Source organism: Cornus florida, unplaced genomic scaffold (assembly GCF_030987335.1).
Source record: "Cornus florida cultivar Cherokee Brave unplaced genomic scaffold, ASM3098733v1 CherokeeBrave_3.0.0_Hap2_Chr10, whole genome shotgun sequence".
NCBI classification, from domain to species: domain Eukaryota; kingdom Viridiplantae; phylum Streptophyta; class Magnoliopsida; order Cornales; family Cornaceae; genus Cornus; species Cornus florida.
The window spans coordinates 93,367,444-93,437,402 of NW_026775580.1; the positions used below are offsets into that span (position 1 = coordinate 93,367,444).

The 69,959-nt window shown below is 32.8% G+C and overlaps 8 protein-coding genes, 1 non-coding gene and 1 pseudogene across 10 annotated transcripts; 4 read left to right on the plus strand and 6 right to left on the minus strand.

The window, feature by feature from the left end:
• Window positions 1-10,117: 10,117 nt before the first annotated feature.
• LOC132279123 (cytidine deaminase 1-like) lies at window positions 10,118-11,329 on the plus strand. The gene has a single exon (XM_059781051.1). It carries the CDS (start codon window positions 10,238-10,240, stop codon window positions 11,192-11,194), a length of 957 nt encoding a protein of 318 aa, XP_059637034.1. The 5' UTR covers window positions 10,118-10,237; the 3' UTR covers window positions 11,195-11,329.
• Window positions 11,330-11,538: 209 nt separating this feature from the next.
• TRNAG-UCC (transfer RNA glycine (anticodon UCC)) lies at window positions 11,539-11,610 on the plus strand. The gene has a single exon. It is a non-coding gene; the product is annotated as a tRNA-Gly (tRNA).
• A 1,292-nt stretch (window positions 11,611-12,902) lies between these two features.
• LOC132275913 (PRA1 family protein F2-like) lies at window positions 12,903-14,173 on the minus strand. The gene is made up of 2 exons (XM_059777113.1): window positions 14,067-14,173; window positions 12,903-13,696 (listed from the first exon to the last, which is right to left on the minus strand). Exon 2 carries the CDS (start codon window positions 13,690-13,692, stop codon window positions 13,078-13,080), a length of 615 nt encoding a protein of 204 aa, XP_059633096.1. The 5' UTR covers window positions 13,693-13,696; window positions 14,067-14,173; the 3' UTR covers window positions 12,903-13,077.
• On the minus strand, window positions 14,172-19,065 carry LOC132275912 (thioredoxin-like 2-1, chloroplastic). 2 transcript variants are annotated; one of them, XM_059777111.1, is made up of 5 exons: window positions 18,852-19,065; window positions 16,770-16,817; window positions 16,445-16,627; window positions 15,156-15,320; window positions 14,172-14,452 (listed from the first exon to the last, which is right to left on the minus strand). In XM_059777111.1, the coding sequence occupies exons 1-5, from the start codon at window positions 19,041-19,043 to the stop codon at window positions 14,375-14,377; spliced, it is 666 nt and encodes a 221-aa protein (XP_059633094.1). In that variant the 5' UTR covers window positions 19,044-19,065; the 3' UTR covers window positions 14,172-14,374. The 2 variants fall into 2 exon arrangements, with proteins under 2 accessions (XP_059633094.1, XP_059633095.1); XM_059777112.1 differs by lacking the exon at window positions 16,770-16,817 and having other exon boundaries at window positions 18,852-19,064.
• Window positions 19,066-24,696: 5,631 nt separating this feature from the next.
• On the minus strand, window positions 24,697-26,809 carry LOC132275914 (uncharacterized). Its single transcript, XM_059777114.1, has one exon. It carries the CDS (start codon window positions 26,542-26,544, stop codon window positions 25,018-25,020), a length of 1,527 nt encoding a protein of 508 aa, XP_059633097.1. The 5' UTR covers window positions 26,545-26,809; the 3' UTR covers window positions 24,697-25,017.
• A 1,366-nt stretch (window positions 26,810-28,175) lies between these two features.
• LOC132275915 (GATA transcription factor 21-like) lies at window positions 28,176-30,057 on the minus strand. The gene is made up of 3 exons (XM_059777115.1): window positions 29,654-30,057; window positions 29,101-29,442; window positions 28,176-28,851 (listed from the first exon to the last, which is right to left on the minus strand). Exons 1-3 carry the CDS (start codon window positions 29,870-29,872, stop codon window positions 28,507-28,509), a joined length of 906 nt encoding a protein of 301 aa, XP_059633098.1. The 5' UTR covers window positions 29,873-30,057; the 3' UTR covers window positions 28,176-28,506.
• Window positions 30,058-47,947: 17,890 nt separating this feature from the next.
• On the plus strand, window positions 47,948-53,764 carry LOC132275916 (beta-galactosidase). The gene is made up of 18 exons (XM_059777116.1): window positions 47,948-48,414; window positions 48,615-48,710; window positions 48,855-48,967; window positions 49,274-49,340; window positions 49,444-49,536; window positions 49,639-49,782; window positions 50,159-50,247; window positions 50,382-50,487; window positions 50,646-50,733; window positions 50,906-51,024; window positions 51,122-51,283; window positions 51,520-51,692; window positions 51,824-51,933; window positions 52,096-52,205; window positions 52,310-52,420; window positions 52,681-52,791; window positions 52,950-53,155; window positions 53,239-53,764. Exons 1-18 carry the CDS (start codon window positions 48,256-48,258, stop codon window positions 53,345-53,347), a joined length of 2,166 nt encoding a protein of 721 aa, XP_059633099.1. The 5' UTR covers window positions 47,948-48,255; the 3' UTR covers window positions 53,348-53,764.
• An 88-nt stretch (window positions 53,765-53,852) lies between these two features.
• Window positions 53,853-58,550, minus strand: LOC132275917 (uncharacterized). The gene is made up of 6 exons (XM_059777117.1): window positions 58,323-58,550; window positions 58,045-58,231; window positions 57,473-57,662; window positions 56,403-56,606; window positions 55,199-55,498; window positions 53,853-55,112 (listed from the first exon to the last, which is right to left on the minus strand). The coding sequence occupies exons 1-6, from the start codon at window positions 58,521-58,523 to the stop codon at window positions 54,107-54,109; spliced, it is 2,088 nt and encodes a 695-aa protein (XP_059633100.1). The 5' UTR covers window positions 58,524-58,550; the 3' UTR covers window positions 53,853-54,106.
• A 2,133-nt stretch (window positions 58,551-60,683) lies between these two features.
• Window positions 60,684-66,158, plus strand: LOC132275918 (putative disease resistance RPP13-like protein 1). The gene is made up of 2 exons (XM_059777118.1): window positions 60,684-64,655; window positions 64,929-66,158. The coding sequence occupies exon 1, from the start codon at window positions 60,722-60,724 to the stop codon at window positions 64,577-64,579; it is 3,858 nt and encodes a 1,285-aa protein (XP_059633101.1). The 5' UTR covers window positions 60,684-60,721; the 3' UTR covers window positions 64,580-64,655; window positions 64,929-66,158.
• A 130-nt stretch (window positions 66,159-66,288) lies between these two features.
• On the minus strand, window positions 66,289-67,451 carry LOC132278140 (probable polyamine oxidase 5; annotated as a pseudogene).
• Between the last annotated feature and the right edge of the window lie 2,508 nt (window positions 67,452-69,959).

Below are 69,959 nucleotides of genomic sequence, written 5' to 3' on the forward strand. Positions count from 1 at the left end.
CATGAATGATGTGGTTTATGCTAGAAATGTTTTAAGGTAGCTTAGGATGCTCCTTGAGTCTCACCTTGGACATAGACTCTAGGTGACATGGACCGTATGTATTGATTTATATCAATTTAATAAACAGTAAAACATTAGGTCTATACATGCTCATATCTTACGAGTAGTTTTATGTTACCCACGTAGTAAGGACATTTTTCAGGTGCAGGAATCAATATTCGGGATTCACATTATGCCTTGGATGTTTTGTAGACTTGAAGTATTTATTTCATGCAAATGTTAGCATGAAAGGTTATTTTTGATTTAAAATGTCAAAACTTGTATATTTGCTTCTAATTATATAATGTGTACATAAGTACACCTTTTGAGTTGTATTTGACATGTATGAGATGAGGTCATGGGCCAAGAATATTTGATTTGTATTCTAAGCATTTTTACTTTCAAGGCTATTTTGTTGAAAAATAGAAAAATGTAATGCTTTAACTCCATTACATTTGCATGGGTGGTGGGAAGTGGGTTTTGACACTTCCATAGGGTCTCTTCAATCATGCATGAAGTTTGGCCAAGGGCCAAACGGTCATTTGAAACATTTTTATGATTTTAAGTTTCAAATTTTCATTTTAAAGTTCATTTTAGGCATTTTTGAGCTTTGATAGGTCGTATTTTGTTTTGGCCATTTTTGGGAGCCACGGACCATTCCCGCGTACTTAAAATCACTAAATATGTTTACGTGCATAATCCTTTTAGCTTAGAAATGCATTTAGTGTCAAATGAGCACTTGGTGCAAAGTAACATTTTCTTCGTTTTTGGCCTAAACTGATCCAGGGGTATTCTGGGCATTTTATAGCGTGTTTTAAAATTTTCTTTTGACATGGTCGGGTAGCAAACTCGATTTTAGGGGGGGTTTCTTCTTCGTATTTTAGGGGGGGTTTATTCAGGTGTGGGCAATTTTTTTAATGCCCCACCCAAAAATCTTCTTTGTGTGGGCCTCCTTCTCGAACTGCCATGTGACTGTCTGACAAAGTAAACTTGGCGTGTCAGTTTGTCTTCAAATCCATGGCCAGGCTTTCAATAATCCCACGAATTTTATTGTCACTCATAAGTCATACCTTTCGTCACCCACTGAGATGATGTGGGACCAATGATTATCATTTTTAATCAAACATCAAATATAGTCAAATTTAACAATTGGGTCGTGCGTTTGTCTAATCCAAGACTAAGGCTGATGAATAATACTAGTACAACACTCTTACTTCCAAAAATTTCTGTTAAGATCCAACTTGGGATAAAAGACCTCTCTGATAGCGAACTTATCTATTATAGTAGTCCTACTCCCACAGAAGGAAAAAAAAATACAGTATGCCACATGAAGTAACAATTAAGAGCAAGCACGTAAACAAATATATTTTTTACAATATTTTTATTGTTAAATTCATTTAAACCTCCGAATCAACTCTCAATTCTGGAATTTCAGACATATTGTGCACAACAACTTTTTCAAGCTATTGTTAGCCTTGCGTGCGTTTAGCCGCGCACACGGAGCTGTCCCTGCGCGCGCGCGCTTTCTCCTTGCGCGCACGCGCATAGTCTATGTGAGCGTGGCGCTGTCCATGGGCACGCGCAGCACACTTGCGCGCATGAAGGGTTGCCTTGTTGCTCTTTGCTTTGTCGATGTCTAATGTTCAAATGATTGTTCCTCTTTCATCCAGACTCCATTTTTAGCGATTCTTGAGCCTAACTTGACTGATTTTTCGTCGTCTATCCAACGATATACTCGGTTACACTTGGATCTTTCTAAAAATTACCAATTTTCCCCTAGGGCTTTAATTGTCCGTTTTTTGTCGTTAAGCCATATTTTTTTCGTCCGGATTACGAATCAAGCGATTTTTGAGTCCAAAATGATTAATTTTTCGTTGTCTATCCAACGGTGTACTTAGTAGCACTCAAATCTTGCTGGAAATCCTATTTTTGGCCCTGGGGCTAAACTTTTTGGTTTTCTTTTTTATTTTTGCTTTCGTTTTGCTTTCTTTTGAGTTCCGTGACTTCATGGGAAGTCACGGATGTGTCTTAGGAATGATGTACGTTTCCAAAGACGTTACTTTCATATCAAAAGACTATTTTGCCCTTGGGGCTTGTTTGGTCTTTTTCTTCCATGTTGTTCTCCTTGAGTTCCGTGGCCTCATGGAAGGCCATTTTGGTATCTTAGAGACGCATTGTATCTCTAGAGACTTGTTTTCTGTTTTCGCTTCCACATTCGGATTCGTTGTGGGTCAAACTTCTGTTCACCATAGGACGCACTGACTTGAAAAATTAGAGCCACCAGAGCCGTCACAGGACCCCATAATTATTGAGATAAACATTTTAACAAAAATTTATAGAATGTGTTACATATTCAGAGAATTCAAGAAGCTTAAGTCAGAAACACTAATCTTTCCAGTAATCTGCTAATATATTAGTATTTTGTTGGTTGCAGCTTTTAATTCAGCATAAAAAATGCAAAGGAAGAAGAGGTATCTTGTTTTCAAGTTCTTACATCCTCGTACAAGTGCAAATCAGGGTAGAGTTGGAAAATTATTGCATTTGACACACATCTTTGATATCGCCAAAGCACAGGGCTGGCCTTTACCCAAGGCGACCAAGGCAGTCGTTTATGGCCTCAAATTGTAAGGGGCCTCAGATTTTATAGGCTATGCATAATGGGCCAAAAAAAAAAACCCCAAATACACAGCAAATCATTAAATGGCCTCAATATTTGTAAGCCCATGAATAATGTGCCATCAAAAAAAAGTGTAACCCAGCAAATCATTTAAGAGGCTTAAATAAAATTAAAAAAAAAAACAAAAAAACAAATGGCAAATCATTTGAACGGCCTTGGACCTCTGAATCCTATTCCATTCTCTATTCTCGGAACTTTCTTTCTCAAGTATCTCAAAAGACTCGTGCCTCTCCAAGACAAGACTGCAACTACAACAATCAAAATTTTTTTTTTTCCTCTAAAATCAATAGTTCCAAACCCAGAAAATTGAAAACAATCACAATATCAAATCATCATAGTCTTCATAGTTCATTGTTCATGGCTTCACGCTTCTGTTTTTTTTTTTTTTTTTTTTTATTGAAAGTTCGCACTTCTGTTCCTCTCTCTCTGTTGATCAAATCATCATCGTCTTCACAGTTCATTGTTCACGGCTTCACGCTTTTGTTTTTTTTTTTTTTTTTTGGTTGAAAGTTCACGCTTTTGGCTTCTGTTCCTCTCTCTGTGTTGATCAGATTGTTCCAAACTTCCAGTTCGGGTTTGACGGTTCGTAACTTGCAAGGGTTGTTGTTATTGTTCAAGTAATCAAGTTCAACACTTCGACTCTAATTCAAGTAATTACCAAAAAATTATTTTAATTTAATTTGTTTTATTCTTCTGTGTGAACTGTGAATTAACTCAATGAATTTGTTGTATTACAGGAGTTCCAATCCAACAATCTTTCACACTTCACTTAAGACCATTTAGACATCTCATGAGGTATTTTTGTTTTTCTGTAAATCACATTATTTAGACATCTCATAAGCAATCATTCGCTTGAAGACATTACGGTAATCCATATTTTCTCAGTAAAACAATTTTTTTTTAAAAGTTTAGTTTTTTGTTGATTGTGTTTCCTATTATTTAGATTTCAAGATTTTAGACAATTATGTCTACAATAAAATTTGAATCTGGGTATGGAAAAAGGCAAAAAAAAAAAAAAAGGAGAGAAGAAGAATTAATTCAATCTCAAAAAGATGCTATTCATAAGTTTTTTAGGAACAATGCACAAACTGAGAATTTAGTTGAAGATTTGGTTAATGAAGAACATAGGAATGAAGAAAATCTTAATGAACATGGAGATTTAATGAATGAAGATATGAATGAGAATCAAAATGAAGAAAATGTGAATAAACTTGAAGATTTGGTAAATAAAGAACATATGAATGATAATGATAATCTTCCTTTGAACATTAATGATCCAGGAAATTAGAAAGATATTGATAAAAAAATGAGAGATTTATTAGTTGAAAGAGGTCCTCTAAGAGATGCTAAACTTGAAAATTTTCCTAAAAATTCAAAAAATAGACATTTCTCTTCTACATATTACATTCGACACTTGTCAAATGGTGAAAAACATGATAGGAGATGGCTAATCTATTCGAGTTCTCTGGACAGAGTCTATTGCTTTTGTTGTAAGTTGTTTAAATGTGACGAACAAAAAACTCATTTGGCGAATGAAGGAGTCAATTACTGGAAAAATATTTGTGACAAACTTAAAAGTCACGAGACTAATCGTGAACACATTATTAACATGGGGAATTGGATTGAATTAGAAACCAGATTACAAAAAAATGCAACAATCGATAAAAGTGTGGAATAAAAAATCAACAAAGATAGAGAACATTGGAGGCAAGTATTATTCAGAATAATTTCTATTGTGAAAACTCTTGCTAAAAATAGTTTGGCATTCCGTGGGGACAATGAGAAGCTTTATGAAGAAAATAATGGAAACTTTTTAAGCATAATTGAAATGATTGCTGAATTTGATCCAATAATGAAATAGCACATTCGTTGAATTCAAAATAGAAAAATTCATTACCATTATCTTAGTCACAAAATTCAAAATGAATTTATTCTTCGGATATCGAATGAAATCAAATGTGTAATCATTAAAAGGGTTAAAGAAGCAAAATACTTTTTAGTTATTCTTGATTGTACTCCAGATGCAAGTTATGAAGAGCAAATGTCACTTATATTAAGATGTGTTAATGTTTCAGCAAGTCCGATAAATGTAGAAGAGTTCTTTTTAGGATTTCTAAAGGTGGATGATACATTAGGGCAAGGGTTTTTTGATGAACTTGTAGATGCTTTGAAAGGTCTTGAACTTGATATTAGTGATGTAAGAGGACAAGGGTATGATAACGGTTCTAATATGAAAGGGAAACACAAAGGTGTACAAAAAAGATTACTAGATATAAATCCTAAAGCATTCTACACTCCGTGTGGTTGTCATAGTCTTAATCTTGCACTTTGTGATATGGCAAACTCTTGTTCTAAAGCATTATCTTTTTTTGGAGTTGTGCAACGTATGTATTCATTGTTTTCATCTTCTACAAAATGATGGAAAGTTCTCACAGACAATGTTAAAGGTTTTACACTTAAGCCACCATCACAAACACGTTGGGAAGATCAACTAGAAAATGTTAAAGCAATAAGATTTCAAGCTCCAGATATAAGAAATGTTTTAATTCACTTAGCAAATACTAGTGAAGATTCCAAAACAAAGAGTGATGCTGAGTGCTTAGCTACATATGAAATTGAGAATTTTGAGTTCTTACATAGTTATTTGGTTTGATATATTGAATGCTATTAACAAAGTAAGCAAAATCATGCAAACAGAAGACATGCAAATTGATGTTGCTATAGATCTCTTAAAAGGACTCATTTCATTGTTTGAAACTTATAGAGAAAATGGATTTAAATTTGCTATGATTGAGGCTAAAGAGATTGCAACTGAAATGGAAGTTGAACCATTATTCCGTGAAAGATGTGTCATTCGTAGAAAGAAACAATTTAATGAGAGTCCTAATGAAGAGATGACACAATCGGCCGAAAAATCGTTTAGAGTTAATTACTTTATATATATAGTCGATCAAGTTCTTTTTTCACTAAAGAGTAGATTTGAACAATTTCAACAATATGATGACTCTTTTGGATTTTTGTTTAATTTGGAGAGGTTAAACTCTGTAGATAATGATAGTTTAAAGTGTTCATGTCATAACCTTGAAAATATTCTAAAACATAAAATGGTTTCTGATATTGATGGTACTGAATTATTTTTAGAGTTACAAGTCTTAAAAGAAGATTTACCAAAAGAAACAAAAAAGGCAATTGAAGTATTGAATTTTATAAAAAGGCTTGGTTATTGTTTTCCAAATGCTTGGATTGCATATAGAGTATTATTGACTATTCCAGTTACAGTTACATCTGCTGAGAGAAGCTTTTCAAAGTTGAAGTTAATTAAATCTTACCTGCGGTCGACGATGACACAAGAGAGATTGAATGGATTAGCTATGTTGTCTATTGAAAAAGATCTGTTGGAAAAAGTTGACTTGAGCAATTTAATTGATAATTTTGCAGCTTAAAATGTAAGACGATCACATTTACTTTAATGAAAATTTTGCACTTCTATATATATATATATATATATATATATATATATATTTTTGTGCACGTGAAACTTATGTATAGAGGGCTTCACATTTAAAATTCACCTAGGACCTCTTAAGATTTTTTCAATGTCAAGGCCGGCGATGCCAAAGCATGTGATAGCTTAAAAAATAACTGTCCCATATCTAAAAGAAGGGCACAGAGAATACCTTGTCAGCACAATTTGATCATATTATTGCATACATACATAAATGGGTTCATTAAAATTCGGAGATCATAGATTTAAAATCAGAAACAATTTCTTCGAACACAGATAAAATTGCGTACACTTGACTCTTTACAAATTTCGCAAAAATGGAAACCTAACCAATTGAACTAGCCCTTTTTAGTATAATTTTTTTTGGTTTGACCCAATTTGGTTCCTTGAAGGAGTGAGGAAAATAAAAAGAAAGGAAAGAATGTAATATGAAAATTTTGATATTTTCCTAATGTCTCCACTTTCTATAAGAAAATTTTATCCACGTGTCTGAATCTTTGTAAATGAGTTTGATTAGTTGAAGCATAAGAATCGTTAGTCACATTGCCCACTAATTTTTCAATTTACATGCATTTGTCATGTAAAAGACAACCCATCTAAGCTTTTAAAAGCAATGAACGATTAGAAACAATTTATACTCATTTGTGCAGTTGTTTTAGTGTTTTTAAATTGAGAGTGTGTTTTTTAGTGTTCTGTACAGTTGTTTTGAATTGTGCATTGGAAACATTCATTCAAGGTTTAAAGAATTCATAAACATAGGCCAAAACACACACACACAACTGTGCATTGGGTATATTAAAGGTATAGAGAGTCATAGACAGAGGCACCGACCAGGAGTGGGAATGACACACTTAAATGTGTACCTGATGGGTGTTTCGTTTTAGGTGATTATACTAGCACTTAAAAGTGCTTACCTACTTGGAAACTTGGGCCAGTTCTGTGTGTTCAACATAGGTTTTTTTTTAAACTAATTGAGGGGTGCTACGGGCAGTGGTTTGGGTCTTCCACTAGTTTTTTTGATTGTTTGTAAAAAAACAATCATTAAACTTATAATTAATAAATTTTTCTATTTTTATGAAACTTTACCATTGATTTTTTATGACCAAATTACCCCTCTTATTATCACTTAACTTTTTATGCCCAAGCAATTAACCGTCTGACCCTAACACTCCTTTTAATTTTATGTAATTTGAGGGTGATGTTATCATGACTTTTTAAGATATTAATGTTATCATGATAATGATTGTTTTTAATTAGTTATTCATGCAACAAATAAGGGAGTGAGATCTTCTATTTACTTGTATTCAGTCTTAAATAACCAATCAAAATCATTTCGGTTGTCACTACTCTTGCATAAATCAATAGAAATTTTATTATTATTATTATTATTTTAACGCACTCTAATAACCAGATGCTCTTGTGATGACGTGATAATCTTGTGATGTTGTGATGATTTGAACATTGGACTTTCTACTTAGAGAAACTATCACAGTTTTGATGTTCAACATAAAGCATCTATGCTCTTGACATAAATACACACACAGATATGTGAACATGTTTCGGCATTAACTCATTATTTCACAAATACGGATTAAATTTCAAAAGGGTAAATGATAGAAACCCAATCGGTGGTTGTTACCAGACCCATAATTATTGGGATAAACATTCTAAGAAGAAGTTTATAGAATGTGTTTACGTATTAAGAGAATTCACGGAAGCTCAGAAACACTAATCTTCCCAGCAATCTGCCAATATATTAGTATGTAGTTGGTTACAGTGTTACGGCAATTTCAGCATAAAAAATGCAGAGGAAGAAGCGGTATCTTGTTTTCAAGTTCCCACATCCTTGTACAAGTACAAATCAGGGCAGAGTTGGAAAATTATTGCATTTGACACACATCATCTTTGATACCGGCCAAACATGTGATAGCTTAAAAAATAACTGTCCCATATCTAAAAGAAGGGCATAGAGAATACCTTATCAGCACAATTTGATCACATTATTGCAGATATACATAAATGGGTCACATTGTCGTAGCATGTTGATAATATAAAATTTTATTGCTTCATTATGATTCAGTGATCACAGATTTAAAATCAGAAAGTTTTTTTTATCGTACATGAGATAAGATTGCGTATATTCGACCCTCTATAAATTTTACAAAAACGAGAACCTAACCAATTGAACTGGGTTTTTTTTTTTTTTTTTTTTTTTTGACCCAATTTGGTTCCTCGAAGGAGCGAGGAAAATGAATGAAAAGGAAAGAATGTAATATGAAAATTTTGATCTCTTCCTAATGTCTCTCCACTGTTTCTGTAAGAAAATTTTATCCACGTGTCTGAATCTTTGTAAATGAGTTTGATTAGTTGAAGCACAAGAATTGTTAGTCACATTGTCATCTAGTTTTTCAATTTACATGGATTTGTCATGTAAAAGACAACCCATCTAAGCTTTTAAAAGCAATGAATGATAAGAAGTAATTTATACTCACTTGTGCACTTAAAGACAAACCAAATTCAATTTCAATAAACACATGCAACCAAACTACATAAGATTGTTGCCTCCATAAAAATCCAAAAGAGTCTGCTGTCACCATAGATTGGGTAGGTAAGCTAGGGGCCAAAGGAGTTGAGGATAGATAAGCAAGTTCCAAAACTATTGACAACGAAATGGCATCTGTAATTGGATTCTGATAAGCAAATGGTACTAACAGAATAACATATTAGTGCCTGCAAGCTTGCACCAACTATATATATATATATACACATATATATTCTTAAATACTCACACATTCATATTTCTTTAAACTCTCAACTTTTATTTGAAAAGTAAAAGAGATCAATGCCGCTAAACCATGACCCATTAATTATATATATATATAAAGTTTTTATGTCACCATCCCTTGGGAAGGGCATCTGTCCCTAGCCAAAGGCATATCCTAATTTATTTATCACCTTTGTTTGGAGTTCGACTCGAAGACGATTATGTTCACTTCAAAATAAAAAATTGAACATTCAACCAAGATCATTGAGTAATGTTGATATTGAAAATTATGATAAAATATATAGTAGTCTAAAAAGACTAAAAATGAAGGGCTTCATGATGCCATAACTTGGTTGCATCCCACTTGTGGGAAGTTGACTGATATTTTTATGATTTCGGTAATGAATCTTTGAAAAAATAAGAAAGCCCTAAAGTGCAGTATATGCTATTTTATAGGAGCATGTTTGCTCCCTTTTTTTTTTTGGATATGTTTCCCCAAAGTTTAAAGCACGGATTAGCTTCTTAATATTTCTGTTGTAATTTCACTTTAATTTTCAGACAATTTAAAAAAATTGTTAATCAGTTCATTCAAAATCTGGCATCCAATTCAAAACCAAAATTTCTCTCCCTAAACATAATCTACAACCTAACTTTAGCTCTGATTGTTCCGACATAAATAATTTTTATTGTAAAATATTTGTTTTTTAGGTAATATATATATATATATATATATATATATTCGACAAAGGTCTATGTTGAGGTTGAAGTCGAGTCCATCAGGTGAGGCGTATAAAATAATTAATCAAAAATTAATGAGTAAATTTTATTTATATTATATTTTTTTATATTCGACAAAGGTCTATGTTGAGGTTGAAGTGGAATCTATCAGGTGAGACGTGTAAAATAATTAGTCAAAAATTAATGAGTAAATTTTATTTTTATTTTTCTTTACAAATATTTTATGACAACCAAATATCAAAAAACCAAAAAATATATATATTTTTTAAAAATGTTTTACATTAATTTACCTAGCACTACTAGAATTTACCGGTAGTTAAAAATCTATTCCTTCAGATGACGGCTCTATAATATACACCTCTACCAACACTTCCTTCTCCCCCATCAGCTCATATACTCCCTCCAAGCCTCCCCATCTCTCTCTCTCTCTCTCTCTGTCTCTCTCTGTGTACACACACTTTTTTCTCTCTCAAGATTCTCATACATTTCTCTCTCTATATATTATATAAACAAAATGGATGGGGCCAAATTTGCGATTGAAGCATCAGAGGTCGAATCAATGGTGAAGGAGTCAGGTCTCTCAGTCCTCCAACTCCTCACGTCGCTCGTCAAACCAGCTCAAAACCTCGCACGCCCACCAATCTCCAAGTTCTCCGTTGGAGCTGTCGGTCTGGGCTCCGATGGCCGGATCTTTTTCGGCGTCAACCTCGAATTCCCCGGCCTCCCCCTCCACCACAGCGTCCACGCCGAGCAGTTCCTCGCCACCAACCTCGCCGTCCACGGTGAGCCCCGCCTCCTCTACATAGCGGTCTCCGCTGCCCCCTGCGGCCACTGCCGCCAATTCCTCCAAGAACTCCGCAACGCGTCCGACATCCAAATCTTCATCACATCATCATCATCCGAGAACGAATCCCAAGAACCCCCAAAATTCAAACCCTTATTGTCAATCCTCCCCAACCCATTTGGCCCTTTTGATCTCTTAGATAAAGAGACCCCTCTGCTTCTCGAGCCACACGATAATGGGTTATGGCTTCTGAGTGAAACTATTGATTCAAATTCTGGTAATTCTAGTAATTTGTGCAATGGGTTATGCGAATTGTTCGCGAAAAATGAAAGCATGTTGAAAATTTCAGCACTTGAGGCTGCTAATAACTCTCATGCCTTGTACAGTGGTTGTCCATCTGGGGTGGCATTGATGGATGTTGAGGGGATGATTTACAGAGGGTCATATATGGAGTCCGCCGCGTATAATCCGAGTTTGGGGCCGGTGCAGGCGGCGTTGGTGTCGTATGTTGCAAGTGGCGGTGGTGGGTATGATAGGATTGTGGCGGGAGTGTTGGTGGAGAAGAAAGAGGCGGTGGTGAGGCAAGAGGACACGGCGAGGCTGCTGCTGAAGGCGGTTTCGCCAAAATGTGAGCTTCAAGTGTTTCATTGCGGTTCAGGTTTGAACGGATGCAAAAGGCCTTCTTGATGTTCATGTGAGTGAAGCAGAGCAAAAACTTGAATTGTTCTCTATAATTGTTGTTTGTTAGGTGACATTATAATGAATAAATGATTTCATGATTGAATGAATGAATGGTATTCTCTATTTGGAGATATTATAATTTCTTAATTGCATTCTTCTGAATCTTTTGACTGAGCGTAAAAATCCATGTCAAAATTTCTACTTCTTAAATGTATTAAATTTTCTTTGGAAAAAAAAAATTCTATTAGATTTTCAAAATAAAGAAAAAAAATAAAAAAATTTGTATTAGAGTAGCAAGGTCTTGTATTCAAATGTCAGAATAAATAATAATTAAAATTGAAGCACAACTTGCGTTTGTAGTCCAACGGTTAGGATAATTGCCTTCCAAGCAATAGACCCGGGTTCGACTCCCGGCAAACGCAGCCTTTTTATGGTTTGATGTTCTTTTTATTTACCCAAAAACAGATGTATTTAAAACTTACAGTAATTTTTTTTTCACAAAGGTTCTACGGAGTACTAAATATAGTGACATTGCTTTTCTTATTTAAAATATTAAAATGGTTTATGGCTGTCCAACTTATCCTCAATTACATGATCATGTCACTGGAAAATGATCCGATTTTATTATTTCCCAAAATAATAGAAAAGGTGGACAACATATCATAAAAAAAAGAAATGAATTATGTGAAACAGGGGAGTCCAAGCTATATTTAATTAATTAAAACAATGAATAAATATTATTGATAACTACATAATGAAGTTGTGAAATAAAAATAAAAAAGAAGAGAAAAGTATATTCTAACACTTTAGAACGCTTTGGCTTCCAAAGAAAAGAATAAAAAGAATAATATTAGTTGTAGGATAATAGAAAAGAAAAGATAACAATAACTTTTATTCATGTTTGGATTAATTACGAAGCAAAAGAAAGAAACTATAGTATTGTTGTTTGAAAAAGATAAATAAGAGGAAATAAAAAAAACTAAGAGAAGAAGAAGAAGAAGAAGAAGAGAGAGGTTAAGAATTAAATTACTATTCTTACCCTTTTATAACATCTATAACTTACAAAATAGGAGTCCAATGTTATAAGATGATAGTTTTGATATTACAAAAATATTACTTACTCATTACTCACATCCCTCTCAATCCTTTCTTTCTCTTCATTGAAAACTATCCAAACATGATTTTCAAAATCCTTTCTTTTCTTTTCAAATTCCTCCAAATCACTCCATTCAAACGAATTTATGCACCAAAAAAAATAAAACAAGGCACTTCATTCAAAATTCAAATACAAATGATTTAAACAGACATAATACAAATAGTTTTAACCAAGAAAATCTTTAAAGTTTACACACAAAAACTGAGTTTTTCTAATACATGTTTATCTAATATGAACACATTAATGTCTCTCACTTCGATTTCAATGAAAATAATTAACTGGTTTCTTGAGTCTTCACCTAATGACAATATAAAATTAATCTATCAAGAGCATTTGCAGCAGTATATCCCTCAAACTCTTAGTTTTCTAAGAAATCTTTTTAACCAAGAAAAAATATTATAACTTTTTAGTGTACAATTAAATTATAGTAAAAATAATATTAAAAATTAAAAACTGGTTTTAATTAATTAATGAAATAGGAAGTATTTGTTTGGAAAACATTGTTTGCGTGTTTTCCCGACATATTTGACGAATCATCTCCTTTGTTGGAATCCTGTATTTGCATTCTGCTCATATAACACAACACAATACATCGGTTGCAATTCAGCAATGTTAAATTATTGGGTAAGCAATCTAAGGTGGTTGCATAAGTGACGTAAAATTATTGTATGAACATGTGAAATTATTGCGTTGGCACAAGATGTTTCGTAACACGAGAAAATATGATCTGTGTTCAAGTAGAAGAAGACACCGTCTCTTTGATAGGAGGCAACCTCGCACCACCACCACCATCACCTACGCCGCGCCACACCATCCCCGATCCAGCCCCCTCTTCAGCATCCAAAAACAAATCATTGGTACTCCTCAACGCGCCATGAACCATAACCACCACAACTCCGAACAACAGCCCCACCAAAATGTTAACCGATGCATTGGTCAAAAACAGCAAAGCAACGGTGACCAACGATAAGCCAGTCAGAACCATGCGATCGTCGAGCTCGACGCCAAAGATCACCAACGGCTCATTGCGGAGGAAGTACAAGAACAGCCAAGCGATCATAACGAGGACGAAGACAATGAGAGAGATAGGGTGCCAGAGGAGGCTGATGAAGAGGATGAGGACAACGACAATGGCATAGTTGGGGCTGAAGTAGGCCACGTTCATTCTCATCCGAGATAGAGAGTCGGGGAAGTCAGCCGGAAGGGTGATGGTTTGCATGGAGACCATCTCTTTCCATGGCCGTCGCGGGCTGAGCCCATTTCTGATCCATTCCTTTGCGCGGGAAACAAACTGGAGCTGTGATGATTCTGGGAGAGATGATGTTGGTATTGTACCATACGTCGTCATTTCTCTAGGAGATTTTCACAGAAAAAAATGGAGTATATTGAGAGAGAATTTAGAGAGAGAAACAGAAACGATTTGAAGTGATTATGGTTGGAAAGGGAAAAAATTACTGGATATCCGAAAGTACCGACAATATAGTACTTCCATCAATAATGAATCATTATTTCAGTGTGAATTGGCCAAAATACTACATAGTTTGTACCCAAAAGTAGTCAATAATTTTCAGTTTTGCTGCATACACCATGTGTCATATTCTTATACGTGTCATGATCTAATTTGATCAGCAGTAAGTCCAACAATAATAATCTGGATTTTCCTTTGAAAAAAAAAAAAAAATCAGTTACACCAAAAGGACACATTTCTAGGAAAGGACTCACCTCAAATTCAAACAGCCTAGCTCTGTTCGGCTCAACTAGATTACAGACCTATTAGTGAGCAAGAAAAGCACGAGGAGGACCAAAAAAAAAAAAGATGAAGAGCCGTTAGATAAACTCAGATGGGAAATTACATTTTTAACAAATTCAGAATAAGATTATTACTATATTACAACCGGATCAATAATGAGAAATAATGCAGCATCATAACACCCTCTGCCTACAAATAAAAACGCAAATATACAAAACATTTCTGCATGACAAGCATGGAAGGATTCGCCCATTATAGACGGGAGAGTCAAAACAATACTTTATGTGGAATAAGACCCTGCTTCTTTGTCCTTCGGAACAGTATTGTGTGTTTCAATAGCATCCTTTATTTTCTGAAACTGCAAATTGTTTTCAGAAGCACAAGAAGTTATAAAGAATCATTTATTCCATCAGTCATAAAGCATCTTAAACAGAAAGGGAAAAAAGGAAATCTAACATTACACTATTACAAGCACGCGACATAGGTCCGCTGGTTACATTTCAATAGATGACGACTCTCCCCTATTTCTTAAGCACCAAGTTCCTAAATGTTGTCAAATCTCCTCTATGTTTTAGTCTTGCAATCTCACTATTTTAACTTAATCATTCTGATGTAGACAACACCACAAATTGTACTTTCTATCAAAGAGTTCAATTATAACACTTCAATGTAAACATTGGTAAAAATACATTTAAGAATCTCTAAAAAGAGTAATGAGATGTTGATAGAATTTTTACTACTGCATATATCACTTGTTTTTCTTACCTTTGTTTATGATATAGTAGTCCATAGGAGCCACAAATTGAAAAGGAAAAAAAGTTGCCACTTTCGACCCCCATCAAAGAGATTAATGTACATCAAACTTAATTCTGATGTCCAGCATTTCTATCAAAGGAATGCTCTGGTCTGATTGCCAGGAAGAAGATAAAAACAACTCTAAATGACACTATGACCGACTTTCTTTTCTTACAACTTCTGAACAACCAAATTCAAGATTTTCATGCCTTGGATATATACGTGCCAACAAAGTCTGTGCATGAAAATAGGGAAGAAGTATGTACCTTGGCAAGTGAACAAGAAAAAGATTCCAGAAGTCCGTCAGCTCCTCGGTAGAAGTGGAAAAAAGGAAGCACCTTGACATTCAAATTTTTGCACATTGGCTTATTCTCATCAAAATTTACTTTCAGAAATAAGATTTCAGGGTGTTGTTCAGCAATTTTGCAAAGCTGCCAAATTAACACAAGATAGTCAGCCAAAAAACCTCAAGGTACAAAAATCTAAATTGAAAACAGATGGCAATCTATTTTTTAAGATGGCATTTAAACATTCCACGAAAGTTCAATCAGTCAATCATGTATTGCATAGATCACAAAAATTGGCAGTTAAACAAGAATAATTAAGGTCAACATTAGAAAACCATATTGCATTAAAAAAATAATAATAAGAGTGTTGTCAGATAGTTTTCACCATTCAAATGCTTGCCCTTCTAATTTTACACTTCCAGCTCCAAATACTTAATCTGGAGGAGTAACTCCTTGTAGTAGTCTTCTCTGGCGGACTCTTTAGCATGTAATTTTCGACACACCATAGACTGTGAGTTTCCTCATAAGTCAGCTTACAGCCCAAAAGAGATCAAGGGAAACCCAATACCATTTTGAGATTCACAATATGACACTAATTCATAGATATTGTGCAATGTTTAAATAATGATCCTCACTGTTGCGTAACACCATCACATCACAAGAACAAGGTGTAGCAATTCATGACCGGAATGGTTGATATGATCCCATGATGTCATGTCCAGGCGTGATTATTCAAGGCCCAACTTTTCACTCTTTTTATTTTTATTTTGTTTTTTTCCCCGTTTTTGCTATATTCCAAAAAATCAGATTTTTCACCCGTTGTATGTATAATGGACATGAAGCATACAGTTACCTAGGGTCAAGCCATCCCCAATATTATGGTATCCACGTCTTAGTTACACAAAATACAAAGAAATATTCCCATTACATTTACTTAAAACCATGGGAGGCTATCATATTAGGATGTTTCAATTATTTGTTTCCCTGTAAGCTGGGGGAAAGATGAAGGAAGTAGCATGCATTTCTAGTAACGTTCCATTGCCCTTACTTAAAACCACTTTAGTGTGATTTTATTTTACATTGTTCATTACTGGTATATATGTATAAATTTTGACCTGGAAGTAAGAACTCCAAATAACATTTAGACTATTTTGAAGTTGTTGAAAGCAAGACTCAACTAAATGTATAAAAGCCCGTTTTTTGTAAGAATTACAACAACTATTGATGGTAAGGCATAAAACCATAAAGAAATGGTCAACAAAAGTTACCTTGGGAAATAATGCTCGGCAAGAAGCACACCAAGTTCCATAAAAATCAACAATAACTAGTCTATCTCCAGCCTGACTTAAGGCACTTAAAAATTCTTGTGTAGAATGTATGTCAACCATATTTGGTCCTGCATTTCTTTCCCACCATTTTGGCTGGTCAGTTTCGGCAATAGTTGCATGTACCTGAAGTGAAGCATCCAACAAAAGAACACAATAGACCCTAAGAAAGTAATTTATGCATATTCTCGTGTATTTCGTAAAATATCAGTATATTTTAGAATAGTATCACGGAAGAAGTGTGTGTTTCTTTTAACAGCTAATATACCAGATCAGCCAAGAAATCATGAAATTTGAACCATCTCCGCACAACATCCTGTAAATGAGTGGAAGTGAATCGAAGAACATAGAAGCCACCTCCAAATTCTCAATTTCATAATTATAAAACCCAACTGCAGAAGAGTATTGAGTGAACTATAGTACTAGTTTAATTAATATCCCATCCAGGACTTGGAAGGGACTAGTGAGAAACCAAGAATAAACTATACATTTGAGGAAACATAAGAGATATCTCCATTTTAAGACTTATTTGCTGAGTTTGGCTAGAAATTAAGTCATATAAAATATTATTGTTGTTGCAATCATATTTTCTAAAGTTTCTAGCTTTTAGATCAAAAGTAGATTCTGTACGATTTTCAAACTAAATTTCTAAGTTCTACACTCGAAAGGGAAAAAAATAAAAAAATCATACATGAAACTAGCCTATACTGGTTTTGTCCTCAAGAGGGGGATTTTGGTTTTAAAAAAGCCTTCGTAAAAATCATAATACATAAGCCGATATTGTGAATCAGCCTACAATGAGATCCACCAAAACATTGAAGAAAAAATTGATGTGTTAACCAGAAATACATGGAGGTGCCTAAGTAACAAATTTAATAACTAACTCTTCATAGTACTAGCCTTTTGATCTGTTGTACGAATTAACATCAAAGAAAGATAATTTAGGGTAAAAAAAGATGCACCAAGTATAACAAAGATTAACATTGATTGAATCAGATAATCATGGAAAACATATATTTCTTAAAGATCTATGAAGCAAATTTTCACGGCCCTACTGGAAGTTCAGAAAGAAAAACCTAATTATTGTCGAAAATACCATTGTATGAATGTTTCAGTCTCCAACCAAACTACAAGAGAAGGGCTGTCAGAGGACTTCTTCTAAAACAAGAAAACAAGCAGTCGAAATTCAGGAGGCAGAAGTTCAATTTCTTTCCTAACAACCTAAACCAGAAAATTTTGAAAAGCTCCCAATTTTCTCTTACTAACCGGGCCAGTCACTTCAATGGTGTAATTGGTCACTTATAATAATGGTGCTGTTTGATAACCCAATTAAGCACTTAATTCTGAATAGATGAAATGCTTATTCAAATAAGTGCGTTTGATAACGCATTTTGAGTGCCACATAAAATGAGTAAAAATTTTAAGTGATTGTGATTTGTGACTTCACTAGCCACTAAATGTTGTTGAACACATAAAATTCAATATATATATATATATATATATATATATATATATATATATATATATATACAATTACTACAATTACTACATAAAATTAGCTCTTAAAATTTCTAGTACTTCATTATCAGTTTTATCAAACATAGTTATTGCAGAAGTACAAAACCTAGACAAATCATTTTACCAAATGGATCTAGATTTCATTCTTCTAATAACATAAGCAATAATTACCAACCGGCTAGTGGCCTAGCGGTATCGGCCTCTTAGGTTAGGGGTTCAAGTCTCTTACGAGCCGTGTGTGTGAGTATGTCTCATAGTGTGTGAGTACCAACTAGGCCAAAAAAAAAAAAAAAAAAACATAAGCAATAATTTTATCCAAATCCTAAACCAGCTTTCTGAAAACCCTGAACGCTTTTGTATAGAAAATAACTTTTAGTATTATTAATTGCATAACACAAACATCTCTGGCAATCATCTATGTTCATCTCAAATTCAAATTACAAACAAAAGCATATAACTGCAATATAATCTGGTGCACAACAAAATAATTACGACATATAAATCTTCTGAATTATTTTCCTAGCAACCAAAAGGGTTTTTAGGGTTCTCTTTTTCGAGTGAGCCCTATTAAGAAACTAATTTTGAGGATCAGAATTTATCACATTTTCTTCAACATGGACACAAGAAAACCAGGGGGAAAATATCAACAACTCAAGGTAAATACGACTACTTGGCCCAATTCACTTGAGTTTTCGGTTAATTCGAGCTAAATCAAACGGGAAAACATCGACAAAACTCCAAAATTTTCAGTCCGTGCTTAATTTTCCTTGTTTTCTGAGCAACCAAACAGCGAGTATTGAGTTGAAAAAAAAAAAAGAACAAGTATTTGTACCTTGAAAGAGAGCAATTGCTTTCTGGGTCTGAAGGAAAAATGAGCACCAGTAGAAGAATCGGCAACAGAGAAAAGAAGCCTCTTATGCGATTTCTGATTTAATGGCAGGTCCTGTTGGAGGGAATTGTAGGGCGACGAGAACGAGGTCAACAGTGAAGAAGAGAAGCCAAGTGAAATAACAACATCTGCCATTGAAGAAAACACAGAGAAAGGCTTTTTTTGTCTGTAACAATATATATAGACATCAATATTTACTGTACGTTGTAGACGATAATGACTATATTTGGACGGAAACACCCTTGAATTTTTACGGTTATATATTCTTTTCTTGAGAAATGATGGATTATAAAATTTGATAATTTATTTTTTACTTTTAATATTTCACATAAAAATTATATATTTTATATATTTTTTATCCTAACAAATTAGGGGAGCATCTGATTGGCAGAGTTGTGTGATCTATCAATTAGGTCACTAGATAATATTCACATTAAAAATATATATAAATAAGTTATAAAAAGTTGTATTATAGAGTTCGAAAGTAACCACGTGTGAATTATAATGATGTCATTATTAATCGACTCTGAGTTTATGATTGATGACGGTGTTATTAAATTGACTCCCTAAAATAATGAAATTAATTATACTTTTACATTATTTATTATTTTTCATTCTAAAAATCAGTTAGGTATCAGATACCAATAACTTTGAAGAGATGAAAAAAGAAAGAGTTTTTTTTTTTTTTAGTTTACTCTCATATTTTTGTATAAATTTTAACATCCCTTTTTAAAAATATATTAGAGATTGATTCTATTTTTATACATTTTTCAGTTAAGGTGTTATTTGATAAAATTAAAAATTAAGTCTTGATAATTTTACCACTTAAAAAATAATTATATTTTGATAATTTTTAAAATTTTAACGTTCAGCATTAGTGATAAATGATGTTCATGATACTTAAAATTTTATCCCACTATTATCAAATACACTTTTGAATCACTTAATTATCATACACACCACCTTGTCTAATTAGATACTACTTAACAACGTTAACCTAAAAAGTGGTTTTTTCTTTAAATTTCAAAATTACCCTTAATTTATTTTCGGCCAAACTATCCTAACTACGACCCTAAATTCCAAAATTACATTTTCTGCCAAACCACCCTAGCTACCATCAAAACCCTAACTCTACTTCCGTCTTTTAATATATTTTGTTTCTACACTATTGTTGTTTATTACGACTACAGACAATTGTCATTTTATTTTTACTTCATATATTCATTATTTTTTTCTTATAGAGTTATAGTTCATAATTTATGCAAAAATAAAATAGTTGTAAAGAAATTGGGTGCAACTTGTTCTCATTCAGGCTATAGGACATTCACAATTTTTAAATGTAATATTCAATCACGCTTTAGCTGAGTGAGATCCTCGGTTGGTGTTAGTTCTCCAAATTGATCCTCCATTTTTTTTTGTTAAGTTATTTTGTGTTTCAGGGGCCATTTGTTCGCCCCTTTTTTGTTTGGTCAATGCCTTTACTTTAATGGCGTAAAAAAAAAAAAAAAAGGAAATTGGTGTTTCTTGAAACAGTAGATGGGTTACATATTGTAAACAAAGATGGCCACCTTTTTTTTATTGAGTAAAGATACTCAAATTGAGAATATTTTTTCTAAAATGAATTTTATACGTGGAATGGCAAGATATTTCTATTTTCTTATAATCCAATCAGATTTTTATTGTTATTGCTGGAAAAGTTTCAATATGAGGAAAGAGGTGACAGTTAAGATCGGGCCCAGATAGTTTAAGCAAAGAGATAATTTTAAAATTTTACAAAAATGGCACTCTTAATACTTTTTAATAAAAGTACCAATGTCAAAACAGATACAAAATTATAAAATTTAATTATAAAAAAAAAAAAAAACAAAACAAAAACAAAGAGACTGTTTTTTTTGGAGTATTAAAGAGAAGGGTATTTTTTGACTTTTATACCGACAAGGGTTCGGATAAGTAAAAAAAGTAGAGGATGCGGATATATCAAAACTCTAAGATGTGTCCCTATTTCTGTGAGAGGAACCAAACTCTAGGAAGAGGTTTGTACGGAATGTTATTATATCTACCCAGCCAAAATTTTAGGATTTCTCTCCTTTTTATTTTATTTATATATATTTTTTATTTGAGCTGATTTATTATTCTATTTTCAGTTCTTGGTGAACGCTTTCAGATCTTGCCCATCAGAGGTTATCTAACATGTCCAATCTTGTGTAACAAATGAACCCAGATATTTTTCAAAAAAAAAAAAAAAAAAAAATGAACCCAGATCTCAGTTTGGCTTAATAGTTATGTTGGGAAAAAAATTTGCTTTCATATTGCTTCACTCATTTGAAGTAAAAAGGTAACAAATAAATAAATAAATAATACAACCAAACTCTTTTTCAATTAGTTGGAGTTGATTACATGATTCATGAATTCTATATTTTCATTTGGATCTATTTAAGATTATAGCCTCAGTCAAACCCAAATAAAAAAAGAGAAACTCGGAATGCAAATTTTTGTCTTTGATGAATAGAAACATGAATCCTATAAATAAATGATAAAATTATATAATAAAATGAATTATCAAATTTGCTTACCAGGTCCAAACATGTCATATTTAGTTGAGTGCAATATATCCTATATGGTCACTTTACCTTTCTATTTTTGTCTATGATTTGTGGTGCAGAACCTGTTTACAATGAAATTCTTTTTGCTTCACAGAAAATTATCAAAGAAAGAGAGAGTTTATTCTCATGTGGACAGGTTCTAATGCATCTAAAAAACACTTTTAGGATGATGAAGACTGTGGTGGGACCATTCTCACATTGTGAGATCACAGCAACTTTTCCAGGAAAGTTCCCTTGCTCCACACCCTATTTCCCTAATTAAACTATTACTAGCTGGTAAGTGTCGAAAAGTGCACATTTTAACCTTTTAAGTTTAAATATTCTAGAACCTTATTCTATTTTATTTCTTCATTTTTGTCTAATTTCATGTTATTTCCCTTTTTAGGCACTTATCATCGAAATAAGTCAATTCAGCTGAATTAGACTATAAAAGATGCAATCTCAAACTTAGTGGAAGAAAGGAGCAAAGTGGAAGCAGATCGATCACACAGTGATCGTTCCAACCATGCCAAGATGGATCGAGTCTCTTGTCCTTATCTTCAGGAAATTTCCCTCTTCGATCGATCTAACATTCCTTCGATCGATCTAACATTTTTTATTTTATCCCCACCTACTACTTTTGTCATTTTCCCAAAATATCCCAAAAAATATCTCAGCTTTGTCTTTATTCCAAAAAGGCGCCGCCTTAGTTTGATCGATCAAACCAACCTTATGATTGATCGAACCTCCTCAAGTGTGAGAAAAACAGAGTTCTAGCTAATTAAAAGGTGTGCTCGTGGTGCAATCATTTGGAGGTCCTAGTGCACGAGGTCTGACAATTGGATGTGACATTTGAGCTACCTATATAAGGATTTTAGCCATTTGGAACCAAATATACAAGATAGACAACCATAGAGAGGAGTCTAGAGTGAGAGAGATATATATATACACCATCTTGAGAGAGCTCTTCCACTCATCTAGAGTTTCCAACAAGGAGAAGAAGACCATTTCTACCATAGAGATAACCCTTGAGGGTTGGATGACATCATCAATAAGTGGCTAAACCATTTTCTTGGGGCTAGAGATAGCCCTAAGCATGCCTCCTAGACTTTGATGCTTTGTAATTAAAGGGGATTTGTGTTGTAATGTTTGTCTTGACTTTTGATATATATATAAATCTTGTTTCTACAATGATTTGTGTAATTTAATATTTTCAATTGATCATTTAATTCTATACATATGTCTATGTATGCTAGAATGGATGTTCATGTGTTTAACTCTAGATTTTGTGATATTAATGCATGTCTATGTGTGTTGATACTATGAATCTAGTGATGGTCAATGCATAATGCTTAAATAAATTACTCTTTTGGTTTGTTTGATAGTTCATACTTATTTCTTGATGGGTTGTGCTTCCTCCTTAGTTTAATTAGTTTAATTTTCATGTCACTGGCTTAGTTGTAGTGTAGTTGCCTTACTTTCTTAGATGGGAGGACAATCCATGCTTGTTATTTGATGTTTCATACTTATGAATGCAAGTAGTATATTTCTCTAATTTGATGATGTATATTAATTATGGACTTAGAGAAAAAAATAATGACTGATTTGATATGTTGTGCTATTCACTAGTTTGGCTAGACAATGTATATTTATTTAGTCATCTATACTTGTTAGTTCAATTAATGGCACACACTTTCAATTACAACATATATTCCCCTTAATCCATCCAACATTGAATGTCTAGGAAGATAATGCTTAGTGGTGAATTCTAAATCCCAAGACCTTTCTTTTATATTCTCTACACTCCATTTATTCTAGTTGCTTCACATTGCTTTTATTTAGTTTAAATTGTAATTTAATTAACCAATCAAACTGTCTTTGATCATTCGACCCACTAATCCGACCTTGATTTTCAAGCACAAATACACTTCATATCCCTTGGGACGATCCCTATTCACTCTTACTATATTTTAGTTAGTAATGGTAGTGACATTCTATAAATTTAAATTTGGCCACACTACGCTTTATTGTGCAATTTGGGTGTCCCGACACGACCACACCAGTGGCAATGACTATAAACTTGTGTGTGTGTGTGTGTTAAACAATTCAAAACTAGTCTATGAATTTGGAAGAAAAACAAGAACAAGGACTGGTATGTTCCCCTGAAAATGCTCCCAAAGCTTTCTCTGTCAACTCCAGTTTCTTCACTTGGAAGATAAGAAACCTATTTGTTATGGAATTTCAAGATCATGAATATCAGAAAATTTAAGTCGCGTCCGTGAACAAAAACATAGCAGATAATGAGATAAAGATGACAGAGAAGATTTATCTCTCACCAACAATTACCCTAACAGTGGATGGGTGTTAGGAATGCGAAGAATAACACAGGGAAGCTAGGCAAATTGCAACACTTGAGGACACCTTCTTGTTTCGTTACAAAGAAAAAAGTATGAACACAAGCTAGTTTCACATTACTCAATTTTAAATTGCAATGACAGAAAAATACACAGTTTACAGTGAAAAACAAACAAATCCACTTTTCATTCATTTTCCATTGTGGATTTGGTCAAGACAATAACCTAATTTAGAAGCTCACTGGCCAATGCCAAAAGAAGGGAAAATTGAAATTTCAGTTCAGAGGGATTCTAACTCAGTTTCATGTTTGCCCCTGCAGCATAGATTGTTCAGATCTATTATGCAAAGAAGCTCAAACAAAATGGTGTAAGATAATTTCTTAATCCCAGGCGCCAATGATCGTTCATGATTTTGATACATGTAGTAAAAATGGAAGTAAAAACTGGCATTGACAAGCAAAAAGCTAAATTTAATATAGGTTCTATAGTCCATGCTAATGGATTCAGGCAATAACTATAATATATTGTCACCTGACAAAATATTACACATCACAAACCTTGCATGCATCATTTTCTCCTCCTAGCTACACAAACTTCCACTGTTACTAAGGACACAAAGAAACCAAACATTTAATGAAGCCCATCAACAACAACTCAGATAATCATGTTGTGCCATTGATACTCGGAGCATTTTGCATCTCTAATTTGACAGCAAAGTCCTCCAAGCATATTAGCATTGCTACAATCAAATAACTGATTGAATGTGCAACGCCGTTATGGACACACTCACGCATCTAATACAAATTAATGCAAAGATGAAATTTTCAAAGCATCTCAACATTGGATACCGTCTGAAGATACAAGTGGCACATTCATCTACCTGAATAAAAAATGAAGATAACATTTACATGATTACTCGTGGTTCCATTCTACACATCTGGTTCAAAATATATAATTAATAGGAACCAATCAAGTAGAGGAGATACCATTATTAACTTAAACAAACATAACAGAAAACGTGACCTAATTAGACGGTAAGAACACAAATACCGTGCCCTTTAGCTCATCTATCATCAAGTAGAGTGCACATGGCTTCACAACTGATTCATCTTGCTCAATTCAAACCATCCTTGCGCAGCAGACACCACTCTGGAAATGCTAACTACATGGAATTCAATGACTAGGCAAAAGAACCGAGCCAGGAAATGTTGCTGTCCCATTATTTGAAGCTCCTTGTATATTGAGAATTGAAGTGATCAAATTGTATATCTGGACATTCTCGAAAGATGGGACCTTTTGCCCTCTAGCAAATTGAGGACCATGGCCAATAAAGATGGTCCTCATCGAGAAAAATGCATTGTCATAACCATGTGCTCCTCCACATTCTCTCCGATTTGATCTCTTCTGTTCTACCTTGAACCCCTCTTCAATCATCCCAATTATGGGTGGAATTCGATCACTAGCCACATAATGCAGCCGACTAGGCAGCTCCTCCTTGAGATACACTTTCAAATTCTTCCCATTATCAACTTTCCCCGATTTCAATCCCTCATTCATCTTCTCCACAACATCCGATGGAGAAACACCCGGTGGTGGACGAATCGCAAGCAAGGGAGTATAGTACTGAACCCAATCGTGCGGGATTTCGATCCATGGTTTCAAATCATCAAGATAGATCAACTTTTTATCACATGTACCAACCATCCCATGATCACCCAACATAATTATTGTAACATCCTCAAAAACCCCTCTTTTTTCTAAACCCTCAATCAATCTCCCAATCATGCTATCAATTCTACCAACTGCTTCAGTAATTTCAGGATCATCAGGTCCAACCTGGTGACCCTGATGATCAGGGTCCTCAAAATACAATGTCATAAACGCGGGAATTTCACTACTAGGCAGATCAAAATATTGTAAAACTGTATCAACTCGATCTTCAAATGGTACAGAACCATTATAATGTTTACATAAATTAACAGGGCAAGTCCAAGAACCTTTGATTACCTCAGAACCAGGCCAGAAATAGGTTGAAGCCTTCAAGCCGTGATTGACCACCGTCTCCCACAATGGTTCACCTAACCACCAGTGGGGCTCGTGGCTGCTCATAGTGAAGGTCGCACCAGTGTGCGGATCAACAAAATGGTTGTTGATGATTCCATGAAAAGCAGGGTACAATCCGGTCACAATCGAGTAATGGTTTGGGAAAGTTAGGGTTGGGAACACCGGAATCAAACCCGTTTGAGCTTCGGTCCCGTTATTGATCAGGCGATGGATGTTGGGCGTCGGGGTCTTGAATTGGTACCCAAATCGAAACCCATCTGATGAAATCAGGAGAACAACTGGGTGGTTGAGTTTGGTAAGAGGACGAGCAAAATTTTCAATTGATTCAGAGGTTTGATTGAGGTGGGATTGAGATTGAGATTGAGATTGAGATTGAGATTGAGAATTAGTCGGAGAAGAAGAGAAGAAGAGGAAGGCGAAGGAGACGGCGGCGGAGATAGCGACGGAGGTGGTGAGGATGAGAGAGATGATGATGACGGCGGTGGTGGTGGATTTGGAGGGAGGGGTTGAGGAGGTGTCGGTGTCGAAGGAGAGAAGAGCTGTGGTTTGATTTGGTGGATCTTCTTCTTCGTGGGTTTTGATTGGTGTCGGCTTATTATTATTTGAGGTCAAGATAGAGAGAGAATCAGAACCCATGGAGAGAGAGAGGTCGTCTTCCTCAATGGGTTTAGATATTTCAAGATTCTGTGAACTAGGTTGTGTTTTACTCACTTTCAGAAGAATTTGTGATCTTCTTTTTGGTTATATATCGTTGTTGTACAGAGGAAATGGGGTGGATTCTAGAGAGAGAAAGGGAAAGGTTGGCTGGAATAGTTGAGAATTAGCACATTCCGAGAGAGAGAGAGAGAGAGAAGTCAAAGGAGAGTGTGACCGTTGAAGATGTTCCAGCCGGATTGGGCGATTACTGTAGGTTTGCTATTATTGGACGATTGTCCATGTCGGAGCTACAAGTCGGGCTGGTTAGACAGTGTTTTATTGAGGCCCAGCCCAAGTTATAAAGCTTCAACATAGTACAAACCCAATTCAACCTAACTTTTAACCAAAAAGTTTTACAGTTCAAAATTTTTAAATCCAGTTCGGGGATAGAGAAATGAGACTGAAAATCGAGGTTGATTTTTATGTAAACTTCTAAACAAAAATTGCAGTAAATAACGTCTGGAAAAAGAAAGTTAAAAAGAATAGAGTGAATTTAATTTAAAATATATACCCTATTTTATGAAAAATTGGACTCGACTCAAATTGTGTTTGGGTTTAGTATGCTCAAGTTGTATCTTTAATGGGAGTTTAACGGGTAAGCGTTTGTCCATTTACCAGAAAGTTTAAGTTGTTGTGTAATACTGCATATCTACTCATTTATACCTAATTACTTTTCTATCCTGATCCGATGTGAGACAAATGATCCTTTGTAATAGGAACACAACACTATAGTGCTTATTACACTTAGAATTGATCACATGCAATTTATACCTCAAAAAATTGCACCTCGTTTGGATGGAGAGGATTAGAGAGAAGAAAGAATGAAGAGAAATTGCTCGTCTTCTATTTGTTTAAAATTCAAGCATGAAAAAGATAATAATAATTTGAAATTCGAAAATCAGACAACTCCAACTCATTTATGTGAGTGTGGTTGATGTCATTAATTCATGATGACATTTCTGACATAAAATTAGTCAGATTTGTTCGACGGTCAAACTTTCTATTTTTACTTTTTGACTTAACCAAATCATAGGGTATGCTCTTAACTGGAAGTACTCCAGTGGTTCTAAGCATGTGAGAGTGCTAAATTTCACAACATATTCACCGTATTTCATGATTGATGACCGTATAAATGAGTTGTTGATTTCTCTTTTCACCAGCCTATGTTACAGCTCACATTCTGTATAAAACCAAACTACAACCAAAAGTAGTAGTAGCTGCTAGCTGTGTAAATAACTAAATATGTATTTTGTCCATGAATCTAATACCAATTCGATTATCCACATATTAATTTTTATGTAGTAGGACTGATGCGATATATATATATATATCATGCATGCAGATGATCATCAGCTAAATATCTGGTGAAACCTTACATTCAAGTACTACTATTTTTTGGAGCCATAATTCAATAATTATTGCACTAATATTTACACACATATCTTCATGAATCAATTAAAGAGATGAACCCTAATACTTAACAGAAATCAGATCAGTATATATATATATATATATATATACCAGTACGTTCATGAAAGGAAGAAACTAATTAAACTACTGAGACAAGCAAGAAAACAATTAATGGCAGACAATCTTTTTTATACTTCATAAAACTTGATACCACAATTCAAGCAAATATAAATGAACAGCAGATACATATATATGTTGCTAATCAAATTACCACAAGCTCATAAGTTCACCACACATTTATTTCTGTTTTTATTACTTTGGTTGCTCATAAATTAAGTAGACATCGATCTTCTATCACTCTCACACTATCAAACTCAACTCTAGCTAGCTAGCACAAATTAACATGCTCGATCTAGCCCTATTTTAACTCAAATCAAGAATTAAAGAAGCTTATTTAATGCTGATCTAGTGCATGAAGATAATATGGAAAACTCAACCATGAACAAGCCCACAAGATAGAGCCATTAGAAGGATCGCAGCTTCCTTCTCGTCTTGTGGGAAAACGCGTTGAAAAGCCAAATTGTTACTCAAATTTATCAAGAAATCCTCAAAGCACAGCTTCTTTCTGCCATGATCATCAGAAGGGATGGTGAATTTGGAGCGTTTCTTGTGTCGTGCAACGTGACCGGTACTCGATCTCTTGTTTTTGAGTGTCACTTTAGTCTTCATTGTTGAAGCCTCAGGTGCAAGAATTGTGCCGTTTGCAGCTGCAGCAGCAGCTGCAGCCATGGCCCTTCTCGCCTTCCTCTGTCGAATCCCACACGCGTTGCAAAGGGACTGCAATAAAATGTTACATGAAAAATAAGTTCAAAAGTGTTATTAGAAATATTGAATCATATTAGGTTTATGATACACCTTAGCCTAACTTTGAGTATTCAACTTCTTGTAACCCTAATTCTACAGGAGTACAGTGACGGTGGTTATCATTCTGAACTCTGTAATTTTGTTTTGCTTTTCATCGTAGTGAAATTCCTGAAGTAGTGATTAATTTCCGCAAATTGAAAGATAAGAGTATTAATTAGTTACCTTAGGGCCTCTTGGTCCACTTCTCCAAAGAGGGGTCTTGCTTGTGTTACAATCGGCACATACCCTAACTGGGATGTTGCTGTTGTTGTGATCAGTTTCAGTAGGAGATGATATTGGTTGTTTCCGATCATCTTCCGACGACTTCTGTGCTCTAACGGTTAGTTGATCCGACTTCTTCATCTTCTTCATCAACCTCATTTTTGAAGACATCCACTTCACTGAATTATTCTCAATATGATTTTCATTTCTATCTTCTTTCTCCTTCCATAAAGATAAATTGAGGCCATTATCACTCTCATTCTCTAGATCATATGATCCCCCATGCCAAGCGAAATTATTAGCCTAAGATCAAGAATCAAGAATCAAGAATCAAGATCAAAGTGAAGATCATTTCCAAAAAAAATGCTAACGTAAATATAGGAATTGCAAAAGCCATCAAAAGTGGTTCAAGTGCTTAGGTTAGAAGAGGATAAATATTCAAAGTGAAATTAAACCATAAATTGATCGAATTAATACACACACAAAATATATGTATGTATACATATATATATACCTGTTGTTGAGGTTGTAGTTGTTGTATCTCTGCATGATAGTGACCACTTTGATCTTGAGTTGAACTAGAAAACATATTGTATGAGAGAGAAGAAGATGAAGAAGCTTGAAGGTTTGGAGTAGTACTGAAGATCAGATGATGGTACGGTTGACTATCTTCACTGAGCTGATCAGCAGGAAAAGGAAAAGGAAAAGTAGATGGATTGAGGTGAGTACTCATGTGTGTGTGTGTGTGTGTGAGAGAGAGAGAGAGAGAGAGAGGAAAAAAAAAAAAAAAAAAAAGCTAGCTAGCTAGGGTTCATGAGATGGGGAGATATATACTAATTGGGGCTGAAAAGGGTTTAATGGAGAGAGTATTAATGGAAGTGTTTTAAAGGGGAGGGGCTAACCAGAGAGCTAAAAGAAATACATATATATATATATATATATATATTCACGTGACTTGTTGATTCCAAAAACAAACAAGGCTTGTTAACAAGACAGACCAAACTGCTACCACAGGCACCTCATACATATTGCCAAAACCCTATCTGCAAAAAAATTTCAACTCCACTAATCCAACCGGAAACGAGTGATGAATATACAGAAAAGATAAGATAATAGCCACACATATTGTGCTTCAATAACATGCATCACAAAATCAACCCATGATCTATATATGTGATTGGACGTACACTAGTATGTAGGGTAAATTAATCAAGGTATATATATATATAGATCACAAGAAGTGATCATAAGGGTCCTTTGATTTATTTAATTGCTAAATTTAGGGTATGATGGAAAATTAATCAATATAGATTCACGATTTCATTGTTGTGCTGCAAAATTGATCATGACATTTGATCATATATAATGAATCAATCATATCTCGGCCGTTGACTCGGTAGACTTCTTGGAGGAACATCACCGCACGATGCTCTCTAGAGCCAGTCTGAACAAATCTGTTTCTCATAAATAAGATTTGGATTTATTGATCAGAAGAAGGTGTTTTTAAGGGACATTGTGCAGATAGGAAAGAAATGGGATAGATTTGCAAATTGCATGCAATGCAACAACACCTCACTCATCATCACAAGGGTATTTTAGTGTTGCCAAAACTCATTTATTGCTTGTGCAGGCAACGGACATTTTTCCAGCTCCTCCGCCCCTCCCCCACACCTATGCCATCAAAACATGGCCTCTCTTTTTCCTTCTGATTTTCATCTATAATTTTCCTTCCTACCCTAAATTAACCGTTAAAAATTCAAAGAAATGATCAGTCATTTTGTCTCACAACCCGCCCTATGATATAGTCTACTTTGCATAATCTGTGCTTGTGATTTTTAAAATGTGCTTATCCTGTTAGGAGACGTCCACACATATCCTTCAAACTATATGAGACATCATCACATCACCTTACTCGGATTCTTAATGACTTATGCTCGCTTTTTCATTTTCAACTGAAGATTGATTATGATATTATCGGTCATGATTCTTTGCATAATTTTAGCATATTAAACGGAACAAGTGCAGGGACATACAAATCTGGAAGGAAGTTATTTCCTTTCTTATTTTTCGGCTGAAGGATGTAACATTTCATTTATATATTCAACTCTGAATATGTGTAGCAGCTCACATCTCTCTCTCCTCATCCAAAGGCAACAACGACTACACAAAGAGGAATATCCAAATTCTCTGCTACAACACATAATTAATATATATAGAAAGGGAAGGGTTATTTATTGGTGTGTCATTTACTGCAGTTAGGTACTCAGTAAATAAATGAGCCATGTAACTTTTTTAATATAGTATATACTATTACTAGTAAATTGGGCAATGCTTGTACTAGTACATATTTGCTCGTGATATCATTAATATGGTTTGTGTCGTTTTATTTGTCTAGTAGGGCATCTTCGATTTTAGGCCCACCAGATCACTGTCACTGCCACTTCACTCGCACCTACAATTAAATTTTACGTCGTACTATTTTTTCTAACATTATTTACCATGTAAAAATGGCATTTACCATGCAAACATTTAATATACGCTAGCTTCAAATTATATATATATATATATATATATATATATATATATATATATATGTTGGACTTGTGGGTGTCCAACCAAAAAAGTTAATCTATTAAATGAAATGATATACTTGAAAGAGGCTCACCCGGTAAATAAAACATCACCGCTTGAAGGAGGCTCTCTTCTCTGAAACCTGCCTGCCTTTGATACCAGTTATTGAGTTTGTGAGTTTCCAACCCAGAAAGTTAACCTATTAGGTGATATTAATGATCCTTACTTCATATAAATTTTAGATTTTTTTTATTTTCTAACTAATATGGGATTCATTCAACTACCCAACAATATATAATTAATAAGACCACAAATATTTACTCCATCCGTCCCTTATTAGTAGTCCATTTTTCTCTTTTTACATGTCCCAAATTAGTTGTCCACTTTGAAAATTCAAAGCATTTTTTCTTTATATTACTTTTATCTTTTTAAAAAAATTCAAACTTTGTAACTTTATATATTTAAATTAAAAAAGACAATTTGATAATTTTAAAAAGAAATAATGTATTAATTACATGTCCCATTGAAAAGTAATAAAATCAAAAATAAACAACTAACAAGGGACACAGGTAATATATCCCAATTGGAATGCAGGAAAACAAGAACTATTATTACCTTTGTCTATGGATCAACGACATGATAACATCTGTACGTACAAAAAAATAAACAAATTAATTAAAAAATAAACAAAATTTGAATGATGATGAGGAAGGCTACGCATGTAGCTTGTGAATCACTTCTGCAAATGTTCGGAGTAGAGACATCGATGGAGACATCAAAAAATATTATCTTTGTTTTGTTGTCAAGTTCATAAGGTGTGTCCAAATGCAGGTAGTTTTCAAATTGCTGCTTGAAAATCCTAGGGGACGTTGCATCCGAGCTAACTGACACTTCACTCCATGTCAAAACGGCCCCCCTCTCTCTCTCTCTCTCTCTAGGTCGATCTTTCTCTCTCTACCCAATTCATGGCCAGAGATCAAATGCAGAAAGAAAGGATTGTAGAGGTACGTGGCAAGTTAATTACACGTAACAAACCTATCTCTAATCAGTGACTTAAATTAATCTTATAAAAACACAAAGTCATCAATCATATTAATTTGTGATTGTGATAGAAGAATTTTGGACCCATAAAAATGTAATTCTGTCTTGTGCATGTCTAATATATGGATAAATGATAAGTATATATATAATATATACACATATGTAGTTTGGAGTGATGAGGATTCTAAACCAACCAAATGCATATGATTTAACTAACTATTATCTAGGAGTACTATTTAAGTTAAATTTTGTCTTTAATTTCTTTTTTCTGTCTTAGCTACTAATTAAGGTATACTATATTTTATTTGAAGCACGTACTTATATTATATTTTAAGAAAACAAGTAATAACAACAAGAATTACTAATACTGCAATTAAGAAAACATATAAGCAATCGACAATTAGAAGGACTAATATGCAAATCTACAAGTAACACACAAATTGGATAATTAAAAGCATATGATAAATAATAAATCAAGAGAAAATGATGGTAATAAAACATACTAGAATGAATTTACCTGAATAAATGAGAAGTAAAAACAAGTTGTAAAGAGAATAGAATGAAACAGTAAAGTCATATGAGTTGTTGGAAAAAGAGATATATTGCTTTGAGTGATGGGGGTTTCTATTTTTAAAGATAGAATAGTGTAATGGCTTTCCATATTATAAATATAAATATTTATTAAATAAACAATAGCTTAGCTAATACAAGCTTCTCCTCCCTACCTCTCTAAAAGAAAAGTTCGAAATTCAAACTTCAGTTGAAATATGAGTGTGAGATTGCTTAACGTACCTTTTGAATATATATATATATATAATGATAATAAATCACCACACTAATTCGAATTAAATAAAATAAATAATTTATTTCAAGTTGGAAGTTGGACGTGCATTTGTGTAGATTAAATAGCATATTTAGAGGCGTGAGTTCAAATTGGGTTGGGTTCAAGCTGGACCAGCCGAGCTTTTGTCCACATCCAGCCCATTTATAATTTTGAGTGGTGTATGTCTTGGGCTTGGTTTGGATTAGTACTATCATTTCTGGGCTTGGTTTGGATTACTATTATTATTTCCATACATTCCGCTCAACAAAAATTCTTATCAATAGTTGCACCTTTTAGAATAAAAAAGACATTACCTATCTCGTCATAACGGAATTGTTAGGAGGGAGGACTCGATACATGCCTACTCAGTCTGTGACTAAGTTTTAAGGCCCAAGTCCAATCAAAATCTTTTTATTATTTAAAGACCAATCTCTCCGGAATTTTTTTACATGATCTGAGACTACATAGTTTCGCCAATTACAACTCAATAAGTATACAAATATTTCAGTTTTATTCACATTTTTATTTGCTTGTCGAGTTGTGATTGGCCAATATCGTATTGTCTCGGACCATATAATAATTTTTGCAATCTCCCATAGCCATCCCCTGAATTTTACATATACTTGCTGTATAAACCATCTTTAAAAAAATTCCATCCACATCCATATGCGTGTCATTGTCTTCACCAAGCGATTCCAAATGACTCCCAACTTCTTCAATGGTGGTGTTGTTGTAACCAATGTAAATATAATGGCTTTGTGTGGCAATGATATTCTTAAAGAAAGGACATAATGACCCATTGGAATAAAATATTGTCTGTATGGCACTCTTCTTAGTTTGTCTACCCTTTTAGTCCATAACTTCATACATCTTTTTAATTCACCTATACACACACACACACACATACACACTAATAAAAGGCACGTACGATGATGCACGTGATGAATGTTTTATAATTTATCAAATTTTTCTTTTCATATATTTTTTAATTATTTTATTTTATTTATATATATTCTTGTCTAATTAGATTTTCTTTTATTAAAAAACCTCATAATAAATAGATAAATACAGATGTTATATGTAATAGAGTTCTATTTTAAGATTAATTAATAAATATTTTTTATATATTTATATGTGTTATTATATTATTATATATTTTCTTTAAATATATCATTGTCTAATGTGATAGAGTTTTATAGAAAATAAAATAGGTAATTTGTGGTAGAGTTTAATAAAATAATTTGTCATTTGTGATAAAGTTTTATAAAAATTATTTTATTTTCTCTAAATATATCCTTTTCTAATTAGATTTTCGATTATTAAAAAAACTCATAATAAATAAATAAATACATATTAGATGTGATAGAGTTTTTTAAAAAATAAAATAGTTAATTTATGGTAGAGTTTAGGTAATTTGTGTTAGTGTTTTACATAAACTCTTTTAATATATACATATTTAATGTAATAAAGTTTTATCGAAAATAAAATAAGTAATTTGTGGTATAATTTTATAGAAATTATTTATTTTCTTTAAATATATATATATACTTATTTAATGTGATAGAGTTTTAAAGAAAATAAAATAGTTAATTTGTGGTGCAGTTTAGGTAATAGAAACTGTTTTAATATATTCTTATTTAATGTGATAGAGTTTTATTGAAAATAAAATAGATAATTTGTGGTAGAATTTTATAAAAATTAGATTTTCTTTTATTAAAAAACAGTAATTTGTGTTATAGTTTTAGAATTTTATTTTATTTTTTATATCAATTAATAACTATTTTTTATATTAATAATTCTTGTCTAATTAGATTTTTTTTAATTAAAAAACTCATAATAAATAAATAAATCGGTAATTTGTGTTACAGTTTTACATAAACTCTTTTAAAAATTTATTTTATTTTCTTTTCTTTAAATATATCATTGTCTAATTGGATTTCCTTTTATTAAAAAATTCATAATAAATGTATAAATACACGTTATATGTGATAGAGTTTTAAATGAAATTAAATAAGTAATTTGTGGTACAGTTTTATAGAAATTATTTTATTTTCTGTAAATATATTCATAATAAATAGATAAATACAGGTTATTTGTGATAGCGTTTTACAGAAAATAAAATAGCTAATTTGTGGCAGAATTTTATAGAAATTATTTTATTTTTTTTAAATATATCCTTGTCTAATTAGATTTTACTTTATTAAAAAAACTCATAATAAATATATAATATGATAGAGTTTATAGAAAATAAATATGCTAATTTGTGGTAGATTTTTTAGAATTATTTTATTTTCTTTAAATATATTACTGTTTAATTATATTTTATTTCATTAAAATAACTCATAATAAATAATTAATATGTGTTAAAGTAAATCTTTTAAAAACTCTTTTTATACCAACTAACAAATAATTTTTATATTAATATTTCTTGTCTAATTAGATTACCTTTTATTAAAAAAGCTGAAAATAAAAGCTAATTTGTAAAAGAGTTTTACAAAAATTATTTTATTTTTTATTTTAATTAATAAATTTTTTTATATTATTAATTCTTGTCTAATTAGATTTTCTTTTATTAAAAACTCATAATAAATAAATAAATAGGTAATTTGTGTTAAATTTTTATATAGAAACACTTTTAAAAATTATTTCTAAATCAATTAATAAATAATTTTTTATATTAATAATTCTTGTCTAATTAGATTTTCTTTTATTAAAAAACTCATATTCTTGTCTAATTAGATTTTTTTTTTTTAAATATATTGTTGTCTAATTAGATTTCTTTTTATTAAAATTAAATAATAAATGGTAATTTGTGGTACAATTTTAGAAAAATTATTTTATTTTATATGTCAATTAATAAATTTTTTTATATTAATAATTCTTGTCTAATTAGATTTTTTTTTTATCTTAACTCAGAACAATAAATAGATAAATAGGTAATTTGTGTTAGAGTTTTATAGAAACTCTTTAAATATATTCAGAAATTTTTTATTTTCTTTAAATATATCGTTCTCTAATTAAATTTTATTTTATTAAAAAACTCATAATAAAAGATAATTTGTGGACGAGTTTTAGAGAAATTATTTTATTTTCTATATCAATTAATAAATATTTTTTATATTAATAATTTATTGTCTAATTAGATTTTCTTTCATAATAAATATATAATGTGATAGAGTTTTATAGAAAATAAAACCGCTAATTTGTGGTAGATTTTATAGAAATCTTTTTATTTTCTTTAAATATATTATTGTTTAATTATATTTTATTTTATTAAAAAAACTCAAAATAAATAGATAAATTGACAATATGTGTTCGAGTAAATATTTTAAAAACTCTTTTTATATCAATTAATAAATATTTTTTTATGTTAATAATTTTTGTCTAATTAGATTACCTTTTATTAAAAAAGCTCAAAATAAAAGATAATTTTGTGGTATAGTTTTACAAAAATTATTTTATTTTTTATATTAATTAATAAATAATTTTTATATTAATAATTCTTGTTTAATTAGATTTTATTTTATTAAAATCTCATAATAAATAAATAAATAGGTAATTTGTGTTAAAGTTTTATATTTATAATTTTTATCTAATTATAATTCTTTTTATTAAAAAATTCATAATAAATAGATAAATAGGTAAATTGCGTTAGAGTTTTATAAAAACTCTTTTAAAACCTCTTTTTTATATCAATTAATAAATACTTTTTATATTAATAATACTCGTATAGTTAGATTTCATTTTATTAAAAAACTTATAATAAATAGATAAATAGTAATTTGTGTTACAGTTTTATAGAAATTCGTTAAATATATCATTGTATAATGTTATAGAGTTTTATTGAAAAAAGAAGAAGGTAATTTGTAGTAGAATTTTATACAAATTATTTTATTTTTTTAAATATACCCTTGTCTAATTAGATTTCTTTTTAATTAAAAAATTATAATAAAAGATAATTTGTGTTAGAATTTTAGAAAAATTGTTTTATTTTATATATCAATTAATAATTTTTTTTTATATTTATAATTTTTTTCTAATTAGATTGTCTTTTATTTTAACTCAAAATAATAAATAGATAAATAGGTAATTTGTGTTAGAGTTTTATAGAAACTCTTCAAATATATCATTTTCTAATGTGATAGAGTTTTATTGAAAATCAAATGGGTAATTTGTGGTAGAGTTTTAAATAAATTATTTTATTTTATTTAAATATATCTATTTTTTTCCTAGTTGGTACTCACACACACATGTCTCCACTGAGATTCGAACCCTGACCTCTCTTTGAGAAGTAGGGACTTGGTGCCGCTAGGCCACTGGCCTGTTGGTATTTTCTTTAAATATATCCTTGTCTAATTAAATTTTATTTTATTAAGAAAATCATAATAAAAGATAATCTGTGGCAAAACTTTAGAGAAATTATTTTATTTTCTATATCAATTAATAAATATTTCTTATATTAATATTTTTTGTCTAATTAGATTTTGTTTTATAATAAATATATAATGTGATAGAATTTTATAAAAATCATTTTATTTTTTTTAAATATATTATTGTTTAATTATATATTCTTTTGTTAAAAAAACTCATAATAAATAGATAAATCAGTAATATGTGTTAGAGTAAATCTTTAAAAAACTCTTTGTATATCAATTAATAAATATTTTTTTATATTAATAATTCTTGCCTAGTTAGATTAATTTGTGGTAGAGTTTTAAAAAAATTATTTTAATTTCTATATTAAAAGTTAAAATATTTGAAATTGAATTATCAATAGCACTCCTTTTAATATTTAATGTAATTTATTAATGTTGTTACTTAAAAAAAAAAAAAAAAAAAAGCGTTATCTCATGAGGATGCTAAAAAAAAAAAAAAAAAGCCAAAAAGAAAAAGTATGAGGATAATACGTGGTGGAAATAACTAATTCATATAAAAGGAGTTTTTTAAAGATTTTCTATAAAATTCTATATTACCTGTTTATTTATTTATTATGAGTTTTTTTTAACAAAAGAAAATATAATTAAACAATAATATATTTAAAGAAAATAAATTTTTTTTGTAAAATCTTTTAGAAATTAAGTTTTTTATTTTTTGTTAAACTCTATCCTATTATCTATTTATTATGAGTTTTTTAATAAAATAAATTTAACTAGACAAGAATATATTTAAACAAAATAAAATAATTTTTATAAAACTACACCACAAATTAATTATTTTATTTTTTATAAAATTCTATCACATAAAATATGTATTTATGTATTAATTATGAATAAATTGCACGTTGCTCCCAGATCCTATCTGCCAGTCTTGACCACTCAATCGGTGGCAGTTTTCATGTTCAATTTCTTGACCTTAAAAATCTTCTACACAGAATGATCATCAAAATTAATTTTCTTGACATTACATTATCGCCACGTGTCACAACTTGATGCTCATAATCTGAACTTTGATTGGGTAGGAGGAGCCCAATACAGTCTCTCTTGTGTTGGAACGACTCTAGCTGTGCTCATTGCTTCTTCTTGAATCCATAAAATTCTCTCTATTTATAGATTTATTTATAAATTTCTTGAATTAATAAGATGATGATATGTATCCTCTCCTAACAAGAACATAATCATAACTGGATCGGGTCGGATGAATATCATTATTTTTTATAATAATAGTATGGATATAGATATAAATTTTGTGTTATAATTTTAAACTCTTTTAATAATAATATAAATTTATTAGGGAATTTGTAATTTGAATTTATAGAAACTCTTTTAATAATAGTATAGATTAATTTGAATTTTATTAAGTAATTTGAAAGTAGTATAGATTAATTTGAATTTTATTAAGTAATTTGAAAGTCGTAAGTAATTTGAAAGTCGTGATTTATTTTATTAGGTAATTTTTTTTAGAAACAAATAAATAAATAGGTAATTTGAATTTTATTAATTAATTTTTAGAGTTTTTTATAGTAATTTCAAAATCGTGATTTATTTTATTAGGTATTTTTTTTAGAAACAAATAGATAAATACGTAATTTAAATTTTATTAATTAATTTTTAGAGTTTTATATCAATTAATAAATATTTTTTCATATTAATAAATAAATATTGAAATACTGAAACACTTTGCACATGTAATAGAGGTATAGATATAGATATGATATATATAAAAAATAATAAATAAAAAAATAAAAAACCTATACATATAACAGGAGATAAGTGTCTTAGGTGTTTCTATCATAAACAACTGTTTTGGATAAGAAATTAGATAATATTTCTATCATAAACAACCATTTTAGATAAAAATTCAGAGTCGGGCCCAACAAGTATGGGCCTGACTAGCTCTAAAGTGGGGAAAAGGAGACTGAATGCGTGAAGCAAAAAAAAATATTGGATATGGTGGTTGTCATCCGTGAAAACCATTCAAATTGTGTGTCAAAACTCACATCACACAATTCCGATTAATGGATTTCTTAAAAGAGTGAAAGAAACGTCTTTTTTCTTTGTTTCATGGGATAATTCTAACTGTGGCACATATTATCAGTTGTTGGATGGTATAAGTCTATCTAATTGAGGATCAACAAGATAACAATCGTGCAGACATGGTGCATGTTGATCCAAGTGCCAGTTTACATTATTAATTATGCTTGATAACTTTCATTTTCATCGGATACAATTTGTTTCAACCAACCACGCTGGTATAGGATGTGACTGCTGCAACTTGTTGCCTCAAAACACTGACAGCATGTTTTGGTATAGAATTTGGTCACACCAATGTAACTGCTGATGCATCAGTGTCACCTCATAATATTCTAAGAAAATAAAATCAAAATGCAATATCTTGGCTAGATTTTCAGCCAGTGAAGTGATACAGTAAAATATATTTGTTGTCCTACACCTCACCTGATTCCAACACTAAATATAAATAGTACGTGTGACATGAGTCGTCTGATGCAATACAACACCCATGTTATACTGTACCTATTTTTAGTTAATTAAATGATAAATTTTAGATTAAACTTGCAATCGTACTACTCAAAGGCCTATGATTGGCAATTTTGTCATTGGATGTGCGCATTAAATCTATTACTGAATAAACGTGTGTGGACAACTCTAAGCCATTTGATACAGTACAACACTCATTGTGTGTACGCATTAAATCTATTACTGAATGAACGTGTGTGGACTCTAAGCCATCTAATACAGTACAATATCCTGTTGTACTGTACCTGATCCCAACACTAAATACAACTAGTGTGTGTGTTGTGAGCCGACTAATACAGTATAGCACCCGTGTTGTGCTGCACCGGATCCCGACGTTAAACTCATTAGTCAATTGACTTTTATTCGGCAGCAACTTTAAATGGACACTTTGTAGCCCCAAAGGCCCAGAAAGTTTGTGTGTTTGTGTGTGTGTATGCTTTCCCACCAAAGTACCCTTACATGTTACACAAATGAGTAAAAGGTTCGTTTGGTTGAGCTATGAATGCAGTAGGTGCTTACATTGACCTAATTGCCACACACTTGACAACAAGGGTCTGGTCCCAACTCATCAACCAAACTGGTACTGGTACTGGTACTGGTACTGGTACTGGTACAAACAAAGGCATTGGGTTTGTTAGACTTTTTTTGGCTAACTTCTATTATAGTGTATACATAAATATACATATATATATAATTATGGTTGAGAAGCAAGGCAGGTGGGGAACCAGCAATGAAATGCCGTAAATTTGTCAATGAAAGCACTCCAGAAACAACAATTCTGTGTGTGAACGTTTTGAAGAATGTTACAGTTGGTGGCATATATATAAACATTTGAATCTGTGTAATATTTTTATATATAGTTTCAATGTGAAGTAAAGTAGTTGAGATACATATAACTAATTACTTACCACGATTAGTTAGTTCTTTAGTCAACAGATCAAAAAATTTCATGAATCCATGAAGATTAATTAAGAAAACCCTAGTTCATCCAAACTTCAATCAGGTGTACCTAACCATTTACAATACTACTTGAGTCAAATGATTATTATGTCACTTTGGATAATCTTCTAATTAATCAAACACTAATATATATATACACACACTACTTTGTGTTTTGTTCATCTAACTCCAACCCCTGCACTTTCCTAACTTTGAGAACACCATATACAATCTCTATCAGTTAGTTATAGAGATCATCAAATGGTACTCTTCTCACATTATTATAATAAAGCCTTATCTCTATGTCTCTAATAACACACATGGAAAGACTGTCATGATTATTATTATGAGATGACCTTACATTATATTATGTATACCAAACACTATATTATATGTCTGTAAATTGCCTTAATAATATAGACATTTTGCTATCATAAAATCTGACACTCTCTCTTGCCATGTTGAAAATTTATTTCAAACCCGAGAATTTTCTTAGAAATTTGAAAATGTTATTTTGTTCATAAGTTGAACTAATTAAATTAGAACGGGTATCATAATCATTAAATATATTCGGGTCAAATCAAATACTAACAGAAGAGGTCAATGTTCTTTAAACAATAAATAGGGGAGATAAGTATAATTATCCCAACAATTTATATAAAAATTAAAAAATGTACCATTATTGTGTAATGGACTAAGTGCAGTGCACTAGTTACATGGCCAGAATCTAATAAATGATATCCAAGTTCTCTAACCCCAAATATAAATAAATAATAAAATTGAAGATACAGGAACGAATTTTTATTTAAAAAATTATTAATATATAGGTATATTTACACACGCAAGTGGAAGAAACAGATAGGCCATCATTGACCAAGCTAATGTGTGTCACATACACACACATAGATATATTATATAAACTCATGAGCAAAGTGCATTTGTGTAATAACTTCTTGTAAAGGCAGGTCAGATTTTGGAGTAGGCTGGCAAGTTGGGTAGGAGTCAAACCGACCCTTTTATTTGGATTGAAAAACCTTGTAATCTATTTTTGGATAAGCAATTAAGATATGATCAACGTTTTGTTGTCAACTTGTCATAGGCCCAAATGTGGGCCCAGAGTCCAAATAGACACCATGGGGCCCACCAAAGTCTACAAATTTGAACAATTAACGTGTTTGTTATGTGGCAGTCTCATCTTTAAAATGAAATGAAAAAAAAAAAAAAAATGGTGATTTTTATTAAGGTAAAATATACAAACACCCTTAAATTATGACCTATTATCATTTATATATCTTGATTTAATGATGATTTTAAATAAATACCCTTATTATTTAGCATTATATATGGATTAACAACTCATTCCACCACCGATTTCACCATAACTATCACTTAAAAAAAATTCAAGAAAGAAAAGGGTAAAATTGTCATAAAAAAAACTAAAACTATCACTTGACCTAATTTTTGTTAATTGTTCGAGTGTCAACCTCACAAAATAAGTTAAAATGCCAATATGTTATATCTAAAGCGGTTAAGATGACGGTTAGTAAATGTTAAACGAAAAATGTCATATAATTCATAAAATATTTGTGTAATTGTATATATATATATATATACATACATACATATATCTTTTGTCTAACGTGAATTGTCAAGTGAACATCATCACATGCATGCACAAATAAGTTATAAGTAATATTCCATTATCTTAAGGATAATTTTAACTCATATTTTCGTCGCATGAAAACAATTAAAGATTGTATTTGTCGAATGAAAGGAAAGTTAAGAAGGAAACATTTGTGAGAAGAGGGATTGAAAGGATAGCAAAATGGGACCCACTTGACAATCCCTCGTGGCATTCTCATCCTCTTTTATTTTTCTCAATTATAAAAATGCTTATTATTATCCAATAAAGTTTTATATAAAATTGAACAAAATTCTTTAATAAAAGAAACAAAAATTATATAAGTTCTCAACTACAATTAGCACATAAAATCTCAAACTAAAAATCCATATTTTAAAATTTTCACTTTTAATTTTATGGAACAAAACTTGGCACTAACAAAAAAAAAGCATTTTTGAAGTAATTATTTGGAATCCTCATATAAATAGATATATGTGCAAATATATATATATAAATATATAAATAGATATAAATAGAGAGCAACATAGATTTGATTTGATAAAAAGCATTCACTTGCTTTTACTGATTGATAAGGGCGGCAAAGTTTATGGATTTGGGCTCTCTAGTAGATATGAATATGATACGTGAGGTTATTAACTTTGTGGAACATGTGGGCCCGACCCATTAACAAAGAAAACCCAAATAAAAATGTGAAGATTCGATCCCTTCTTTTCTCGTAATGCACGTTTCATTTTCATCTGGAAGGTGATAAAGTCCATAATTTTGACCCTACTACGTGTGTGTATATATATATATACACACACTGTATAATGTAACATTGAAAACTTATGATTTGATAATAAATTTTGAGATGACTGCACAAGAGGTAATTGGACCTAAAACACCTCTCTCTCTCTCTCTCTCTATATATATATATATATATATATATAATGTGATGTGCGAGTGTGCTAATGTTGGGTAATTCTGTTTGAAAGCAATATATAGACATAAGCTGAAAACTGATGATGAATCAGCCATTTACTTCAATTAATGACTTCTTGTGGTCACGTAGTTGAATTGCATGACCAAACCCTTTTGACCACGAGTAACTTATTTTTATAGATATTAATATGAATGAATATATGGAATTGTAACTTTAATTGTTATTTTCTTCAAGGTTAGGTTTAGAGTGTGTTAGTAGTCAAGAGGGAAAAAACAGACACTACACAATACGCACACAAAAAATTGGTTCCCAAAATCAGACTAAATACAGCTCATGTGATAGTTGATGTTGATACACCAAGGAGAAATAAATAGTTAAAAGTCAAAAACTATATACATAATTAATGTAAATGAATTGAACGAGATTATTGTCATCACAAAGTCAAAAAAAGTCATATATGTACACATTCTTATAATCGCGAATGGACTATTATCAAATCTAGTGTTGATAAAAATTAGTGGTCCATTATTTGTTACTCTTTTTCGACTAACAATATGTTAATTAAATACATTAAATATAATAAAATATCCAAATAAAAGAGGGTAAGCATGGTTAAACGCTCCATCTCACAAATAAAGTAAGTAAAAGCGAATTACTTTTGCAACTTTGATGGAGGCAAAGAATCGTGTATTAAAAAGCTCATCTTTTATTCTTTGTAATGAATTAAATTTGAAAAAAAGTTGGATACTTTTCTTGGGATTGGTTTTGGAACCAAGTAAGTTGCAAGTAAAGAACTTCGGTAAATTTTAATTACTATAAATATCAAATATCTCTTATTTAAGTTTGAAAATCATTTCGACCATCTAAAGCAGGAGTTGATTCTTTAATAATAATAATAATAATAATAATAGAGAGGCAAAAAGAAAAAATATATAAATAAACAACAATAGTTTTTTTTTTTTTTGAAAGTAAGTAATGATTAGATTGTAACTAATTTTTGAACTGAAACTAAAAAAATTCTCTAACCATGATTATAAGAAATTGTTAGATGGTTCAAAACTATTGATATTTAGTAAACTAGTTCAATTCAGATTTTTTGATTGAGAAAATGACTCCACAAAAGTATATTAATATATTACAAAAAAAAAATTCTCAATGAGTTTTTATTTTATTAGTCCATCAATTATGAAATGATCCTACACTATTTTATAATTTCTTCCTTATATTGAAATTTATATGTATCTATCATTGACTGAGCTTAATGAACGTATAATTTTTGCCGAGGTACTCTGAGATCCTATAGCTACTGTACAAAAATAAAAAATAAAAAGTGATGTAATGTGTTGTAAGGTTTTAGTCAATTTTTCATTTAAATAATCTTCTAACTTTAAAGAAAAATAAAAATAAACAAACAAATAAAGAAAGACGAAAAAAAAAACAAAAACATGGGCATGACCAAGCCATGTCATGTATGATTCATTAAAGTTTGGAAAACGATCTTACACCAACAGTGGCTTTTCATCATTATTTTATTATATATATATATCCAACTCTTATCATCAAGATCAATGTCACATCTCCATCTACATACATATATTTTTATATAAATAACTATACTTTTTGTTTGATTAAATGTCCAAGTCTACGATAATACAAAATGATTTCTTCTTATTCAATGCATGCTAACATTTTGTACTATTTTATTTAATTAATCCTTAATTAAAGGACTTCATAGTACGTAGAGATGACAGAAAATTCAAACGATATTGAAAAATATTAGAAACTGAGGAGGAGGACGGCAATTCATGTGTGGAATGGACAAAGCACGCAATTGACATTTTTTTATTGGGCTAATATTATTTTAATCAGACGGTTCAGATATGCTAATCAAGCTGACTTGGGATGATAATCAATGCTCTCACCCAAATCATCTAGAGATAGCATGCTTCAGAGATTAGCCCCAAATTCATTATTTCACATTTTAATAGTTTGAATAGTAGAGAGAGAGAGAGAGAGAGAGAGAGAGAGTGTGTGTGTGTTTTTTGTGTGTGTGTTAGTCCAAAGTGGGTTGGATGGTGACTTTGGAATTAGCAAGACACTAATTAAATGCATGAACGGTATTTTTCGAGAGAGAAATTCTGCAATTTCAAACAAAGTAGGGAACACGCCACTTCTTGAAGTCACATTGTTTGAGTGGGTTAGATCTTTTAGTAACAATATCTCTTTTCTTTATTAGTATCTTTATCATACATTATAAGTTCATGTTCAGAGAAGCAAAATTAGAATTTTTTTTTTTATTCATTTTTATTTTTGATGTGGGTCACTCACTGTTATTTTATTTTATTTATTTTTTTTTTTTGCTGCACCAAACTGTTAAATGCCATATGTAGAATTTGTTGGGGACCAAAAGATTTCATCTGGCGTCCATGGCATCATGTCTTCATGCCTTGTACGCCATTGCATTCACGTATACTTTCCTTCCAAGTATCATGATATAATTACAATATTTTTATTGGAGGTTTTAATGTATTGATCATTCCGTTTTAAAATAGATATCCACCTTATCTATTTTAAAACTGAAGGAGTATTATTATTTTTTTTTCAAAGTAACTTATCGATGCAAAACCTTGTTTAGAGTCTTTTGACATTTTCTCAAATTTGGGATGTGTGCTCAACGACACACATAGCTTCTTCTTTTTTGGTAGACTCAATCGACCAAATTTAAGAAATTAACAATTTTAGCATTACTTTGTATAAAATATAATATAAAATCTTATTATAATATAAGAGCATTATTAACTTTTCACATTCAAAAATCATTTTTGAACAACCAACTAACAATTTTAAGAAATGTCAAAATAATAAATTTTAAACAATCTATCTATATATAATTTGACCAAACTAAAGGGATGTTAATGTAATTTTCATATATATATATATATATATATATATATATATATATATATTTTAATGAGTGTTTTATGATTATGACATTTTGCGAATTTAAATATATATACATCTCATTTTAAAAATAGTGTCATCAACATAATTTTTATATATACTTCTCATTTTAAAAATAGTGTCATCAACATAATTTTTATATATATATATATATATATATATATATATTATGTTGATGACACTATTTTTAAAATGAGATGTATATATATTTAAATTCGCAAAATGTCATAATCATAAAACACTGATTAAACCAATATTGAGTGGGGGCCTTTTAATAACGCTCCCAAACTACTCTGATTAAAGTGTCAATTATCATTGGTTATTAATTAACTTAGAAAAGATGTGACCTTTTTTTGAATGCTACCAACTGATAACTTGTTTGTTAACATGATTCTATCACAAACTAAGAAATATAAACTAACTATTATTATCAAGCATAAATATCTGAATAACAATTTTCTGTTAACAAAAAAAAATCATTTGAAAAAAAGGAAAAGATATTTTGATAGCTATATATACTTAAAATCTGGATTTGATAGTGGATAAGGACAAAAGTGTCTTTTACATCCATAATTTACCTTTGAAAATAAAATAAAAAAATGATGATTATTAATCCTCTTTTATTTACCTTCTTAATGGACACACACAAAACATGCATTTGGTTTTAAAAAAACCAAAGGTAAAAAGATATATATAGTATATATATATTTCACTTTTTTTTTTGGCAGATATTAATCTAGCCACACTTTTGATAAAAGAGTAACAAATATTATAATCCACAAATAAGCAAAGCCAAAAGAGAAGAAATTTAATTGGATAAAATTTAGTTTCGTGTCAAAGAGGGTGAGTCCAAGGCCCCACTTAACGAAGTAGTGGGTCCCACTATCCTTAAAATGTATAAAGGCAGTTGCCCACCATCCCATTTCTCTACACCACATTAAACCAAACTCACCATCCACCCTACACTTACTCTGCAACTCTCTTTCTCTATCTACCCCCTCCTCTCTCTCTCTATACATTATATATACATAGCATTACATACATATATATATATATATATATAGTAATATTACATATTTGTTTCTCTCAAAAGAAACAATAAAGAAGAGCAAGAAAAAGAAGACAAGACACAACTCTGTCATTCTGTCTCTATACTTCCTCTGTTCGTTTTCTCTGTGTACAGAGAAAAATTCGAAAAATTGACAAAAAAGACAAAAAAGCATACAATTTGAATTTGAAAAACATGTTGAGAATCAATATGTTACTTTTGATGCTCTTTTTTTCATTGGTTTGTTCTTCGGTCACAGCCTCTGTGTCTTACGACGACAGAGCCATTCTCATCAATGGAAAAAGAAGGATTCTCATTTCTGGCTCCATTCACTACCCTAGAAGCACTCCTGAGGTACCCATACCCAACAATGTTATATGCATATATACACACATACATATATAAATTGTTTATTTCTGCAATTTTTTTATGCCTTTTCCGTATTGGGTATTTCTTATTTTGTAAATTTTTTATTTCTTTTTATCTCAGCTTTTGATTAATTTGTCTACATTTTCCTGGTGTTTTTCTTTTTTTCTTTTTTTGGGTGGTTATAGATGTGGCCTGATCTTATACGAAAGGCCAAAGATGGAGGCTTGGATGTAATTCAGACCTATGTCTTTTGGAATGGACATGAACCTTCTCCTGGGAAAGTAATGCGAAAAACCCATTTAACTCTATTTATTTATTATTATTATTTTTTTTTTTCATTTTCTTGTTTTTATTCAAAAGATTAATATTTTTTTTTCTTGTTTTTACCAAAAAGATTAATAGTTTCTTTCTCAATATTTTTGCAGTATTATTTTGAGGGGAGGTATGATTTGGTTCGGTTCATCAAGGTAGTACAGCAAGCAGGCCTCTATGTTCATCTCCGGATTGGTCCCTATGTCTGTGCTGAATGGAACTTTGGGTAAGCCTTACCATTATCATACTCTCTCCACCCCTTTTTTGTTATGGCTTCGTAAACTGTGACTCACAATTATATACACGTGTGTTATATCTATTTTTATTTGATTACATTGATGTGTATATTTTGTGATTGATGTGTATATTTAGTTGAACCACTTTTTTGAAAACGTTATTTGAACTACTTGGAAAAAGTTGAACTTAAACCGACAATTTTATACCTAATCATTAATTTTTATTTTTATTTTAATTTTAATTTTGCTATTTTTATATATTCAACCAGTCTCTTTTCTGCTCTGTTTTGGTACAGAGGATTTCCTGTTTGGCTTAAATATGTTCCGGGTATTTCTTTCCGAACAGATAATGAGCCTTTCAAGGTCAGTTATTTCGATTTTTATGTTTGTCCCTACCAGGTTACAAGTTTGTTGTTGTGTATTTATTTCTTTCATTAATTTTGATTTCTAATTGACCATTATGAAGAGAGCAATGCAAGGATTTACTGCGAAAATTGTCAGCTTGATGAAGTCAGAAAAGTTGTTTGAAACTCAAGGAGGACCAATAATTATGTCACAGGTCAGAAAATTAGCCCCATCTTGTTGTCACCATCATTCTAGAAAAAGGTAACCATTGACAAGAAAATTTATTCGAGTTCATTTTGTTTAATGCATATTACAGATAGAGAATGAGTATGGACCAGTGGAGTGGGAAATTGGTGCTCCTGGCAGAGCTTATACGCAATGGGTTGCGAAAATGGCTGTCGGACTTGACACTGGTGTCCCATGGATTATGTGCAAACAAGAGGATGCCCCTGATCCAATTGTAAGAGGCATTTCCCAAAATTTTCACGGGTTTCTTTTAGCTTCTTCTTGTCATTTTTCTACTACCATTGTTGGTTCCTTGCATGTATACTAGTTTGTGGGGTTGTTGAACAGTGTGTTGTCCACTTTTTATAGTCTTGAATGAAGTAATTAATATTCATCTCTTCTGCTTATGTTGTGATTAACTTATTATATGTAGGTTGAATAATTTGATTCGCATATCTGGTTGTGACTTGAGAACCATATTATTTCAAAGCTGGTTGAGTTGTCAAATTCTAAATGGATAATAACAAATTGCATTCTTTATTTTGATGGCAATGGCTCTTTCTTTATCTCTCTCTCTCTCTCTCAAAACTTATATTCCTTGATTGTGACAGATTGACACTTGCAATGGTTTCTACTGTGAAGGCTTCAAACCAAACAAAGACTATAAACCCAAAATGTTTACCGAAAACTGGACTGGCTGGTATGTCACGGATTCTTGCCCTATATGGCCAAAACCTTCTTTCTTTTTTTCTTTTTTTACTTTTTACCATGTTGTGTAATTACCCAGAGATAAAAAAAATTTGTTATCCTTTTTCCTTTGGTTAATCCTCCCAGGTACACCGCGTTTGGTGGTCCAGTTCCTTACAGGCCAGTAGAAGACCTGGCATATTCAGTTGCAAGGTTTATACAGAATAATGGTTCATTCATGAATTATTATATGGTAAGTCAAATTTTCACTGTGCTTCAAAAAATAAAAAATAAAAAAAAACACTCAGCTTTAGTTTTTTATCATTAGCATCTTTGTTACTAAGTGCTTTGTGTAATTTATTACTATTATGACTTTTATTTAATTTTTGAAAATCTTTTTGGTGGCTTTAGTACCATGGAGGAACAAATTTTGGTAGGACTGCTGGTGGTCTCTTCATTGCTACTAGCTACGATTATGATGCTCCAATTGATGAATATGGTATGTGTTATACAATTACAACTTAGATTATTTAGTTCTGGAGCAATTAAGACAATAGAACACACATGCACCTGAGATCATTAGCATCTTTGCTATTAGTTTTGGGACTTTTCGTGCAAATTATTATAATATGTTCCACAATTGTGATGACGGGTTTTCTATTATACACTAGGATTACTGAGGGAACCGAAGTGGTCACATCTCAGAGATCTGCATAAAGCCATCAAGCTATGTGAACCGGCTTTAGTTTCGACATATCCAGCAGTGACCTATTACAGCAAGAATCTGGAGGTTTGTTCATTTCAGAAACTATGCATATATGCTGCAGTTTTCTTCCTTCTTGTTTTTCTTCTTTGGAACTAATTCCTCATTATTATTTAATTTTTAGGCTCATGTGTACGAGTCAAAGTCCGGTTGTGCTGCCTTTCTTGCAAACTATGACCCATCAACTTCAGCGAAGGTGACCTTTCGAAATATGCAATATGACCTGCCTCCTTGGTCTGTCAGCATCCTCCCTGACTGCAAGAATGTAGTTTTCAACACTGCCAGGGTAAGCTTATGGACGATTTTCTATGACACAATATCTAAAGTTCATTCTCTCGAATCTCTCATTGATAATTTTATTTTCAATTAGTGACAAAAAGAATTTGAGAATTCTAGTCACATCAGGTGTTTTTTGCTTAAATTTTAGTATTAGGAGAATAAGATTTGGTTTATCTCCTAAGAACATGTAGGTTCAAAGATTTCTAACAATTGGTTTAACATAAGACCTGAATTTGTTTACAGGTTAGCAGCAATGGCTGGCATATGAAGATGACACCTGTGGGGTCATTCTCTTGGCAGTCGTATAATGAAGAAACTGTCTCTGCTGATGACCAAGATACACTCGCAATGGATGGGCTGTGGGAGCAAATAAATGTCACTAGAGATGCTTCGGACTATTTGTGGTACCTGACCGAGTGAGTATTCATATAACTATCATTCTCTTGTGTATTTTGAGACATTTCTGTGTTGAATTTATATAAATTAATGGTGATAGTTTAGTGTTGAAACTAATTTCTTGTTTTGTATACTCTCTTGCTCACTCCAGTGTGAATATACAACCTAATGAAGGATTTCTAAAGAATGGACAGAATCCTACTCTGACTGTTATGTCAGCAGGGCACGCTTTGCATGTTTTCATCAACGGTCAACTATCAGGTAGATGATCTTGCTTGGTATTTTACTTGAATTGGCAAAATATATTTTGTGGAATAAAGTTCAACCTCTGCCTCCATTCACTATTTTTTTTTTTTTTTTTTTTGTCCGAAAAATTTCCATTCACTAAATTCGTTAACTCATTGATTTCTATTGTTATGGCAGGAACTGTTTGGGGTGGATTAGATAATCCAAAACTAACATATAGTAATGGAGTGAATTTAAGAGCTGGTGTTAACAAGATTTCTTTACTAAGTGTTGCCGTTGGTCTTCCGGTTAGTTCTTGTTTTTCTGACATGTCTATGCCTTTTGATGTGAATGATAGTTGAGGAACATCACATTTATTAGTCTTCCTAATACCATATCTGATCAATCTCAGAATGTCGGCGTGCATTTTGAGACATTTAATGCTGGGGTTCTTGGCCCAGTCACCTTAAAGGGTCTCGATGAGGGGACAAGAGATTTGACAAAGCAACAATGGTCCTATAAGGTTTGTTTGCTTAATACTTTTTTGCATCCATTTTTTGTTGGGACTAATTTGGAGTTCCAACTACTACTTTGAAGTAATTTAGTGTTTATGAATATTTTTTAAAAAATATTGGAATGTATATGATTAAATCAGCTTTTTTTTGTGCTTAAAAAATGGATGTCAAATCCTACTCATTGCATCCATTGGAAAATGAAGCTAATTTTGTTGTAACTAGGGCCACCACAAGCTAGATTTTCACTCGCTTACATGCTTCTATGCAGGTTGGACTGAAAGGCGAAGATTTAAGTCTTCACACAGTCAGTGGAAGTTCCTCTGTTGAGTGGGTACAGGGATCAATGGTGGTTCAAAAGCAGCCCCTGACATGGTACAAGGTGAATATCATCCCGATTACCCAATAATGGGCTTTATTGCTCTTTCATAAGTTCCACATAATATATATATATATATATATATATATATATATATATATATATATATATATATAAATGAATCTATGACATTTTTTAAATTGATAAAATTGTCTTTCCAGACTACTTTCAATGCACCAGCAGGAAATGAACCATTAGCTTTAGATATGAATAGCATGGGAAAAGGTCTAGTATGGATAAATGGTGAAAACATCGGACGCCACTGGGCTGGATATAAAGCACATGGTAACTGCGGTAACTGTAACTATGCTGGAATTTTCACTGAGAAGAAATGCCTTAGCAACTGTGGACAGGCCTCTCAAAGATGGTAAAAAAAAGTCTCTTACTTAATTCTGTGTCAGTTCTGCTTCTGCGTATTCATGTAACTGTAATGAGTTTTGAAAATTTCAGGTACCATGTTCCACGTTCTTGGATCAACCCAACTGGAAATTTGTTGGTTGTGTTTGAAGAATGGGGTGGTGATCCGACTGGGATGTCTTTGGTCAAAAGAACTCCTTGATAGAATCTGTCTGCTACTATCGATTATATGGCTTTATACTTCTTAGTCTTTTAGATGATTCGAAAGCTTAGTCATCCAAGGTTGCAAAGCTATTTTGTTGGTTCGATTAGGGGTTCAACTGTAGTCATATTACGAATACCTATGGCCAACTATAGAATATGATTGATCTTATAAGTTTCATCATGTATATAAAAAAGCTTCCACCTAGCAGTGAAGTACCCAATGCTATGTAAAAGTTGAAGGGGCTTCCAACTATATGCGAAGGCTTCAGTTTATTGAAGTTCATAGGGTAAAGCATTAAGCTTGCGGGAGAATAAGTCTTCTTATGTAGCTGTCTTAGTAGCAGAAGCAGTTGCATAGCTTTCTTTGTAAGAAATATTAATAAAGTTGCCTTACAGAGAGCATTTGGATTGCCTATTTTTGCTGTTGTTTTACTTTACTGATGCAATTATTGTATGAGTGCATCTATGTGCTTCTTATACGAGCCACGATAATGTATTTAAAACCAAATTTATCTTTTTTGGTTCCATAACTTCTACCATGCACTCAGAAATTTGGTAGATGAGCAGAGAGAGGTGACCTTGCAACAAGAATGAGAGACTTATTTGAGAACAATGTAAAGAAAAAGAGTTTGCTAACTTGCAAAGACTGATGATCAACAAGAATACAAAATATTGCACATATTTACAGATTAAAATAAACAAAAAACAATCATTTCCATACAAGGATTACAAAAATGCCTATGCTTCACAAATCTCATCAGCAGGACGATAGTTTGTTACTCAAGGCTTCAATGGCATCATTCAGATCCTCGGATCCTTGAAATACATCTCGACCTTGATGTCTCCATCGTACCAGTCTACTGTAAAGATCCCTTAGCATCATGAGTACATTATCTTCATCAATATTGAGTTGGAGTAGCTTCTTAATACATTTAAACAAGTATTTGCCAGTCCTCTGCTTCAACCGGCAAATAGAGTCTATTCCACCCTCTTCAGTATCAAACATTGAAGCTGACATACTCTCAACAACATCAGTTAAGCGGAATACAAGGCAGGCTCCTGCCACAGCTTCCTTTATATTACACTTGTCAAAGTCTTCCTGCTCTCCAGCAATCCATTTTCGATGGTTCAATCCAGCAGTCTGAGTTTCCGTCAACTGCAGTATGGAACCAGTTACAACATAATGCAGCAGCAGCTCACATCCATCTTCATTAATGCCAGTAGAATATCCAATCAAAATGCCTAACGGGATTTTCCTAAACAACACACTTTGCTTAAGGCTAATCCCACATGATGATTTTGCTGCAAATGATGCAGAACTGTTGACAATTTCATTCCAATATTTGATGTAAATGTCTTGAAATTCCTGGAGCCAGTATTGGATAGTTCTACAATCAAATTCCTTTAAGAGTGGACTTTCCTCACTGATGTCATGAAATTTGGGTTTCTTGAGTTTTTTCTTGTAGCCAGCTTTTACTTTGTAATGGTTATCTGAGCTAAATAGCTTGAGTCGCCATGACTCTGATATTCTAATCAGAGAATCAACAAGCAGATTTTGATGAGATTCACTGATGGGGCTCAGAATCCATGCAATGTGCCTTGCAGCAGAAGCAGAAAAACAAGGCAGATCGATATCCTGAGATTGTTCAGTTTCAGCAGCCCCTAATGTGCATTCTGAATGGAAAATATCTTGATTGTTTTTCCCAGCAAAGAGCAATAAAGAAGCGAAAAAGAACCACTCTGGGAAGTTCATTGCCATAGCCCTGTTATGCAACAGTTCAAACATGACCTTTTGGTGGTGGAATCAAACCAGCACAACAACAATGTTTGAGGTAGAGTGAGAATATACCACATAGATTTGTGACCTATCATTGCAAATTTTGTCGCATCTTGCTTAAGAGTTGAATCAGAATAACTTTTAGCATTGGGAACTGGTTTGCTTGTACTGTGAACCAAGTGTAGAAAATTTTCAAATGAGAGTGGTCCAGCCAAAGTCCTCATCAAGTGGTGTTTTTGCGGAAAGTATGCATGAGAAGAAGGTAAATTTGACCCCACTTCCATAGTTATGCCCCACCACGTTGGTCTGGAAATTACATCAAGTATCAGCCGGACTAGCTCAATTTGAAGCTCTAATACAGTAGCCAAGCCCCTGTTATATACAGCCAACCCAAACCAGTAAGTTAAAAAATAATCAAATATAATTGCTTATTTGGCAATACAAACTAATGTTATATTATTGGATGAAAAAATTAGAAATTACAAAAAATTTTAAATAAGTGATACAACCTGCCCACAAAGTCATCTAATGACTCATTTAAAATTACGTAACTTTCAGAACCTATCTCTTTTCTAAATTAGAGAACACATGACCAGTATGATGCCTTAAATGATTGTATTGCTAACCAAAAATGTGAAAATGACAACACTGACTAAATAAAAAATTATATGCAGTTAATTAAATGTAGATAATATGAGAACTTTTACACTACACAGAAAAAACATGATTGATCTACAGAACAGGTATAACGAATTTGACAGCGCTTAGTCAGAAAGCGTGGGTCCCATTCAGGAAAACAGAGAACATGGTTATAAGTTGGGGAAATTTTTTTACATATAAGAGTAGCTGGATTAAGTTTCCTGTCAACTGCAAGGTAGAGTTGCCAACATTGTAGGAAACTGTAAAAATCACGTCCAAATGGAAACAATTTTTGCAAAGAATCAGATTCGATGTTGATTATTTTTAGATATACTATTATGACATGTAGAGAACTTTCTATCAAGGATAAGACATTTCTGACAAACAGATGCATGCTGCTGCTGGATTTTTCATAGAACTATAAGCAATAGGTAAATATTCAACACGGAAAGCATACAAACTGGTATAAAGGACTTCTTTGGCCAACTTTTCTTATAATGCAAAAGCTGTTGAAAAAATCATTAGAAGTTTTATATGAACACAAGCTAAAGTCCATAACATATAAATGAATTTTCAGTTCCTTCAAGCATGATAAAAGACCAAATAAGTTACAATGCAAAAATCATTAGAAACTTACGTCATCAGAAACCAGTTATGTAATAGAGCCCTGGTCTCGATAAACATAGCAGGAGTAAGTGCCAAGCATAAAAGTATAAGGCGCCAATCTGTCCTCTCATAAAATACAATATTCAAACAAAGAAAAGGTCTTCTAATAGCTTCTTGCAATATTTGTAAGAGATCATTCTTTAGAATTAGAGGGTCAAGATACCACAGCAACAGCCTGCAAAGATGAAATTATATTGGTAACAATAAAATATGATGGAGAAGAGACTTAATCAGATTACACCAGTAAAGCATTCTTAAATCATGCCATTCCCTTTAATTTCCATTCAATAGAAACCTTTAAGGGCATTCATGAACTTGGGCACCCAAACAAATGAGCTCTGAAACTTAAATGTACCATCCCAAAACGCTTCCACAAATCAAGAGGCTTTTAAGAAAGGCCTCTTAAAACCAATGGGCCAGTGGCCTAGCGGTACCAGCCCCCTACTTCCCAAAGGAGGTAAGGGGTTCGAACCTCGGTGGAGGCATGTGTATGTGAGTACCAACTAGGAAAAAAAAAAAAAGGCCTCTTAAATGCAAGGAGGAAAAACAGGTTACTTCAGCCCAGTGTATTCACAAAGTTCCCTATCGTATATAACAAAACTAGGGAATAGGATTGTTGGTGAACGCACTGTCAGATAGTTAGCCTCAATAGGAGGGACAAAGTATTTTCTTGAATTTAATTCATCAGTATTCAGTAGGACAGAAGATAAATTTATGTGTTGTTAACCTTCCATCAACGATAAGGCAACTGATCCAAACAACCACCAAAAAAGAAGAAGAAGATGAGCAACACGAACACTCAATGTAGCACGAGTCATGACAAACATAATAAAGATAGCTATTCCGATGTGGGCTTGCAAAGCATGGTTTCCATATAAAGTTATTATGGGGTTTAAGAATATTTATTCTCACACTGAGTGCAGGTCGTACCTGCCCTAGACAAGGGGTGGAATCAACTTACACCTTGGCTAGAAACAAAAGCATGAAAACTAACATTCTATTTTAAACTAAACAATGCAACCAAATACGAAGAGGACGCACCTCAGTGGTATTTCTTCGTTTCTAAGAGAGATTTCCTTTTGCAAATGACAGAGCAGCTTTGAAACAGCTAGACTTCTTCCTTCGATTGATTTTACATCAAGAATAGGTGTCAATTCTAATACATAACGAAAGCAAGATGCTGATACTGCAACTCTTACAACAGCATGCAATAGTGTATGAGAAAGCATCCCTGCACCATTAGGAACATATTCAACAATGCAATTGACATCAGTAACATGTTTCTCATAAGACCAAATGAATTTAAACATCAAATTTAAATATTTAGTCCCTTCACAATTCAGGAATATTACAACATTTACTTTGCAATTGAAACTTACAAATTTTGTTGTGTTTGGCATATTATATTGCCTCTTGATTTAATCTTAAATAGGATTTTCAAAGCGAAATAAATATGTATCAAGCATCAAACAATAGTATTTAGAGCATTAGTGTAATAAAAGACACTACTTTGCAAATGTAAGTTACACAATAACACAGTTCTTTAAGAAGTATGCAATTCTGAATGGAAAATATCTGTAAATGACAATCACATATCAATTCCTCAGACCCACCATGTCCATCCAATCTCCCCAAAACATCAGCACAAAATTCGATCAATTCTGCACAATCACGCCTCGAGATTGTGCTACCGATTTGCAAAACCTCTTCTTTCTGAAACCGCAACACCTTGCAAGCAATTGTAGAAGACAGAACAGTAACAATTGTCCTCACCAGATATTCAATCCCTGAATCAAAGACCTAAACAATCACATATATAATATATTAAATTAGATGAGTGTCTAAAACCCCAACCGATAAATCTTTGGCTGTCGAAATTATGAGGACTGACCTGTGGTGCTCTAAAGCCCATCAAAGAGAGCGCAGTGTCCAAAACCCTAACCCTAGAATTTTCGTTCAGATTGAGAGAACAGTTCAGATTTGAAATTAAGAGATCACAGGTTTGATCTTCATCACCGACCGTTGTTTTTAGGGTTTGGAGATTTGATGCGAGCCTCGCGAAGAGATCGGTTATTTCTGGTAATCTGCTCATTTGACAGAATCTGACGGCAACGGAGAGCGAGCGATAGCAGGCAAGTGAGATTCGATTCCCGCCAAAAGAATGCTTACTTTAAAGGGTCGTTTATGGGCAGCTGACTCTCAATATTGGGCTTTACGGAAGCTCATTAATGGACTTTAGACCCACGGGATTGGGCTGTGTGAGCATGTTGTAAAACTTTCACCGTCTTTGTATAGACATTGAAGCCCAACGTAGGCATAGGCTGAGCGTAAAGTGAATTAAATTAATATGGGACGAAGTTATTAAAAATAATTTTTAAAAATTAAATATAATTGATAAAATGACGTATAATATGAAGCATTACTTAACATACGAGATAATTTATAATTTTAAAAAATACGTTCTAAGTAGAAATTTCATAATTTAGGTAACCATTATTTATAAACATACGTTAAATAAAATTGTTATCAAACAAAATAACAGAAATGTTATTATTATTATTTTAGTAAATATTATTATTTTTTTTTTGGTTCAAACAGCAACCCAAAATGGACCGTTAAGGCTAGGAGGACGACGATGGTGATTGAAGAAAATCGCCGCTCAAGCGACCATGGTACAGTACCCAATTCTGAAGTAAAGAATCAAGTTGGTTAGTCCATTCAATTAGATTTTCATTTCCATAATTTTCTTTTTCTTTATTCAATGTTAATAGGTTTCAAAGTCATTAGGATATGATTTTTTTTAATAAAGAATCGACCGGAAAAGATGGATCCATATATCCGATTCTAAGTAATCGGGATAGTTTTATTTTTAATTTGACAAATTTAGATTCGTATATGTATCCGAAGTTGAATCTCGATTCAATTTTATATATATATATATATATATATATATATATATATATATGTACGTGTGTGTAAATTAGGAAGAATTCAAGCTGAGGCCAAAGCTTGTTTCTTAGCTAGCTGAGTATTTGCTCGTCTTTGTTGTCCTACCTACTTATTAGGCAAGTAGGGAAGATGTAAGAATATATATGTATACGTATATCAATTAATATTTGTGGTATATCGATGCTATCTTTTTAGATAAGTGTTTTTATTTGTAGAAAAACTATTATTAGTTTATAATTTGTGTATTTAAGGGTCATTATTTAGTCACTGAAGAAAGTAGAGTACCTATGGAACTTCGAATCCTGAAAACGACCAGGAAAAAATCTTTTTGTTTAATTTGCAGTCTCTTATAATGTTTTTATTATTGTAAAAGTAAAACCTGTAGTACATGTATATATATTTACTAGTACTGATATATATATTATATAAGTATTGGGATAGAATAATTAATATGAAAAATAAATATTTTTGCCAATCGATTTTTGTCACATCGATTTGGCAATCATTGAGGTAAACCACTCTCGAGTAAAAAAAAATTCTTCTTATTTATTGGAATCGTGGTTCCTGTATAGTTTGATTAGTGATTCATTTTTAAGTCATACACGTGATTCGAGTTTATATTAATTTTGTCCAAATTCGTTACATTGCCACCAATACCGACCGTCACCACCACCGGCCACTGTGAACCATGATTGGAATCGCACAAAATATCTATTTATCTGTCGGTGTTGGTACCATTAGTCAGTAGGCCCTTTTTGAATTCTTTGTTTAATGTAGTGGATTTGCAAGGCAAGTGGTAAGATGAAGGTCATTATGATATATGGAAGAACAAGTCAAGTCAATGGGAGAGATATATACATATATTATATATGTTAAATTAAAAAGCTTGCTTACTTTGATGGTGATCACAAGCTTGAGATAACCAGTCGCCTCACCCAACTTTTCTTTCCTGCACTTCAGAAACTAGAAGAGAAACTAAAGATGGTTTGGTGGGAGGCTGTTCTTTCTCCAGCACTTCAAGTTCTGTTTGACAAGTTAGCTTCTGGGGAAATAATGGTGTTCCTACACAGATTAAACATCAATGAATCTCTGATTGATAAGCTCAAGATTGTTTATTTCACCAACACTGCGGTGCTCGATGATGCAGAGGAGAAGCAATACAACAACCCATCTGTGGAAATATGGCTGGACATGCTTAAGGATGCTGTTTATGAAGCCGAGGACACACTGGACGAATTGGCCACGGAAGCTCTGCGATTCAAGTTGGAGTCCAGCTCTCAGACCTTTGCCAATCAGGTACGCAATTGGAACTTTGCTTACTTTAATCCATTTAGTGAAAGGATGGTGTCAAAGATTGAGAATGTTATTGAGAAATTGGAGTACATTGCGAAACAGAAAGATGTTCTTGGCTTGAAAAATGATGGCGAAGGGAAGTTTGGGGTCTCACAAAGAACACCCACTACTCCCCATTTGATTGAATCTCATGTTTACGGTCGGGATGGTGATAAAGAGGAGATAATTAAATTGTTGTTGGCTGATGATGAAATGGATAATACTGATCCATTCTGTGTGATTCCCATTTTGGGAATGGGTGGGATTGGCAAGACCACTCTTGCTCAGACGGTCTATAATGATAAGAGAATGGATGAGTGTTTTGATGTAAAAGCATGGGCTTGTGTGTCTGATGATTTCAATGTGATGAATGTAACAAAAGCCCTTCTTGAGTCAGCCACTAATAAACCATGTGATACCATGAACCTGGAACTACTTCAGAGTAGTTTGAAAGATAAATTGAGCAAAAAGAAATTCCTCATTGTCTTGGACGATGTATGGAACGAAAATTATGACAATTGGCATGTTCTGTTGCTTCCTTTCATGGTTGGGGCTAAACGAAGTAAAATCATTGTGACTACGCGTAATGAAGAGGTTTTATCAGTCACGAACACTCTTCCGCCTTATTGTCTGAAGGAAATGTCAGATAATGCCTGTTGGTTGTTGTTCCTGCACCATGCATTTGGAAATAGAAAACCAGATGTGTTTCCAAGTCTGAAACCAATTGGAAGACAAATAGTGAACAAGTGTAAAGGGTTGCCTTTGGCTGCTAAGACACTAGGAGGTCTGTTGGGCTCCAAACTAGATACTGATTATTGGTATAAAATTTTGAATAGCAACTTATGGGATTTGCCACCCAAGAAAAATGCCATTCTTCCAGCACTGAGGTTGAGCTACCATCATCTCCCGACCAATTTAAAGCGGTGCTTTGCATATTGTTCAATATTTCCAAAGGACTATGAATTTGATAGGAAAAGCTTAGTCTTGCTATGGATGGCCGAAGGTTTTGTGCAGCAAATTGAAAAAGTTAAGAGAATGGAAGAAGTGGCTGATGGCTATTTTGCTGAATTATTATCCAGATCATTGTTCCAAGAGTCCACACAAAGCAAAGCACGATATGTGATGCATGACCTAATCAACGATTTAGCTCAATTTGTGTCAAGAAAAATGTGTATGCGCTTGGAGGATAAGGAGGAGAAAAATAAGCAGCACGAAATTTTTGAAAAGGGTCATCATTTTTCATACATTCGCACCAAATATGATGTCTTCAAAAAATTCGAGTCATTATACGAAGTGAGGCGGTTACGCACCTTCTTACCATTAGCATCATCACTTGGAGGTGAATTCTGCTATTTAACTAAGAAGGTCGTGCATGATTTGTTGCCAAAATCAAGTTTTTTACGGGTGTTGTCTCTGAGTGGTTATTGCATTAATGAACTTCCAGATTCTATTGGCAATTTGAAACACCTTCGGTATCTTGATCTCTCTCACACAGAAATCAACAGCCTTCCTCGATCTGTAAGTACACTTTACAATCTACAGACATTGTTATTATGTGAATGTATCCATTTGACCGAGTTGCCCATGGACATGGGAAATTTAATTAACCTACGACACCTTGACATCAGTGGAAGTGGTATAAGAGAGATGCCACTGCAAATAGATAACTTGAGGAGCCTGCATACATTGCCTGAGTTTATTGTGGGCAGTGATAGTGGCTCCGGGATAGGCAAGCTGAGGAACTTGGTGCATCTTCAAGGAAGACTTTCTATATCAAGGTTGGAAAATGTGGCCAATGCTTGGGAAGCAAGGAGAGCCAATTTAAAGGACAAGCAAGACCTTAATGAATTAATGGTGGAATGGAGCAACAATTTTGACGAATTGAGAAATGAAAGTGTTGAAATGGATGTCCTTGAAATGTTACAACCACATCAAAAGCTAGAGAAGATTACTGTTAAATGCTATCGTGGTACAAGATTTGCATCTTGGTTAGGGAATCCCTCATTCTATAAGCTGGTGTCTCTAAGTTTTGTCGATTGCGAAAGATGCATGTTCTTACCACCACTAGGTCAACTACCCTCACTCAAGAAGCTCCTCATTAAGGGAATGAATGGAGTGAAGAGTGTTGGTCCTGAGTTCTATGGGTATGGTCTTTCTTCTGTCAGGCCTTTTCCATCACTGGAGCTGCTATGTTTCGAGGAGATGCCAGAATGGGAAGACTGGTCTTCTTTTGGAGGTGAAAATTTTGAAGGGTTCCCCAGTCTCCGTGAGCTTTATATAGAGAGATGTCCCAAGCTACAGAGGGAATTACCCAACCACCTCCCTTCCTTGACAAAACTCGTGATACATGAAAGTGAGCAGTTGACTTCTTCACTTCCAAGGCTTCCACTGCTTCATGAATTAGAGTTAAAAGAATGTGACAAGGCATTTCTGGGTGCTGCACTTGACCTTACCTCACTTGCTTCCTTGGACATCAATTTTATTCCAAATTTGACATATCTACCTGCAGGGTTGATACAATGGTTAGCACGACTTGAACGGTTAGTTATTGTTGATTGTTTTGATCTAATGTATTTAGCACAGAATGAGGTTGGATTACAACACCTAACTTCTCTTCAGCATCTGGTGATTCGAAACTGTCCATTACTCGTTTCCTTGTTTGAGGGAGAGCAACAGCTTCCTGGCAAACTGGAATATTTGGAACTAGATTGTTGTCATATGTTGGAGAAGCTGCCATTCGGATTGCATATTCTTACATCTCTCCGTGAACTGACAATCAAGGATTGTCCAAGACTTGCATCATTTCCACAGACAAATTTTCCATCTAATTTAAGAGGTCTTGCAATCCGAAGATGTGACCTAGAGTCATTACCTGAAATGGTTGTTAATGACAGAAGTGCATCTCTCGAGTGCTTGTACATCAGTGGGTGTTATAACCTCACTTCCTTTCCGAGAGGAGGTGTGGAACCCATTCTCCCAACCACTTTCAAGGAGCTGACCATCGAATATTGTCCGAACCTAGAGTCCCTTCCTGAGGGGATAATGCACAGCAACAACATGTCTCTTGAAGTACTAGAAATTTTTGACTGTTCTTCAATCATGTCCTTTCCAAAAGGGCAGCTGCCCACCACATTAAAGACACTTGCTATTTCAAATTGTTCCAAACTAGAGAGCCTAGCAGATGTGATGATGCAAACAATTTCTCTTGAGTCTCTTCGGATTGTGAAATGTACGAATCTTAAATTCTTACCCAGCAGCTTGCACAATCTAGCACATCTTGATTATTTTGAAATTGATGGGTGTCCTGGTCTTGTCTCCTTTCCACAAGGAGGCCTTCCCACAACCAGCCTCAAAAAGGTTAATATAATTAATTGTGAGAATCTGAAGTCCCTGCCAGAGAGGATGCAATACGTCACATCTCTTCAAGAACTGCAGTTATCTGATTGTCCGAGCATCATATCCTTTCCAGAAGGTGGTTTACCTATTAACCTCATATCATTAGAGATCAAGGATTGCAAGAACCTTACGCCTTTGTCCGAGTGGGGTTTGCATAGACTCACTTCTCTCAAAAGAATGATCGTTTATGGCGAAAATTCAGATCTTGCTTCTTTTCCAGAGTGGCTGCTTCCTTCTACCCTCAGCACTTTTCACATCGAGAGGCTTTCCAGTCTGGACTCTTTAACCTGGCTGCAAAATCTCACCTCTCTCGAGGAACTGAAAATCAAGGATTGCAATAGTCTCCAGTCCTTGCCAGAGTGGCTGCCGTCAACACTTTCTTATCTAGAGATCAGCCACTGTCCTCTGCTTGAGCAGCATTGCGAGACGAATTGGGCCAAGATAGACCATATCCCCTGCATTGTGATGTAAACTTTGATGATGAGTTGATTTCAGTATAACTGCGTTTTGATCCACAAGATAAAAGAGATGCAACCATGCTAATCAGGTACATTACGAAAAACCATGTCATACATCTTGGATGATAATGGAACCACAGCAGGCTATAGTATTTTCAATAAGATCAAGTCATCGAGCATGATATAGTTGATATGCACTCAATCTTGACATCTTTATGCACGTTTTTCTGATGTAAAAATCCTACTCTTACATTAAAAATATTTTATATTCATTCTCGAATTTAATTGTCTAATTGTTTATTTCTGTTAATTCAATTCAGAGCGTTCTTTCTTGATAGGGTGAAGTATTATCTTTATGATAGGTAATTCAGCAAGTGGAGGTGTTAAAGCTTGGGGAGAAACATCATGTTACAATATTGAATAGACTTGGCAGTTAAAATAACAGGTACATGTCTGTTTAGTCGCTTTCAGCTTTATTGAGTTTGTTCATTATTAAAAATTTTCCTTCTTTTTCTGTAAACATGTTGGTTATTACTTATTTTCTCCTTGTAGCATGTAATGTAGTTTTTTTTTTTCCTTGGGCAAGTCGTGTAATGTTGTTTTGACTCAATGATATCACCAACTCTAATGCTCAAGATCCTTTAGTGATCTGGAACCTCCTATCTTAAATGTAAGCAACTAAACTTGCACACGTACCAAAATCTTATCCTAGCAAGTCCTTGATTTAACATGTCACAAGTCACAACCATTCGCCAACTTGGATGTTCGTGGAGGCTCTGGAAAGTTGGCCATTTTATAGAAGGTCTTAACTATCTCTATCTACCACACGGCCGAATCCATCAAGCTTGCACTATCACACACCAGCGATTCAGGTTACGATGTCATTAAACTCAACCATAAACATTTGGCAGTAAGTACTAAATATACTTCTAGAGAGACTATGGTACTGTGGTAGCACTTAGAACTCCCCATGACTTCTTTTTATACATGAACCTAATCCATGAGATCTGCAATCATGGGTAATTCTCTCAATGGTTTAAATCTCATTCTCCTCGATGTATCTTGGACCAATTTTCTATAAACTTTTCGTTAAAGGATCTACCAGATATGACCTCATAAATTCCATAAATATCCAAGAATTCCTGGTAAGTTGTCTTTCAATGTAATGCCTAATATGTATGTGTCTCTTTTCATTGTACAGTTTAATTTTTGTTCAAAGTGCAGGATATAAATGGAGACAGATGTGTCCGCAATGGTATGACTACCAGTAGTCTCCTAAGCCACTCTGCTTATATACCTGACAATTTTAGAGCAACAAACTCGGATTGCATGGTAGATTTAGCATTACATGTTCTTTTATTATTATTATTTTTAAACAAGGGTTCTGAAGGATTTTTGTGCTAATACTGCAACAACTATTCTCATACACCAAAGGAGAGATTATGTTGAAGAAGCCTATTGGCTTCTCTAAGGCCGCCAAAGTATGTAGAATAGTTAGTTCTATGATTTGCTTCCCCCACAAGCAGAATTTGAAGTGGAGAGGAAACTTTAGACCCATAATTCGTGTTCAGAGGCAATGGTTCAGCCATGGTGTCTAAATCGTTGCCACCTGATCCCACCGTGTTTTACTATAAGACACCAAGAAAAGTGGGTTGGTGCCTCATTGGCTCTTCAAAACCTTAATGAAATTTGATTTTTCTTTCTTAGAGCTTCCGACATAATTCACATTCCTGTTGCATATTTTAGGGGATTAGAATCCAATTGGCTTTGGGAATTCAACAAGAAGCTAGAGATTATTGTTGAGACCCTATTCATAATCTCTTCACTTTTGAGAGACTCAAGCTCAAGAGCTACTTTGCCTGCAAACCGAGATAGCAGAACACTCAGACTTGCCATAGATTGGACACAGAAATTGTCCTCCTCATCCACCAAGGAATTTTTGGTGCCTTAGTTCGGACTCTGATCAATAGAAAGCCATTTTCTGAAATGGAAACTTGCTGCAATTTTTGCCTTTTCGATCACAGGTTGGAGTCAATTGCAAAAACAACTTGTCAACGACCCCAAAACCAAGCCTTGAAATTGCCTGTATTAGAAGTAGGAATTAGAAGATCAAACATACCTGAATTTTAGTGAATTCCAGCTTTGAGTACCCCCAGTGAGAGTTATAATGGCATGATTGGCATACATGACTGATCCATCATCACCAAAACGTAGCTTCACAGGCATATTGTCATGACCACTTTCCACTGTGACACTGTCAATTATCTTCGACCATCATGCTGTCATATGATTCTTGTAGCCTTTAGGCCTAATTGGATCAAACCAGTTTTTAGTACAGGAGCTAATGACTCAATTATGATCATATAATATAACCTTTGGCAATGGTTATCCCTTTTCCAGGTAACAAACTGCACTCGCATTGTAATCTAGAATTGACAGATTACCTACCGATGCTAAGTCCTTCGAGTGTCCTCGTGCATTGCAGAATTGGTTTCTTTGAGCAACTTTAGGGTCTTACTATGATAAACTTCAGCTAGCAATGGCCAGTGGCTCATCCAAAAATCCTCCACACACTTTTGTAAAGAAACAAAGAGAGTTCACTGAAGAAACTTGTGAGAATGAATTACTAAAGAGGAATACCAACATGCTAGTGGCCTCGCGGTGCCAGGCTCCTACTTCCTTCCCAAAGGGAGATCAGGGATTCAAGCTTTGGTAGAGGCATGTGTATGTAAGTACCAATTAAAAAAAAGAAAATTTACTGAAGAGGAATATATAAGGAGTCTTGATGTTCGTCTCGAGGGAGGGACTCCTTTTACATTATTTATTCTTCTAAAAAAGACAGGTCCCTACTTCTCTTCAACTCTACTAGTAATTGCCAATACCATATCAATGACCAAGACTCTTCAAACCTCTCAGTCCCCCTCAGCCCCACTGCGATATATCATATATTAATTATATATATAGATATATGACTTTTATGCAAAAATACATATATACTTGTGTAAGTCTTCCATACTTTAACATGCTGTGGGTTACTCGGGAAGGTAGAATGTGTTTGGTGTCAAAACCAGTAGCTGATAATCCCTTTCACCAACCTTGCATGAAATATTCGTTAATGATGGCCTGCCAACTTAACAAATCTTGATTAGACTATTGGACGTCGATTAATGGACCGTCTAATTCAACCAAATAATCACTTGTATCAACATTAATTCTAACAACTTCATGGATGGATTTTTGTATATGGTATTGTTTTTGCTGTCTCCTTCCTTTATCCGCAAGTTATTTCCTGGTTAATTCTATTATAAAGTATTATCAGTGTGTTTATGTATATCAGTTTATGTAATCTATGCCTTTTCTTTAAAATAAAAATAAAAATCCCTTAAGAATTAGGACATACTATAAACTAAAGGATGAAAAATGTAGTTGAAGCCCTGAAGGATAGAATTGACTAGTAAATAACTTGAATGTGATAATCATGAGTAAGGGTTTATTTTAAATATGATTAGTGACATTTACTGATTGAACAATGATTTGTGAACTCGTTAGTTGAGACAAGTACAGGGGCTTAGAAACCCAAGAGCGCATCATTAATTTGCATTAGTTATATGACTTAAGGGTAATGCATCATTATCAAAGCTTAATCAAGACAAGTAGAATCCTCGAGTTCCTAATACTACTCCACATATCTCTCTCTCTCTCTCTCTCTCTCACACACACACACACACTGGAGTGACTGCAAAACTTGAGTGCAATTACTTTCCGAAAAAAACAAACTTGAGTGCAATTGGGCAGAACCATTTAGTGTTTAAACAGCCTTCTAATTGCAATCGTGGTCGTTTCTTCAGGTCCAATGGGTTCAAGTTGACTTTGAGCTCTCTAAAATGTAATCTTACGGAAAATAGTTTTTAAATCGATTTCTCAAACTAGATGACTCTTGGAACTCACCTCCCACTGTGGATGGTGAAAGGGTTTTTATCGTTTTGTTGCAGTGAATTCAATTAGAAAAATAGGTCGTTCAAATTTTAGATGGCCTGGCTTTGTTGCAAGATACAAAATCTAGATAAAATCCAGAATTACGAACAAAAAATAAACATGCGACATATAAAGAACACGAAGATGTAGCGAGGTTCGGCAAAGCCTATATTCACGGTGAAGATTCGACGAAAGTTTTCATTATACGATATTTTGGAGATTACAAGTTTCAACCCCACTTTCTCTCTCTCAGTCTATTTCACTCTAAATCCTAAACTTCCTTATATATCTGGGTAAAAGAGAATATTAATTATGATTCACCACACGAATCGCACCAAATTCGAGCCATAACATTACAATTTTTTTTTTTTTTTCTGACTAGTTCACGCTAACCAAATGAATCCTTACAGATATGAAATACTCCAGTAATATGTGTGTGTATGTATATATATATTTATTTAATGTACGAAGAAATTGCTGCATCTGTTTCCATTATTAGCGGTCAATGCGTATAGACCTTAACTATAATATTGTCCACTAATTGAATACTGTATTCTCTTTTGGTAGCTTCACCTAACCTATGCTCTCATCAAACCCTAGTTGTCTGTAATCTTGAAAGCAATACAAATCCGTATAGTTTGGTATGGACATTAATATTTAATACTAAGTCGTTGGACAAATGAATGGGTTTGAAAGCAAGAGATTTGAGTTTAAATAGAATATATAATAGTTATTGAAGTTGTACGTATTTTGGAGTTCTACAGAAATGTCAGTATCAAAGACAGTGAAGGCTTGTTTTTTCACAACATTTTTCAGCTAAAATTCTTGATGGCATAATTTTCAAATAATTCCTTACACTTTATATTTATTATTTGAAACCCATACAAATATATGGTTCCTAAATATGCATGCACATTGTTAGAACTTAAATCCAAATTATTAAATATAAATTTAAGGTATCAAATAATTTAACCAAAACATATTGGTTTCCCATCCTTCTCTCTAAATGATTTTTAGTTATAGCATAAATTGAGCTCCTTGTTAAATTAGAAGTTTGATAATTAAACATGTAGGCCCGTTTGGCAGGGGTTATGTTTTTTTGTTAATATCAAAACAACTGTTTTGTTGTAGAAATATTTTGGGTAAAAATCAAAATCATGTTTGGTAATAAAAATTTGTTTTCAAATTTTCAAAAACTTGATTTAATTTCTCCGCTATAATACCAAAATATACAATATAACCAATTTGGTGATATAAATTTTGGTCAAAAAATTCGATATGTTATGAATTATTCCAAACTAATATTAGTCATCCCAAATATAATATGAGTTCTAATTTAAAAATTAATATTAAAAAAATAATATCATAGTATATTACAAATATAGCCGTAATGTCTTATTATGAGTTAGTTCATATAT

Bases quoted from the DNA above. Each gene is read 5' to 3' on its own strand.
- LOC132279123 (XM_059781051.1), top strand. From the start codon at position 10,238: ATGGATGGGGCCAAATTTGCGATTGAAGCATCAGAGGTCGAATCAATG.
- LOC132275913 (XM_059777113.1), bottom strand. From the start codon at position 13,692: ATGACGACGTATGGTACAATACCAACATCATCTCTCCCAGAATCATCA.
- LOC132275912 (XM_059777111.1), bottom strand. From the start codon at position 19,043: ATGGCAGATGTTGTTATTTCACTTGGCTTCTCTTCTTCACTGTTGACC. The intron at 16,628-16,769 runs GTATATTAGCTG...GCTTCACTTCAG, and splicing joins ATGATTTCTTGGCTGATCTG to GTACATGCAACTATTGCCGA. The intron at 15,321-16,444 runs GTAACTTTTGTT...TTAATTTGGCAG, and splicing joins GCCGAGCATTATTTCCCAAG to CTTTGCAAAATTGCTGAACA.
- LOC132275914 (XM_059777114.1), bottom strand. From the start codon at position 26,544: ATGGGTTCTGATTCTCTCTCTATCTTGACCTCAAATAATAATAAGCCG.
- LOC132275915 (XM_059777115.1), bottom strand. From the start codon at position 29,872: ATGAGTACTCACCTCAATCCATCTACTTTTCCTTTTCCTTTTCCTGCT. The intron at 29,443-29,653 runs GTATATATATAT...TCTTGATCTTAG, and splicing joins AACTACAACCTCAACAACAG to GCTAATAATTTCGCTTGGCA. The intron at 28,852-29,100 runs GTAACTAATTAA...ATTTTATTGCAG, and splicing joins GTGGACCAAGAGGCCCTAAG to TCCCTTTGCAACGCGTGTGG.
- LOC132275916 (XM_059777116.1), top strand. From the start codon at position 48,256: ATGTTGAGAATCAATATGTTACTTTTGATGCTCTTTTTTTCATTGGTT. The intron at 48,711-48,854 runs GTAATGCGAAAA...ATATTTTTGCAG, and splicing joins ATGAACCTTCTCCTGGGAAA to TATTATTTTGAGGGGAGGTA. The intron at 49,537-49,638 runs GTCAGAAAATTA...TGCATATTACAG, and splicing joins GACCAATAATTATGTCACAG to ATAGAGAATGAGTATGGACC.
- LOC132275917 (XM_059777117.1), bottom strand. From the start codon at position 58,523: ATGAGCAGATTACCAGAAATAACCGATCTCTTCGCGAGGCTCGCATCA. The intron at 57,663-58,044 runs GTGGGTCTGAGG...CTAATGGTGCAG, and splicing joins GGGGAGATTGGATGGACATG to GGATGCTTTCTCATACACTA. The intron at 56,607-57,472 runs GTGCGTCCTCTT...TCATCTTTGCAG, and splicing joins AACGAAGAAATACCACTGAG to GCTGTTGCTGTGGTATCTTG.
- LOC132275918 (XM_059777118.1), top strand. From the start codon at position 60,722: ATGGTGTCAAAGATTGAGAATGTTATTGAGAAATTGGAGTACATTGCG.